The 60,948-nt window shown below is 38.2% G+C and overlaps 4 protein-coding genes across 25 annotated transcripts in view; 3 read left to right on the top strand and 1 right to left on the bottom strand.

The window, feature by feature from the left end:
• The first annotated feature begins 4,796 nt into the window (after positions 1 to 4,796).
• On the top strand, positions 4,797 to 21,096 carry apba2a (amyloid beta (A4) precursor protein-binding, family A, member 2a). 3 transcript variants are annotated; one of them, XM_077211226.1, is made up of 12 exons: positions 4,797 to 4,980; positions 8,047 to 9,615; positions 10,714 to 10,773; positions 10,902 to 10,938; positions 11,105 to 11,250; positions 11,372 to 11,458; positions 11,752 to 11,934; positions 13,019 to 13,198; positions 16,598 to 16,810; positions 16,886 to 17,005; positions 17,209 to 17,349; positions 18,804 to 21,096. In XM_077211226.1, exons 2-12 carry the CDS (start codon positions 8,077 to 8,079, stop codon positions 18,873 to 18,875), a joined length of 2,778 nt encoding a protein of 925 aa, XP_077067341.1. In that variant the 5' UTR covers positions 4,797 to 4,980; positions 8,047 to 8,076; the 3' UTR covers positions 18,876 to 21,096. The 3 variants fall into 3 exon arrangements, with proteins under 3 accessions (XP_077067341.1, XP_077067340.1, XP_077067342.1); XM_077211225.1 differs by having other exon boundaries at positions 4,826 to 4,980; positions 10,899 to 10,938; XM_077211227.1 differs by having other exon boundaries at positions 4,900 to 4,980; positions 16,598 to 16,771.
• Positions 20,861 to 24,791, bottom strand: duox2 (dual oxidase 2). The gene is made up of 8 exons (XM_077211228.1): positions 24,595 to 24,791; positions 23,279 to 23,451; positions 22,714 to 22,771; positions 22,194 to 22,328; positions 21,900 to 22,107; positions 21,578 to 21,792; positions 21,263 to 21,480; positions 20,861 to 21,041 (listed from the first exon to the last, which is right to left on the bottom strand). Exons 1-8 carry the CDS (start codon positions 24,749 to 24,751, stop codon positions 21,033 to 21,035), a joined length of 1,173 nt encoding a protein of 390 aa, XP_077067343.1. The 5' UTR covers positions 24,752 to 24,791; the 3' UTR covers positions 20,861 to 21,032.
• Positions 24,775 to 49,209, top strand: duox (dual oxidase). The gene is made up of 34 exons (XM_077211224.1): positions 24,775 to 24,895; positions 24,994 to 25,126; positions 25,862 to 25,945; positions 26,030 to 26,194; positions 27,132 to 27,319; positions 27,400 to 27,601; positions 28,007 to 28,173; positions 28,339 to 28,399; positions 29,285 to 29,381; positions 29,800 to 29,890; positions 30,166 to 30,268; positions 30,756 to 30,922; positions 31,845 to 32,020; positions 32,130 to 32,248; positions 34,364 to 34,504; positions 35,199 to 35,312; positions 35,420 to 35,622; positions 35,703 to 35,888; positions 36,008 to 36,221; positions 36,900 to 36,993; positions 37,192 to 37,352; positions 37,478 to 37,544; positions 37,639 to 37,722; positions 38,465 to 38,643; positions 38,811 to 39,041; positions 39,340 to 39,439; positions 39,559 to 39,608; positions 39,724 to 39,851; positions 40,539 to 40,692; positions 41,001 to 41,233; positions 47,014 to 47,172; positions 47,268 to 47,423; positions 48,387 to 48,515; positions 48,743 to 49,209. The coding sequence occupies exons 2-34, from the start codon at positions 25,063 to 25,065 to the stop codon at positions 48,863 to 48,865; spliced, it is 4,590 nt and encodes a 1,529-aa protein (XP_077067339.1). The 5' UTR covers positions 24,775 to 24,895; positions 24,994 to 25,062; the 3' UTR covers positions 48,866 to 49,209.
• A 6,150-nt stretch (positions 49,210 to 55,359) lies between these two features.
• tjp1b (tight junction protein 1b) overlaps positions 55,360 to 60,948 on the top strand; it is a 149,616-nt gene continuing 144,027 nt past the window's right edge. For 13 of the 20 annotated variants that reach the window (XM_077211180.1, XM_077211181.1, XM_077211179.1 and 10 more), the window contains exons 1-2: positions 55,364 to 55,845; positions 59,189 to 59,318. In XM_077211180.1, coding sequence (XP_077067295.1) covers positions 55,425 to 55,845; positions 59,189 to 59,318 — 551 coding nt within the window. In that variant the 5' untranslated portion in view covers positions 55,364 to 55,424. Of the gene's footprint in view, positions 55,846 to 59,188; positions 59,319 to 60,948 lie in introns of all 20 variants that reach the window. The other 7 variants (XM_077211175.1, XM_077211174.1, XM_077211183.1 and 4 more) reach the window with 2 other exon arrangements.

Here is a 60,948-nt window from a genome sequence, read left to right as displayed (position 1 = left end):
GAATTCACAGGCACATCAGTTACTGGGCGGAGAGCCGCATCTGTTTCAAAGAACGCTCGTAAATCAGGGTAAATGTTATCCGGCTGACTAACTTCTTCTACATCATTTTTTTCTATAGGTTTGTTGCGGTTCAATTTCTTAGTCAAAGAAGAAATTCTAGCACGTAGCTCTTTGTTCTCTTTTTCTAGTTCTGAGTTATGCTGAGACTGTTGTGTAGCTACTGCTAAACCAAATTCTCTATGGCAGCATAATATCCCTTTCACATTTTTTTTGCGGATACTTGCTCCAAGCACCTTTTTACACTCATCTACCGACCAAATCTTGTCTGGATGAATCTCATATTTATGTGTTAGTTCTTGTCTAACGTGACTATTAGGTTCATTTGTTCTCCTAACAGTGTTTTAAATTCACTATCTGACCACAAAGGGGTCGCAAGACCACCTTTTTTAGTTGTGGAGATTAGTCTAGCACTTTTCTTAGTCATTTTGTGGATTTCTTTGTTACCACACAAACAAACACTAAACTTCTCTGATTACAGAGGGTATGCTTGTTAACACAAATCAACTGTTGTTAAACTTCCTTGTTACCAACAGATCACAAACTATTAGTACGTTATACTAATCTTCCCTAAAAGAAAAATGCAAAAGGATCTTTCACCTTCTTAACTTTTAAAGGTTAAAACAAACAAAAACACTAAATCTTCTCTGATCAAAAGAGGCTACACTCGATAACACAGTTAACCTTCCTTGCCCAGAGCAAAGGGTAACACACAAAATATTAGCACGTTACACTAATCTTCTCTAAAAGGAAATGCAAAGGATCTTTCACCTTCCTAACTTTTAGAGGATAAACACATCCCTGTTTGAACAGAGGTTCACCAATATTAACACGTAATGTTAACCTTCCCTGCCTGAAAACAGAGGGTACAATATATTAGCACTTGATGCTAATCTTCCCTAATTTTATAGAGGATAAAACACTTCCCTGGCAAAGCAGAGGGTAAACAGTATTAACATGTACGTTAATCTTCCCTGCCTGAAAAACAGAGGATACATTTCATCTCTAAAGCAACTTTAGAGGATAACTTTAGTTAACAAACCCTACAGCTGTCTGTTAACTTCTTCTCTGATGGCACAGAGGATAATTTTTACTGGTTTTTCAACGGTTCTTTGAATGGAGTGAAACTCACCAAATTTTTGTTGTATGGAAAAATTCCGTCTGGAAACTCAGTCAGAGATCTTTGTTGAGCTTGGTTCTGGAACTAAGTTAGCTTTGTTGAGATCTTTGTTGAGATTCACTTCGCGAACTCAGGCAGCTTTGTTGAGATCTCTCTGGATTCAAAAGATTCAGTCTGGAACTGGAAAGTCAGATCTTTGTTGAGATCTTTGAGCTTTGAAGTTTCAAAAGTTCATTCTTTGTTGAGTTTCAGTTTCTCCATCCGGGTCACAGGCACCATCTGTTGTGAACTTCTTCCTTCTTCAGTGTAGAAAAACTCAGAAGCGAAAACCAGGAGACTTATTTAAGCAGGATTCTTTATTTGCTGTAGTCTGCTTAGTACCCAAGTCAAGTCAAGTCAAGTCTAACCAAGGCAGTATACATTGAGTTCATATATACATTTGAAGGGAGAGGGATTACATTGTGATGAACAAAGCATGTAAATGAGTTGAGACAACGAGAACAGGAAAAGCCTAGCCGTCTCGTACTGAGATGGGACAGTCAGGAATATCCCGCTGGGAACCCCTACCGTTTGCAGAGATTTCCTGGTCTCATCATTTCTAAACTTTCTCAATATAAAATACTATTGTGTTGGAAATCTAAATTAAACATTTAAATAAATTTGTAATCCTACAATACTGAGTTCGCCAGAAGTGCTGCGGACACCATTTTCTGCCAAGACACTGAAATTAATTTGGTTTGATGCTTCCACTGAAGGATATTCTTTAGAGACTAGCTGATGAGTGTACATCAATTGTAGGCTACACTTGCTATTGTGGTGCATTATGGAATTGAAAAGATGTATTCGATAATAGGCTCACCCGATTGCCGTAGAGAAATCTCTGATTTGATAGGTTTTGCAAGTTCAACATGGGTTATAGATCGAAGTTGAATGAACGAGTACTTATGTCCTTTCGATTTCTTACAGGTTGAGTTGTTGTTGCCCATTACACGCTAGCATTCTGCTAATGAACGCTGATTCGTCAGTGAAGGACTGATTACGTCCAGAGATACCGCTTGATGGTATCGTGGGATCTGAAGCAGGACCAGAATGTGTGTATGTATTTTCGGCGTGGTCTTTTAAAACAACAAAACAAAAACTCTTCTAGCACGTGTATTTACCTGTGTGAGCTGTGTTGTCGATGCCTCGAGAGAAAAGACAGTGCAGAGCACGAAAGCACCTAAGTGACTGAAGGATTGCCGTAAAGCAGTATCTCTGGCCGCACAATGTGTATGACGTCATTGACATTTTAAAAGACTTTTTTAAGCAAATAAGTGACTCTAAAAAATCTAACACCCAGCAATGATTCATTTCTTTTCATCTCCTTTCGAATATAACATTGGGGACGGTACACAGCCGGATTCATCACTTATTGGGGATGGGGTCCCCTGAAAACATTTCCGTTGTGTTGTGAACTTTTGCAGCACGTTTCTTTATTTGGTTGTGTTGTGAGTATTTGGAGCACGCGTGTGTTGTAAAACTAATGAAGAAGTTTTCCTAATTTGCAGTTGTTTTTTCTATTTGCATGTGTTTTCTTAAAGAGCAACATGCAGGTTGGACACCCCTATATAGCATAGTGTATGTTGATGATAGAACAACTAGATTTTCTGAACTGGAGTAATATATATTTAGCCATTAACGATATTTTGAGATAAATTGTGACAAAATAACTTCCGCGTCTGTAAAGCACTAACCGGAAGTGACGATCGGCGAGGTAGTCTGGTCAAGTTCAAGCTCAGATTACAATGAAGAATGAAGAAACCGAGTTCTCCGATGTGGACGAACATGCTTATGATGGCCCACAGGCCTATAATTATGAGCCTCCTAGGCGAGATAGTAGTCAGGGGGAGATCAGGGGGAGGAACAATGGGCAGAAGAGAGAAGTAGAGTTGTGGTGTCAAGAAAACCAGTGGCGAATAGGGCAAGTGACTTGGTGAGTTCATGTAAGTTAGCACCGTGGCTAACGCTGGTTCATCTACTGTATGGCTAGTACCTTGGTGTTTTGCAATAAATCTGCTTTAGCAAACATACGTTCGACCTTGTTCTTGATTAAACATCCATTTAGATTGTCTTAATTTAAGCCAGCAACGTTTTGTCTTCTCATATTCTACGCTGACAGTGATTATGCAGTCCATCCAAGGTGGTTAGCACTATCTACATCGACTAAATACCATACCATAACAACAAATTAATAATGACAATACCTAAGCTACAATAGCAACAGTCTAATGGCGCTTTTCCACTGCATGGTACGGTTCAGTACGGTTCTGCTCGCTTCGCTTTTCCACTGCGTGGTACGACTCAGCTTTAGCTCGGTTTGCTTTTCAACTGCAGTTAGTGATACCATTTAAAGCGAGCCGTACCGTACCATGCAGTGGAAAAGCGCCATAACAGTCATATCTGTATAAAACTCCAGTACGCGGTTTTGCCTGCAGGAGAGGGGCAGATTAGGAAGAGAGGCAAGGGTCTCCCTGACGGCTTTTTGTTGGCTAGGTGCTTGTGCGGACATTGTGATTCTATGGCGTCGGCGGTGTAAACTTTGACGGTGGACTTGATTTCATAGAGTGCACCGAGGGAACAGCATCAGTAATCAGCCTCACGTGGTCCTTAATCCGAAATCCCATCCAAGACTCCATCAAATCTCCAGGTCCATAATTCTCCGGAGTGAAATGTGCGCCACAAACGACCGAGTGTGTGGTAACAGACGCAGCAGTGAAGTCTGCTCTCTTCACCTGCACAAAACGCACACAAGACCGAAAAGCCTTGTTTTTCCTAGAAGAAAAATTATGGACACGATGTCCTGACAGGCTGGAATTCGTGCAACTAGCACAAACACAATAATTTACCATTATGGCTTCTCTAAAACTCGATCTAAAACTTTCTGTCTCTCAATACTGCTCTAACTACACCAACACCCAACAATGAGAAAGCTGACCGCGAGCTCTTTTATTTATCTCGGCCAACGTCATATGACGCGTTGCTATAGCGGGAAAGGCATATTCCAGAGCCTAGTACATTTTCATCAAAATCTCAATATCAAATGAGATTTCATTAGTAATTTCTACATATGTGTTTTTAAAATACCTCTGCAGACAATTTAAAGTATTAATTCAGAAATAAATTCAACCTGCATGTTGCTCTTTAAGTTGCAGCGCGTAGAGCTCTCTCGGCCACCGTATTACTCTATTGGCATATTCGGACCCACTATAAATGGCTGTCCTCTGAAAGTGCAGTAGGGGGCAGTTTCGGACACAGCCCCAATTATACTATGTTTAATATTGCATACTGAAACATACTTAATATTGCATACTGAAACATACTTTATAAAGTATGCACTACATTGTAAAGTGATGTATGCCATACACAATATAGTTATGCAGAATGAAATGAATCCTAAAAATGAATGCTATTTGATTGATAAAGATAAGACTAGGCTATATGTATCACATTTTAAGTTTGTTGACTTCAGACAGGCAAAGAGCTCTTGTCACAGAGGAATAAATTATTTTTAAGTTAAGGAAGGATCTGAAGATTTTATATTTTATATCCTATAGCCTTCGTTGCTGTGATTTTGACTGTCTCTTTAAAAAAAAAGTCATAAAGCGCTTCACTGTCCCGGGATGCTGAGGGTGTGTGTATAAGCTACATCCACGTTTCTCAGCATCTGTGGTTCATGAAAGACATGTCCTAACATTTGGTCTGTAAATGTCTGATCAAAACAACGACAGATATTCATTTGGTTGAGCGACGCCAAACTGGCTTCGGTAAGCAATTCATTTTAAAAGCTGATCGTCGGCCGGTTTTAAAATTACATATTACACGTTTCGATTTTAGTCAGTTTTATAATACCTGCACTAAGAAGACAAAATGCACAATGTGCTGATGCTCATCGCCACGTGTTATTTTGTCATTGTGAGTGAGTGCTTTTTTTAAGCGCGTGCACATTATGTGGCATTTCAATGACGCTGAAACGGCGACGTATTTTCATATTCTCTGGATATGAGCCGGGCACATGCTACTTATGGTGTTATGTGCAGAAACAATAGCATTTTGGCCATGATTTACGGAGTATGAGCGGTGTTTGTGATTAATTTGTGCTGTGAGGAGTCCGCGTCGATGGATGTTGCAGTAATTCTCGATATGGCAAGCTGAATTAACTTTTAATCATTCGCAGGATATCAACAATTCAATGTTTACAAGTTAAAATGCTAATTCTTCATATCAGAAATTAGATTTCTACTAGTAACAATGGCAATTTTTGTAATATCCGGAATTACTTTTCCACTAGTAAAAATGTGAATTCTTAATGTCAACAACTACGCAATGGCTTAAAGAAATAAGAATTCTTGATATCAAGAATTAAATTTCAATTAGTAAAAAGGGCTAATCCCTGATATCTGTAATTATATTTTCAAACTGAAAGAATTGATTTCTTACTAGTTGAAATTCCAATTTCACATATCAGAAATACAATTCCTACTAGTTGCCTAAAAATTAAATTACTGATTGGAATGAATAAATGTCAAAATTGCTTGCCATAGCTCGAAAGAAGAATGGATCGGAACATTCATAGAAAGAATGTTTTTCGAGGCTGTTATATAGGGCAACAGCTGTACAAATCTGACCATATAATGTGTTATCTGATCATACAACCTTGCTAAAAAAAAAAAAAAAAAAGCTTAAATCAGCATAAACCGATTTTATTGTCTGTTGGGCTGTTTAGAGAGGTTTGGGACACTTTTTACCTGGTCAGATATTTAAATATTTTATTGAAATGGAACTTTTTGGGTACAATTATCTCTATAAAATGAACTTAAAGAAATTATGTCATAATCAGAAATTATCTGAAAAGTCTTAGAAATTCATTGTTCATAATGTGTGTGAACCTTGGAAATGTCATGGAAATTAATTGGGCAAAAGGAGTGGAAACCCTGTGACATTCAGTGACATTCAGTGACAGTGACATTCATAAATTAACATTAAGGTAGACCGGTGTATTGGCCAGTTAGAAGTTGCTTGCTGATCTAATAGCAATACTAATGTGTTCGATTACATGCTTCAACCACGCTTTCAGCTTAGGCTTGCTGTTTTTTCTTTTAAGATCTGGGCCAATTTCCACAGTTTATCTGAAGTTGCAAACTGTGAGTTACCTAATTAATGTGGAAAAATAATCAATTTACTTTTGGGCCAATTTAGCTAAATCACATTAAATGCAGATAGATTAGCAAATTTAGCTAATCCTAACTGGCTGAAAAAACATTGTACTGCCACCACTGAATTTCCATTCTTAAATATTTAGCAATCCAATGGCCTACAACAGTATTTGAACACTTAAGCCATGCTTAAAAGGCTGTTTTCAAACTTTGTTCATTTGCTCCGCTTCTGCACCCAGATTCCACATTTCTTGATTTCATCATCCTCAAACAAATTTGGCCATCTGTGTTGAAGCAAGCTTGTGTTGTATAAAGGGACAAATTAAGTGAGACACATAATCAAAAGCAGGAGGCTGTATGTCCACTGGGAATCTGATGCCTCTCATCAAGGGAGAAATCCCTGTAGTGCAGGAAAATATCAGCATGTTTCCTGCTGATACACTTGCTGAATTGTGCAGATCTGTCTCCCTGATGCTGTGGTGTACTGTGCTTGATGTGGATGAGGTTGCTTTCCACAGAGGTTTTAATACAGCTCAGGAAATGTAATAAAGATCAGGGAAGTCAAGGTTTAGATATAAATTGCATATAGAATTATGCCTTATAATCAGTTCTGGATATTGGCACATTTTATTCCAGCACCTGCTGGATATTTGCACACTTTATTTTACTACATAATTTATTGTCCAAAACATTAAAGGGATAGTTCACCCAAAAATGAAAATTCTGGCAGTATTTACTCACCCTCATGTTGTTCCAACCTCGTAAGACCTTCGTTCATCTTCGGAACACGAATTAAGAAATTTTGTATTAAATCTGAGAGCTGGATCACTCCTCCATTGGCTTCTTCAGGGATTGAAACTTGCAGCCCCGAAAAGTCATTAAAGACATTGTTAAAATAGTCCAAGTGACTACAGTGGCCATCTTAAGTTTATCAAGCGACGAGAATACTTTTTGTTCGCAAAAACAAACAAAAATAACGACTTTATTTGAACTATTCATTTCCTTCTCTGTGGGCCTCGAGTCAGTTCACTAGTATAACAGCGCAAGCCTCTGTTGTTGTACGTCACACGCATCACACACATGACCAGCATCAGCCAATAGTGAGCCTACGTGTGACGTAGCTCTACGCAATCACACTATGTTAACTGACTAGAGGCCGACAGAGAAGGAAATGAATAGTTCAAATAAAGTCGTTATTTTTGTTTGTTTTTGCGAACAAAAAGTATCAAAGTATTTGAGAAAAGTAAAAAGAATCACGCAATCAGTAATTTAAGGGCGAAAGATCCCCCCAAGCTAATTTCAAGTTCAAGTTGGTCACATGGATTCACCACACTGACCAACAGAAAGCTGCTTGTGATTTTGATCTTAAATTCATTTTAGTGGTTTAAAATGAAGAATGTTCCACATATGTGCCGCTGCATGGATATCTAGAGGGAAAATAACTTAAAAGGGATTGTGGGTAGGTTATAAAGGTAGGTAAAAGTAGTTAGAAGATGTTTTCTTAGTAGATGTCTCTGATTTGAATTGATCAACTGTATGACATTAGTGACTACATCAGTTTGACATAAACAGTGTACTGTATTATGTTTCCATTTACAATCACCAACTACTGTAAAGTTGTTATATTTTCTCATCAAAGACAATTTTTTACTCACTTTTGGCACTTCTTTTTTTCAGGGCTGAGAGAGTCCTACTTCTGTGGGTCTGATGAAGCTAGTCATGGCTCTCATGAGAAGACCAGGGACCAGAGCCTTTGTTTCAGAGCTCAATCCTTCAGCCTCTAGCACTGCACCTGAGGGAAGTGAAAAGCTCAAAGGAGATGGAGTTTATCAAATTCCTGAGCAACTTCGGGTCGACAAGCTGGACATCCAACCATCCTCGCCTACGGCAGCTAGGTCCTTGTTAAGTGATGGGTCTGGGGACGACTCCATCCCAGGCGAAAGCTCCCTTCAGCCAGATAGCATGGAAGAAGACTCGCTGTCCGAATATGATAATGTAGGATCTGGGGAAGAAGAGGAGGAGCGTGATTATGAGGAAGATGAGGAACTGCAGACTGAAGCAGATAGGATGACCTACTATGTCCACTGTTGTCCAGAGGATGAAAGCTACATGGAAGGAATGGACTGCCATGAAGGTGCAGATGGTGCTGAGTGTCCAGGCACATCGCGGGATGTCAGGGATAGCTGTAGACCAGAGGAGGCTTGGAAACACGCAGAAGGCTTTTCCAAGGTACCACAGAAAGATGCACCAACGATGGTCTACAAACGACCAGAGCCCATCACAGAGACGACCTTCGTACAAGCCCCCATGGCTGAGGATGAGGAGGATGAAGAAGAGACTGAGGAAGAAGTGGAAGAGGACAGTGAAGAAGAAGACAATGATTTTTTTCACTATGTAGGGAACAAAGGGGAGTTGAACAACAATGAGGTCCCACATAAAGGCGGTTGTTCTGAAGTCTTTCTCAGAGACAACAGAAGTCGTCCCCAAGAATCTAGTCATGATAAATTGGGGCAAGAAAGTGATTCAGTAAGTAACTATAGAAGGAACCAGGGCATTCCCAAACACCCGAGGGATATCCCACCAGGGTCAAGTTGTGCTCCTAGGAATCGAATGGAAAGCGTTCAGGAAGAGTGTGCTAGTGGCAGTCCAAAAGATTGTGATGTCCCAGTGGTCAGAGAATGTAGACAAAGTTTCAGGATTAGAGGGCATCATTCGGAGAGAGTACACAACAGAGACATTGCTTACCAGGGCAGTAGCGGGGGCAACAATAAAGCAAAATTTGCAGATCCAGAGGACAGAGGTGCTTGGAAAAAAAGACATTTGCTAAAATACTCTAGAGAGGACGACAGGGACAGAGATGGGAAACATTCACACGAGCAAAGTAAAAGTCCTGGAGACAGCAAAAACAGAGGACATGACCATCCCATTTGTAATCACAAACCAAAGGGTGAAAAAGAGACAAGGAGCTATGGGGATGTTGAGGAAGACCAGATTGTGATTGGAGTTAAGACCAAACTTAAAATTGCTCCAAATAACTCATGGAGGAACAAAGATCAGACACCTGATCAGATAAATAATGGGAAAGGGGCTCCTGACAGTTCCAGGGCCTCTTCAACATCATCAGGCAGGAGAAACAGCCAATCCAGAGCCCATGTTAATACACCTGTACAGTCGCCAGACAAATGGCTGCATAAAGACTTGGCCAAACCTGTTCAAAAGGAGAAGACAAGGTCTAGTCAAGAACAGGTAATTCTGCAACATTTGGATCCATTTGAATGGATCCTTGTTATTGTAGTAGCATTTATTCCAGATTGACCCATTCCTAAATGCCAAAAATTGTGGATGGTAGCTTTGCATGTTGATCAAACATCCTGTTCTTGTCTTATTTGGAGACTCTTAACTACATTGCACCAGACTTCAACCAGTGGTCTGCCTCCTAGACAAGCATCAGACAAGTGTTTCCAATGAGATTTTAAGATTTCCATCCATCCATTCTCCAAACCTCTTGTCCCCTGTTAGGTCACGGGGATGTGTCTCGGGCTGCAGGGGAGGGAAACACTCTGGGCAGGTGGCTAGTCAGATTTGAAGATTTGCTCTAAACAATAGACTATTCAATTGTTAGTGTTAAAGGGTTATTAGTTCACTGAAAAAAATTATAATTAAATTATCGCCATCATTTACTCACCCTCAAGCCATAGGTTTATAAGACTTTCTTCTTTCAGCCAAACACAAACGGAGTTATAATAAAAAAAAATATCCTGGCTCTTCCAAGCTTTATAATGGGAGTGAATAGTCACTGGGATTTTGAAGCCAAAAAAAGCGCATCCATCCATCATTAAAAAAATCAATACGACTCCAGAGGGTTATTAAAGGCCTTCTGAAGCAAAGCGATGCGTTTTTGTAAGAAAAATACAAAAAATGGTTGTTGGGAAAACAACACAACATTCCTTTATGCAAACCTTTAACCATTTGGTTGCAATTATTCTAATGCTAATTGTGCTAATTTAACTAATACAGGGACAGAATTTTTGTGTTGCATTCCTTAAAAATTCAGTTGTTTCGCTTCTTCTTATACATATACTTGAAATATGTAAACTTCCATGTATATCCACAAATAATCTAAACAGTTTAATAAATGTTTGGGCTCTTGAAATATTAAATTGTAACTGCTACAACTGCCTAGATATTGGCTACTGGCTTTTTAATACAATAGCACTACCATACACTTATATTATGGCTTCAGCCTTATGTTTTTATCAATAATCATGTCTCATCATCATGTCAATTATAAATTTTACCTATATATCAAAATATGATTATTGTCTGGTTTAATATTTTCGACAGGTTCCTCAAAGTAGTCCAGTGGACAGTAGTACAGTGCCACCATCCGGACAAAAGAGACCGGCAAGTTACTTAATTATATGCTGAACAGTAATCTCAGAGTCGGTTCTGTCCCTCAGAATACATCCTTTGGGGCAAGATGTAACCTGAAAAAGGATCTGTACCTCAATTATCGTTTTGCTTTTCAGCAGATCCAGAGAAATCCCTCTTTTCCAAGCTTTGTGGACAGTAAGTCCTGTTTTATTTTAAACCCAATTGAGACACAAACCTTTAAAGATTTGAAATATGCATCTGTACATTTGTTGATTGTAAAGTCAGGTTAAGGGTATTAGCTCAGATTTCAGGTGTTTTATTAGTCCAGTTGTTTATCCTGTTGTTTGCATTTGTTTCCCAGTCCCTGGTCCATGTGAGCCAGAAGATCTCATCAATGGAATCATCTTTGCTGCAAACTACCTCGGCTCTACCCAGCTGCTGTCCGAAAGAAACCCGTCAAAAAGCGTGCGCATGAAGCAAGCACAGGAGGCTGTGGACTTTGTTAAGGTATTTTATAAGATTCTCCTCACAAATATATTTAATGTCCATTAAAATAGCAGATGGTTTCAGAAGTTCTCTCTCAGTCCACTAGATGACACTGTAACCTTTTTGTAACTGCTTTCTTTAGTCTGTAGAGGGTGAAGCTCAGAGCTTGACTGAGATTGACTTGTTCATCTCAACCAAGGCCATCAAGGTGCTCAATGCTGACACACAGGTGGGTAAAATTCATATAAACCTGGTAATTGTATCAATATATAGACAGTATCGTGCAGATGCTGATATGTCGTTACGGTGCTCTAGTAATGGGAATGCAGGTTTGAATCTGGTCTGTGTCAATTCCCAATCCCATTTTCCCCTTTCTATCTAAATACTCCCTGCTTTCCACTTCACTATCTCATAAAAAGGCAAATTTCTCGTTTAAAAAGACAAATGTTGACATTACAGAACAAGGTGAAGGATTTATGCCTACAGACTTTTCATTGGCTGACTCCTGATCCTTGTTCACAGGAGACGATGATGGACAACGCGCTCCGCACCATCTCGTACATCGCAGACATCGGTAGCGTGGTGGTTCTGATGGCCCGCCGGCGTCTGTCTAACTCCTCCTCACTCGACTGCACAGAATCAGACCTCAGCACAGATAGTCAGAAGCAGTACCGAATGATGTGCTACGTCTTTGAGTCAGAGGATGTGAGACATTTATTTATTTATTTGGAGAAAAGCTTAAGTGTGTCTTCTTTTCCTTTTCGGTTGACATTACATTATTTGTGCAATTACAAATATTTACCAGTTTGTTACATATTATTGGTAAAAAACCCAGATGGAATATTTTGTGCTTTCATGCACTGATTTTATAGGGGGAGAAATCTGCAGAATTCTGTGGAATTTATAGATTTAAATGCAAGATTATGGATTTAAATGTGGTGAAATTATCTGAGAGTACTGCGCTTTTATTGTTAGCCGAAAGCTTTATCAAATTAGCCCAGACATTTCATAAATAAACATGGATATTTTAATTAAGTTTAATATTCAATAAGCAATATTTAATAAACAAATATTATATACTTATAGGTAACTGAATGCATTATCAAATTAGCCAAAATAATTACTAAACAAACATATATTTATTATTCAATAAGAAATATTTAATAAAAAAACACTCTTATTGGAAGCTGAAAGTAAAATAATTATTATAAAGTATATAATATTTCATATTCAGTAAGACTTTTTTAATATTAATATTTAATTAAAAGAACAATCTCATTGGTAGCTGAAATCATTATCAGAAAATTAGCCTAAATAATTGCTAAGCAAATATAAAAATTTCTTATTGAATATTATACATTATATATGTGATAAACACACATTATTTTTGGGTAGCTGAAAGCATTATCAAATTAGCCTAAATAATTACTAAACAAACAGGGAAGAGATGGCATGTGCATAGCTGTATGATTGACAGGTGTTCCAGCACTGTGGAATTCTGCAGGCAAAGATAATTGTGGGTTTGTAGTTCATTGCTCCTCTAACCTCTAGTTAGTTTTGTATTTTATTCTTCATCGTGTTGACAATGAGCTGTATAAAGTATCTGCTCATGTAATTGTTTTTTTGAGTCAAGCACTCTCTCGCTCTGAGATGTCGTCACGTCTTCAAGTATCCTCCTCTCGCTGAGTGGTTCACCTCCCTCTCTCTCTCTCTCTCTCTCTCTCTCTCTCTCTCTCTCTCTCTCTCTCTCTCTCTCTCTCTCTCTCTCTCTCTCTCTCCCCCCCCACAGGCCCAGCTCATCGCACAGTCCATTGGTCAGGCGTTCAGCATGGCCTACCAGGAGTTCCTCCAAGCCAATGGGATCAATCCCAAGGACCTCAGCCAGAAAGACTACAGTGACATACTGAACACACAGGAGATGTATAATGATGACCTCATCCATTTCTCCAATTCTGAAAATCTTAAAGAGGTAATAATTAAAGCACTGGAAACCTTAATCATAGCAGCTCGGAATTGTAGCTGCTTTTGTACAAACGTGTTGCGATGCTTCTGCGAATCAAACCTGTTTATTCCAGATCCCCTTCTTTCAGTCTTTCCTAATGTTTTTCTATCACTTTTCATTTTCCTATCTATTTGTCGACCAGTTTGGGTTTCTCAATGCTGCTGCCAGTAGAATTAAGATCAGGGAGTCAATATATACTTGTTATCACAAATGTAATATATTTAATTTAATTTAACAATGTTATAACTATGTCAATAAACACAAAATAATTTGTATATACACACAAACTGTATGTATATATATATATATATATATATATATACATATAATTATAGTAAACATATACATTAATGATATAATGAATGACATATAAATGATACTGTATGTATTTATCATTTTAATATATTTTTTAATATTAATAGATTACATTTTTATATTATTTATCATATTCATTTTTTATTGATATTATTATTAATGTTTATATTATTTTGTAATTAATCAAACATTTATTTTTACTATCGGTATTATATTATTTTCACAATATTTGCTACCAAAATCATCAAATTTGAATATTAGAAAACTAACATGCTCTTCTGCAAACCCATATGCTAAAAAGCTATAACTATGACAATAAAAAAACATGAATTAGCGTATATACACATAAACTATAACTATTATATTTATATAATTGTGTGGGTGAGAACAGTATATGGGCCCTATCTTGCACCGGCGCAAATGACTTTGTACACTGACGCTTGTATCATTCCTATTTTGCACCCGCGCACAGCGGACTTTTCCCTCCACAGACACACGTCGGTTAACTAAGAAATACACTTGCGCTCCCCGGGGCGGTTCAGCGCAAAGAGGAGGCGTGTTCCTGCGCAAACTTTCCCTCATGCTATTTTGCTGTTCTATAAAACAATTGCGCCACTGACCAGAAAAAAACTAGTCTAAAGTCAATGGCTCGTTGCGCGTACATTCAGATGCTATTTTAAGCGCGCATGCTTGGCCACAGGGGCGTCATGCAAGCCAAAATTCTCGGGGGGCACAATCTGAGACGTTGCAATTGTTTTCTGACAGGTGATATGGATCATGTTAGGAGGGGTCAGCGGGTTTCTCCCCCTGAACATTTTTAAATTCTGGCTGTTAAACATACCATTTCAATGCAGTTTGGGAGGGACAGAAATACGTTAACGGAGCTAGCAGCAACCCTCCTCTATCTGAGGACTAAGTTAAAGTATCTATTTTGTAAGTTTATGTAAAAGAAAGGTTGATGAAAGAACTGTAAGCTCAAATTCAAAAGCTTTTGAAGTCTACTTCATTAAAGCATGTTTACACACACACTTACTGTACACTTAGGCCTACTACACATGATTTTAAAAACAGTACCATTGCAGTTTTTATGTTATGATTTTAAATTGGTATCTGACCTAAGAACGATCTTACATTAAAGGTACATAAAGGTGCTGAGGTCTGACTTTGTGGTGCTCTGAAATTAAGTTATTTTAATATGAATATATGATGAAGGACTTTGAAAGAAGTTTGACAGATTTCAGTGCTGAATAAGGTTAACACTACCCCGTTTATTTGAAAATGGTTAACATTTGACAGAAATGTAAAAAAGTAATCAAATCAAATGTAATATGTAACATTACTTTAGTAAAATCATTGAAATACTGTAGTTACACTGCTTATTATTATATTTTAAATAAGGAACTTGTAAAGGGTAATTTATGAGCTAACAGAAAAGCTAGTAACTTGTAACTTGTACATTTAACTATGGCTTATTGGCTTTGTATGGCAGGCAGTAACGTTAGCCAACTAGTTTACGGTAAGACTAGGCTAGCTATCGATAACGTTACACTGACACAACTTAAGTTAATGCTCTGAATTTCGCAGCTAATATCAAATCCATAACTTTTTTATCAAATTAAAATTTCCAGGTTAACCACAAATAATCCCACTACCTTTTAATATCATCCGATAACTAATTCAATGCCGATTTGTTGCTTTGCCCACTTACCACTTCAAGACCGTCTGTAAAACATTGCCAGCTCAACGTGCGAGACGAGTGAGTTGCTTGGACATACACAGCAAAGATTCTAGAGCGCTACGCGCGTAGCGCTCTAGATTTGATATAGCCTACACAGACACGATATTAGGAAAAAGGGGCGGGCTGATGCTGACCGATTTATTACACATCCAGAAGAAAAGGCTACATTTGAGTCGTTATAGGCTCTGGTATTATGGAGCATAATAGGAATAAAGTTGTGACAAAAAACATTTCCAGGGAGGAAAAATGTGAGGGGGCATCTGCCCCCTCACTTTGAATGGGCATGACGCCACTGCTTGGCCATAATACAGAGTGTGAACAACGCGCATACACTGTAGAGGATTCTCTCATCTACACAGATGCATTTAACTTTTTGCAAATTATACATTATTATAAGGGAAAATATTAAAACACGAGGGAATTCATTGTTGTGTCCATGACGATGGGGAAAATTGGCATAAAGCTTACACATTTACCCAAATTATTATATGCATGTTTAACCGAAGCTAATTTGGGTGGGTTTGTCCCATCCCCAATGTCACTTCTCTTTCTTTTACGGCCCTGGCGAGAACATCGATCTCCTCGGCTGTGAACTGATTCTGAAGCGCGCCTGGTAAATGCGCCGTTATAATAGTATTGCGCCACGGAACAAGCGCACCTCGATTATCATGCTCTTAAAGGGAATGTGATATAAAGCTCTTATTGGTTTGTTTCCCGTTACTCCCCAACCACACCTATGAATAATGAAGCTAATTCAGACCAACCCCTTTTAGATTTGCGCCAGGCGCAAGAGGCATTTATCCCGCCGGGAAAACAGCAACAGCGCCGGGATCCTTTGACACTTGCGTTTCAGATCGTTAAAATAGGGCCCTATGTGTGTATTTGTTAATATATATATATAAGTAATTCTAATTATATACATATTTATATAAACATTTAAACAAACATTTATTTAATTAATCAAATATTTATTTGTATTTTTTCCCACAACATTTACTACAAAATCCTCTCAAAAAAACATTGAAATATCAACAAACTAAAATGTGCTAAAAGCGAGCCTGGTTATCACCTTATGTCCATAACCACATAATTGCTAAATACTGACCGATTAATCAGCCAGGCCAATGTATTGTTGTATATGCAAAACTAAATGCAAAAAAACAGACATAAAACGTGATCAGAGGATTTTTTGGGCTCGTTCTACATCATACTTAAAATAGCACCTGCCACCCCATGTTCATTATATGAATGCAATATTCTTTGCCTTGAAGTTCTTTCTTTACTTTTAGTCAATTTTGATTTTTTGCAACCAGCTTCAGCTAGAGAAGCAGAAGGGGGAGATACTGGGTATGGTGATCGTGGAGTCGGGCTGGGGTTCAATCTTGCCCACCGTCATCCTGGCCTGCATGCTGAACAACAGCCCTGCCGCCCGCTCCGGCAAACTCAATGTGGGAGATCAGATCATGGCAGTCAACGACACCAGTCTGGTGGGCCTGCCTCTCGCCACCTGTCAGGGCATCATCAAGGTTTTGACATTCTTATGCATGTATTCAACACCCGTGTGTCGTTAGATTGCAGTATTACATATGTTTGTGTTTCAGGCCTTGAAGAATCACGTCCAGGTGAAACTGAGTGTAGTGAGTTGCCCACCGGTGACTACTGTCCTCATAAAGAGACCAGACCTGCAATACCAGCTCGGTTTCAGCGTTCAGAACGGAGTAGTAAGTGTCAAGGATCAAGAAAGACAATAAAATAGACACGTCAGCTTTAACAAACATCTAATGCTTTACCGAAAGATGCAGTTTTCATTACAGTAACTTAGCTTATCTAATCAGCTGCTGTGTATTTGCATACTTAGGTGACTTTTTTGTAGTATCATGTCTTTTTTGCAATCTTGCTCTGTCATCCTGTTGTTGAATTGCAGATCTGTAGTCTGATGCGTGGAGGTATTGCGGAGAGGGGAGGGGTGCGTGTCGGACACAGAATAATTGAGATAAACGGACAGAGTGTGGTGGCGATGGCGCATGAGAAAATCGTCCACGCCCTTTCCGTGTCCGTAGGAGAGGTACGGCTTTATATATACGTATGTTTTGGTGGAACATTAGTAATAATCCAGCCTCTGGAAGGGGTGTAAAAGTCTCAAATATTAGCCCATTCAAATATTAGCCCATTAAAGGACCAGAAATGTCTTTATTAGGTACACCTGGCTAGTATCTGGTTGGACCCTTTTGCCTTCAGAACTGCCTTTATTCTTCGTGGCACAGATTCATCAAGGTGATGGACACATTCCTCAGAGATTTTGGTCCATATTGACATGAAATCATCACGCAGTTGCTGCAGATTTGCTGACTTAACATCCATGAAGCAAATCTCCCGTTCCTCCACATCCCAAAGATGCTCTATCGGATTGAGATCTGGTGACTGTGGAGTCAGTTTCAGTTTAGTGAACTCATTCATGTTCAAGAAACCAGTTTGAGATGATTTGAGCTTTGAGACATGGCGTGTTATCCTGCTGGAAGTATCCATCAGAAGATGATACACTGTGGTCATAAAGAGATGGACATGGTCAGCAACAATACTCAGGAAGACTGTGGGGTTTAAACAATGCTCAATTGGCACTAAGGGGCACAAAGTGTGCCAAGATAAATATCCGACACACATTATACCACCACCACTATCAGCCAGAACCGGTGATACAAGGCAGGATGGATTCATGCTTTCATGCTGTGTACGCCAAATGTCACAGTAGAAATCCAGACTCAACGTTTTTCCAATCTTCTATTGTCCAGTTTTGGTGAGCCCGTGTGAATTGATCTGAACTGTCTGGCACCAACAACCATACCATGTTCAAAGTCACTTAAATCATCTTTCTTTCTTCCCCATTCTGATGCTCAGTTTGAATTCAGCAGATCGTCTTGATCATGTCGAAATGCCTAAATGCATTGAGTTGCTACCTTCAGATTGGCTGATCAGATATTTGTGTTAATGTGGAGCTGAACAGGTGTACCTAATAAAGTGGCCAGGGAACTCTTATTATTATTTATCAAGTTTTTCCTGAGAAAAAGTGTGAAACAGGCTTTTTATACATGTATTATTATTGTGTATTAAGTGTGGATGAGGAACATGCCTAAAATAGAAAATGTATGACGTATCGTTTCAACACTGTTGTAAAATTATTAAAAGAAAATGTTAAAAGCAATTAAAAACACGCAATAAAAAAGTGGAAGCTAATTATATACGTGCTTTTTTGTAATGACAATGTAATTGAGTCAGTTTTCAGTTTCGCCTGAACTCGAGTACTGTACAAATTCCTCAAAACAATACGCAAGCTCTGTACAGTTATGAAGAATAATTAGTACTTTACAACCCTTGCTTTTTGCAGTGAGTCAAAAAAAGCTGACCTTTATCTTAAGTAATCATCCTTTCTAGCATTTTTGCATTCAGTTATTTTTACTACGTAGATTATTAATGACGTGAATGCTATTAAAATTAAGAGGTGTCTTTTCTTTTTCTCAACAGATAAACATGAAAACTATGCCAGCCGTCATGTTCAGATTGTTAACTGGTCAAGAGACTCCGGTGTACATATAAGGAATCATAAACCTGGGACCTTTTCCTGCGACGTTAAAAAAACATCTACAGCTCCTCCTAAAAAAAAGCAGAAAAATATTCATCTTGCTTCATGTGACTGTAGACTGCATGTAAAGATCATTATAAGAGTGCAAACATGCACACATAATCACATAATTTATCAAAGAGGGGCTTTTACTTGCTTATTAATGCAATTATACATACAGTCTTCAATGGCAGACTTGTTAGTTTGTATATATGTTATGCTTTTGGTTCAAGCCTTTTGGTCGCACTTTATTTTACAGTACACTTACCTAAGAAAGTACTGGGTAATATAAGGTAACTACATGGTTTAAGGTTAGGTTTAGGTTCAGGGTTAGTACCTAGTTATTGTACAGTTATTGTAATTACTATAAAAAGTACATAGTATGTACATGGGGAACAGGTCTGTGAAATAAAGTGCTAGCAGCCCTTTTGAGTTCTTTAAGTAGTTAAAAATGAAAAATACCAAGTGACTGTACTACAGTTAAGATACTGACGATTTAATCGATAATGTAGGGCATCATCACTACATTTAATTAACAATACTCATTTCACAAACTCAAAAATTGGACTAAAGCATGCTAAAATCCAAAGATTACTGTTACATTTTCTGAATAGGCTGCATTTCAGTTCTTCTTGCTGTCCTCGTGTCTCTGTGATAAATGGGTACTGTACACTATGAATGACTCATTTCTGTAGATTACTAGTTCAGCATGCCCTGCACTAGTTCATATTTATTCATATTTTGAAGACTTAAAGATATGCTAATCAGAAAACCTGAGCTGCATTCACGTTCATGCATGATATTATAAATGATATAATGAATGAGTCCGAATTATCTCATGAATGAACCCCATCTGCATTTCAGGGATGTAATTTTAGTGCTTATAATTTTTTCTCTAAGCATTAAATCCACACACATATATCAGTGTTATTTTACTACCAATTATGTACTATTATAGTTTTTGTTAATATTTTGAATTAGATATTTTGTTTTCATTTTGGTCATTTTAATAAAGTTTTAGTAATTTTTTTGTTTTATAGTTTTATTTTGTGTGCTTTTTTATATAGTTTTTCTGTAGTTGTAGTTTATTTACTTCAAATTTAAGTAAATTAAAATATTTTGAGAGATTTTTTTTTAATTAAATTTTATTTCAATTCATGTTTTTTTATTTCAATATTGCTGTCAAATCAATTAATCGTATTTAACATATACACATTATATAAACACAAAAGTATATGTATATATACACAGACACACACAACACATACATTATGTACATGAATACAATAATATATACACACAAATATATTATATTAACACAAACGTGTCAGGGTTTTGGGTAGAGGAGATGAGGCGAGGACTCAAGCGCAGAAAAAATACGCTTTTATTAATGAAAAATAAAACAAAATACAACCAAAACTACCTCGAGGGGGAAAACAAGACTGACTAGAATGACTTTATTGACTTGACTAGACTTGATTGAAGCACACAGCAGGGAACACAGTGTACATATGACGTACATACAATGACGACCTGCACAGGACTGCAAACAAAGGAGGTAACAGGTGGGGCAAATGAAACAATAATCAGGCACTGTAACAAGATGGGAGAGATTAGACAATGACAGGAGAGCACATGGCACAGGGCTCTGTCGCAAAACCAAGAAATAGACTAGACAGAAGTGACAGAACCCTGACCAAACCTTTATGTTAGATGCGATTAATCGATTTGACAGCACTAATTTCAAGTAATGAAAATGGGTTTTTTATGGTTTTAGTTTCTAGTTGATGATAAGCCTGGTTTAATACACCTTGAATTACATTACCTGTAGGCTAAACTTCCACATTCGTGTGGTTGTGAATTCAATCTTGGTATCGCCAAATGTTATTGCAATAATGTGCATAGTATCTCATTTTACTAAGTTCATACTGTAACACAAATAATGAAAATGGACACATTGTAGAATTATATTTGTTTTAATATTATTATATTTTTTGTGCATTATGTACATGTATACATATGTATTTGTAGTAGAACAATAGAAAAAGTAACAATTTTATATACAGCTGCTCCTAGAAAGTTTCGGTTTGCAAGTTTTCAAGTAGTAGTTGTGGACGACAACAAACCGCCCCTCAAAGCCTCTGTTAAAAGAAAGAAGGAAAGAAAAAAGGAAACAATAAATATTTCAACAGCAAAGACCGTGCATTTTTAAACAATCAATGACATAATTTTGGTGTTAGTAGTAATATGCAGTCGTTGTATGGAAAAGAGCAGCATCAAGATTCTTCAAAACAGCTTTTTTTTTTTGTTTGTTTTTCAGCTAATGTTAATGAAAATGCATTTATTTGTGTATAAAACATACTGTTAATGTAGTGATCTGCTGAGGCAAAGAGCCATTCCCCGACTGTGTGATGTCATCGGAGATCACTCCCTCTAGAAAGCCTGAGTTGATGTAGCATTCACCGGTATGGCATTCGTCTTCCTCGTTGTCCACGCCAACACTGAACACCTCCCTCATCCTCGCAGGGAATAGACAATCCAGTAACACCACCAACAAACCAATCACAGCGCACAGTAAACCTGAAAATCAACCGTAATCATGTTATAAAGTATTTTATATGCTTTCCGAGTCAAAAACCTTTCAAGAGTGGCCCGCTTTCCCATTAGGAGCATTTACCCGTTGCCAAAGCGATCCAGAAGGAATGGCTGTAGTCTGTCCTTAAGGACTCTGCTCCTATACTGAAGTCACATTGGGACACGTTGTATATAGTTGAGAAGGAAGCCATGGAGAAGAAGATGAAAGCAGCCGTGGCTATCATCATGTACCCGGCGTAGAGGATGACGGGCATTGAGAAGAGGATATTGGCCACCAGCCAGCAGCAAAAAGCCGTCCTGCGGGAGAAGGCCATTCTTTACTTTAGCTTGTTTGCATTTGTTGAATAGGATGGAGTTTCTTTACCCTACAGTAAGAGATTGGTGGTGACTGTGTGTTGGTTTACCAGAGATTGGCTGAGGCGAAGCGGCCTGAGTATCTGTACTGGAAGATGAGCCCGCAAGCGCTGTTGCGTGTGAACTTCTCTGCGATGTAAAGGATGGGGTTGGGAAGACCCCTCTCGAGCGCGTCGCCGTACTGCTGATCCACGCTGCTCGACCAACTGAAGATCTCGTTGTAGTCAATGGTCTCGTTTATCTGCGATACTGGCTCGCCTGTTGGAACAGATGTCAAAAGACCCGGTCAGAGTTTTGTGGCTCAAAAAAGTGGGCCTAAAATGTTGCGGACTCGTCCTGTTCACCTCTGAGTGTGATGTTTATTCCGTACAGGCCCACGTGCAGTCCCACCTCAGCGGACACCACTGCGTTACTGAAGGATTTGTAGGTGGCGTTGGCCTTCACGCTGGCTTCAGCCCAGTTTCCAGTAAAATTCAGCACTGAAGCGGACAAGAAGAGTTTAGCAGATCATGAATGAAAAAAATGAAGGCCATATAAGTTTAGCAGCTCTTATATAATAAGTGGACTTAAAGGGATGTTTGTTTCTATTGTTCCAGCTGAATATTTAGACTCCTACTTACACTTAAAAAGATGTGAATGTCATTGCATTACATAACAAATATGTCAAACCAAGTGGCATTAAATTTAATGAAAGAAAATTTCTGGTTATTACTTTGACCTTGGTTAAAAGTCATTGAAAAATTGGTGAAGTAAAGCATAACTTTAACTTGGAAGTGTGAGAATAGTTTTTGAAGCCACTATACAGTAACAACTATACCAAATTTCCTAATGAACTTATTTAGTGAAAATACCTGAAACACTCACCAACTAAAACACCTCCGATAAATAAACTAATGATTATCCTGAACATCCAGAACAGTCTCTGAAAAAAAGAGGACATTATATTTGAATGTTCTTTTATTTTTATTTTTTTGCAGAACTTTACACAAAAAAGTTGATGTAAAAGACTTTACACTATAGGTTTATAAGTTAGTCCTAATAAGGGCAAGAATGTCATCTAAACTGACAAAAATACCTCAGAAGTGTAATTTTAGTCTTAGTGTACAGACCTTAAGATTAGAAAATAGAAAATTAAATCTCAAAATGTGTAAAACATAGAAAGAAATACTTTAAATTCTATGATAGGCTATGTTTGACAAGTCATGTGAATTCAAGGTAGCCTACAAGGAAACCTTTTACCTCAGAGTTTACAACAATCAATCAAAATGTAATAGAAATGACATTTTTAAAAAAGTACAAGTAGCCTAACCATCATAAAATTACATTTAGGCTACATTTCTACAATTTTTCATTTTCCCTTATTGGAAAGCTCTAGAAGATTCATTGTTTTTGCAATAGTGTTCTAAAAGAATTGATCTCGCTCACTCACCGATTTGCCACGTATTCCTGGTAGAATGAAGATGAAACTGACAGCCAGAACCGAGAAAACCAGGATCGCGACCAGCAGGCTGATGTCGATGATGAACGGGCTTCTTTGTAGCGAGTAGAACGGGTAAATGCCATCGTAGAAAGTCATCTTCCCTCCACAGGCGAGAACTAAAGCTGAAAGCAGGACAGTGTTGGCCAGAGGCTCGGTTACCTGAAGATTGCAGATAACAGTCTAGTGTGCGAATTATACAGTGACTTTCAAGGGTCTCGAAATTTTACGGCCGCTATTGAGGTGCGTCTCGCGCAACCCGCTCCAGAGAAATTTGCAATCGTCAATCATAAACCCCCTTTTTTGTAGTTTTTGTGATTTTGTAATTAAGTGCTAAATTGCTGCAATTGTATGTTTTGTTGAAATATCATACAGATGTGCTCGAGCAGCCTTGTCTTGCTGGTTATGCTACCTCAGTTCGCAAGCGATTTGTAAGAATGGTTTGCTTACGTTCGAATTAAGTTCTAAAAAAGTTATTTGTGAATGTTCTCTGAACGGTTTAAACGTCCATTATTTTACATGTTTTAAAACTTTTTTCTTGGTTAGCCTATGCGAGAGAACCTTCCATTTTTTCCCATTTTGCAAACATTATGCGGGAACGTTTCATAATGTTCAGAGAACATTCAAACGTAACAAGTAGACTATAACATTTAAAACAACTGATGAACGTTTAACTAACACTTTTCAGGGGAAATGATGTAGGGTCTATAGCCTACCATGATAACTTTGAAAGAAAGTTGTTAACGTAGCCAGAACGTTCAACTGAAGATTGTCAGAACGTTATTCTAAGTTCTGAAAACGTTCCCTGTTAGTCGGGTGAAAATATTCGCACTTTTCAATTTTAATTTTAGTGTTAAATTTTTTTTTGCCATAGTTAAAAAAATAGCCTAGTAAAAAAATAAATATTTAAAGAGATAGAGAGATGTAGGCTATGCTAGGCTACTTTTAAGACCTCCCAAATTCAATTGTCTTACAGGAGGATTCAAATTAATTACAGGGGTAAAACTGATAATTCAGCCCATCTCCTTCGCATTAATGGATATGATCTATATTAAAATATTTATGCAATTACTCGAAATGCATAGATATGGCCTACAACACAGAAAACGATCAATAACAGCCCGTTATGCCGCTTAGGTAGGTCCAGGTAAGCGTACATTATGATTATCATAAGTTTATTCTCTTATTCTCCAAGTCTGACAGAATTAGATGCTGCTTAATAGAAATTTCAGATCTCAACCCAACCACAATGCCGCACTGCAACTCACCTGTGGACGCAACAAGAGCTGTAAAACAAGACGGGAAAATATGAGTCCTGGAAATAAGATGATCCAGTCGGCGCTCATCTTTTAAACGAGCACGCTTCCTAATAACAGCTTTGATTTGCATTGATTGGTATTTCCAGAGAAAGGTGTCACCGCTCATGACCAGCCCTGCATCGTAAACTCAGTGCGCAACAATCAGGTGTGGAAGTGGGATGTGACTCATTCCGTCACTCTCGGACTCTTCCTTTTATTTTCGCTGCCAAAATAAACAGGCGAGGTCTGCTATTCTGTAGGCTAAAGACAGGTGTGACTGTGTTGTCAGTTTAATTGCCTTAATATTTGTTTCGAGGTCCATGCTTTGTCATTCTTAAAGGAAATCTGTGTCTACTTTTACACACACAGCACTTAGTGTTTTCTCTAGTCTGAAGTGAAGTGCTCTTGGGCGAAGAGGTGCTTCATTGGTTTGCAAGAATGCGTTTATGTGAGGTGATCTGGAGGACTTTAACTGCACTCTCTGTTCTCTGTCAAGCTGTTGGTGAGTCTGTCTATCTATCTATCTATCTATCTATCTATCTATCTATCTATCTATCTATCTATCTATCTATCTATCTATCTATCTATCTGTCTGTCTGTCTGTCTGTCTGTCTGTCTAATCTATTTTGAAAATATAAAAATAAATTTGATCCCCTTGCATCACTCTATAATTATTTTTCTAATTCTAATAATACAATGTGTATTGTTATACATAATAATAATAATAATAATAATAATAAAAGAAAAATGATATATAGAAGTGGTCACTCTGTTTACTGTAAATAGGAAAATACATGCATTTCCAGCTGTTTGAATATTCATTAGCTATTCGTTGACTAAACATTTGTTAAACATTATGTAACATAATAATATCAGTTATCTTATTCATGAAACTTATAATGAAGCGTTGCAGTACTTTGTGCTTCAAGGTTATTAAAAAAAAACTATTTCGCAATAAATAAGCAGTGTAGAAAAGTCTCATTGTCACATGAGCTTTTATTTGCCCTAGAAATAGAGCAGAAGTGAACATATTTCTCCTTAATTTAACACCATAACTATACTTTAACGTTGGTAAGGTTTGGGGTGTAAATTAGATTTTAAAAAGTCCTAGATAAAAAAGTATGTGTATGTACATCTTGAACACATGCAGTACTGTGAATCATATAATGTTTGTTAATGACTTATTTATTCAGTTATTATAGTGTTGCCAAACTCCCTTTGATCTTGAACCAAACAGGTGCGAGTTCTGCCATTACCTGGGAAGTTCAAAGGTATGATGGTTGGTACAATAATTTGGCATATCATGATCGAGGGGCTGCAGGTGAGTGAATTAATTCTTCTTTTATGGTTTTTAACAAAAAAATTAAGATTTTTTTTCCTAAACATCAGGATGTTGCCCCTCCAGATGCAGCTCTGGTCCGTTTCTTGCCGGCGCAGTATGCGGATGGAGTTTATCTGCCCCGACAGGAACCGCACCTGCCCAACCCCCGCCAGATAAGCAACACGGCCATGAAGGGTCAATCCGGTCTCCTGTCATACAAGAACAGAACTCTTCTCTCCCTGGCCTTCGGTGAGTGTCTCCTTCATTTAAACTAGGTGCAGCCTGTTGATTGAGCCACAGACAGCTCTTTACTTATAGTCTGAAGACATGTTCAGTGAGATTCCATTTCAGTTAAGGCATCCTGAGTGTAATTTATCTTAAAGTATGGAAGCTTGTTCCTGACATGAAATAAAAAATGGAAAAAAAAGATAATTGCAATAACAATATTGTCAGAATCTCACAATTCTGACTTTTTTCATGAATTGTGATTTTTCTTCTTCTCACAATTCTGACTTTTTTTCTCGCAATTGCGATTTTTCTTCTTCTCACAATTTTGAAAAATTTTCTCGCAATTCCGATTTTTTTAATCTCATCAATTCTGACTTTATTTCTCGCAATTGTCATTTTTTTAAATCTCACAATTCTGACTTTTTTCTCGCAATGGCAGTTTTTTTATCTCACAATTCTGACTTTTGTCCTTGCAACTGCGTATTTTTTTATCTCATAAATCTTTTAACGCAATTACGCGTTTATATCTCACAATTCAGACTTTTTTCTCGCTATTACGAGTTTTTTTCTCACAATTCTGACTTATTTTCTCACAATTGCGAGTTTTTTAACACACAATTTTGACTTTTTTCTCACAATTGCGAGTTTATACTGGTCACTCTTTTCCATGCAATTACAATGAATGGGGACTTTTCGTCCTAATCTTCTTCCACGTTACAGCGCCACTGTACACTACACTTATCAATCCAGTCTAAATTTCTTGCTGATCCATCTGTTTACATGTAGGGTTTTCACTCAGACTGAGCCATCAATTTCGATAATATACAGATCATTTTGGTGCATGTAAATGTAGCTAGTGATCGCAGCTGTTCCCAGGTTAGCAACATACTGTTGAAAAGGTCAAAGAGAATTTGGTTCCGATGGCCACTTAAACACATGCTCTTTATTACTACATTAGGTTACCATGTGTGGTCTGAGATCTCAGAATCCCGTAGACCTGGTTGCCCACCTGAGTTCATGCATATTGAAGTCCAAAAAGAAGATCCCGTCTTTGGCTCCAACTCCTCACAACCGGTCCTGCTCCAGTTCCAGAGAGCAGAGTGGGACCCGAGCACGGGCAAAAGTCCCAACAATCCCCGAAAACAGGTGCGCATGTAGTCACAATTGACTGTAGGAGATTTGGAATGGGGCTGTTGAGTTTTTGATCTACCCATAATTCATTTCAGGTGAATCACGTGACAGCGTGGATAGATGGCAGCTCCATCTATGGATCCTCCAGCTCATGGTGTGATGCCTTGAGGACCTTTTCCAAAGGACTCTTGGCTTCAGGCTCTTCACAGGACATGCCCAGGCATAGTAGCAGCGGTTACCTCATGTGGAGTGCGCCGGATCCCAGTAGTACTGGTCCCGGCTCACAGAAACTCTATGGTGAGATATGGAACAGCTACTTCTTAAAGTTGTAGTACATTCATTTATCACCACACAACCAGTAGTTGCATGGCCAATCAGGAAATTTTAGTTTGGTAAGTAAATATCAACTATTTTCTAGTCATGCCTTCTTGTAACATTCCTTACAAAAATGCACCATGGTAAACCATAGTTTCCTCCGAGCAATAAAGTACATGATACAGGGCGGAGTGACTTAAACCCTTTTAGATGTTTTATTTGATTACTGTATTTTCACAATATTGTAGGGTTTTATTACTTATTTTCAATCTGTTATGAATACCCTTTAATAAAGTGTTATTTCATTACTCAAATGTCTTAAGTGCATTGCAAGAAGCTCTTGAAAATGTTGCATGTTGTGGTTTTGCACGTTTTGTGTGTTCTCAGAGTTTGGGAATGCCTGGGGCAATGAGAACATCTTTTCGGTCACTGAGGGAATTATTTGGTTTCGTTACCATAATTACTTGGCCTCCAAACTGTACAAGGAACACCCCTCTTGGTCAGACGAAGAGCTTTTCCAAAATGCCCGAAAGAGGGTTATTGCCACATTTCAGGTGAAGCAAATAGTGACTCACTTCATGTAACAGCACAGCTGCCAATTTGGAGTGATGTACCGCAGTATCCTTCACTTCACATTTCCTCTGAACACTAGGGTATGAATATAGGGACATTGGTCTAGATTTGAAGATTGAAGGTGTATGTGTTTTGTCTTTCTTCAGAATATCGCATTCTATGAGTGGCTTCCGGCCTATCTGGGAAAACAAGTGTCTTCCTATCCAGGTGAGTTTTTGAATGTGCACACGCTCAGGTAATCTGTGGTTTGTTTCAGCCTCAGATGACACACTAGAATTTAAGTTCCATTCACTTCCACTCTCATATCACATAAAAGTGCCCCATATATGCTTTTTCAGATATCTTCCATGTAGGGTGTAATATAACTGTTTGTGAATGTAAAAAGGACTCGGGCTTGAATAGATATGATAAAACTGACACCAACGTTACTGTTCATATCACTGTGTATCAAGTGCTGATGAAGAGCAATCACAATAGACTGGGCCATCTGACCAATCAGAGCAGAGTTTCTATAGAATAGAAAATAATATTCCACTTTACAATTATTTATAGAACTGTTAGTGTATTATTGTGGTATATCGAACATAATGAACTCCCGCTGGTAACTTGACATGTGGGTCATATGGTCTCTTCCTGTTTAATGGGTGGTTTGAGGGCAGAATATGCTGCAAACGGGAGGAGACTTTACGCGCAAGTAAAAAGCTTGGCTAATATGTGGTTTGTTAAAATATCTCTTATGGTTTGCGTAACATGTAGATGACAGCATGCAGTCGGGATATACGTCATTACAGGTTAACAGATTGCAAGCATGTCATTTCTGTTGAGTGCAGTAATGCAGTACGTGTAGTAACTTAACTGAATGTTAAGTTACTGTAAAACGTTAAGTTACTTAACTGAATGAATGTTACTGTAAACTTTACTTCAATTCAGTAAGCTCTACTTCAGTTACATTACCCATTTGGTTTCATTTTGGTTTCTTTTTTTGTGAACAGCAGGGACTGGTAAAAAATATACTGAATAATATTAGCTAATAACAGAATATTTAATATGAGTTGAATAGTACAGCGCTGCTTTCGTTCTGTCGTTCTGCAGGTTACCAGAAACATGTTGATCCAGGGATCTCTGCTGAGTTTGAAGCCGCTGCTGTGAGGTTTGGACTGACTCTTGCGCCATCTGGTGTATATAAAAGGTACATATCTCAATTATTTACTTTTAGAAAATCCACCTGATCCTTTTTAAAGTTTTTACATTTTTTAAAATGTTATTGTTACAAACCACTGTTGATTGTAATATTGAAGTATTTCTATTAAAAACTTACATTACCATTCAAAAGTTTGGAGTTTTGGTTAAGATTTCAGCATCATTACTCCGGTCTTCAGTGTCACATGATCCTTTAGAAATTATTCTTATACACTGATTTGATGCTCAAGAATCATTTCATATTATTATCAGTGCTGAAAACAGTTCTGCTCCTAAATAAGTTTGTTTCCAGGATCCGTTAATGAATAGAAAGTTCAAAAGAACAACATGTATTTGAAATAGAAACGGTAGTATAAAATCATCAGCTGTATCTGTAATTGTGTTGAAATGTGCTTTTGGGGATTCAGAAACAGGACGTGTCACTACAAAAGTGCTGTGAACAACGATAAAAGTAAATCTCCTGGCCTGCGTTTATGCAACACCTTCTGGAACCGAAATGTGAGTCATAACAGACGGGGTTTGGTTTGGATTATGCGACCATATAATAAAAATGTCATACATGGTGGCTTGGTACAAAAATTTAGCTTGATTTTGTCCCAAAGGATTTCTTTATTAAATATTGTATATTTTATTTGTATTTATTAATCTAATTAAATAATTTTTTTTTTTTTTTAGAAATTAGTGTTTAGTAATTATTTTAATTACAATGATTAACAATAATTACATTCATATATAATTAAGTTATATTTCATATCAAGTTGTATATGTTTTAGAATCCAAACCTGCAGTTCAGTCAGGATGTAGATGAGCTTATAATGGGCATGGCTTCTCAGATCGCTGAGCGCGAGGACAACGTCATTGTCGAGGATTTGAGAGGTTGGTTTTTATTTGATTAATTGAAAGTGGGCATGAAACTGAAGTTGCGATAGTCTTTTATTCCCAATTGTGACTTATAAGTGAAACTTCTTCTCGAACAAGAAAAAATGTAGGGCGGGGCTTGATGTTGTCCATTGGGAATTGATTGGATGGTTGTGGTTTGCTATTGGTCGATCTCATGTGAGTGACAGGTTGCCCCGCCCTCACGCCAGTAAACACATCATCAGAGAAGAAATGATTCTGCAAGAGGGAGGGGAAGTTATTTTGATTAAAGAGCATGAGGGCACATTAATTAAAGGGATTTAAATTTTTGTGTGAACTATCCATTTAAAAAAAATATGTGCACTGATAAATCATTTATAAAAAATACTGTATTTGAAAAACTAAACAAGAATTGTCCATTTTGATTTCTTGGAGAATTTTGTGTGTGTAGACATCAAGAAGATCTATTGGTTAATTCATCTTCTCTATTCCTTTTCTTCATTAGATTACATGTACGGCCCCTTACGTTTCTCACGCTCTGATGCAGTGGCTTTATCCATCCAGAGGGGGCGTGATTTTGGGCTGCCGAGTTATAACCAGATCAGAGCGGCCCTCAACATGCGGCCAGTCAACTCCTGGGAAGAGATCAACCCTAAACTGAATAACACGCAGGTGCTGTTTACAGTATTAATAGGGGCTATCGCATCGAAGGAACCTTTTCATAGTTCCTAGAATTATTGGAGTACCCGGATTTTGCCGTGTTCGCAGCGCAGGAACTGGGAACGATTATAGTTATAGGAACTCCTTTTGGAGACACTAATTCATCTCCTAGTTCGAAGTAGGGTCTAACCCAGCACTATAGGAACTATCCGTGTCGTTAATATACACTGATTGGCCGCCAGCACCCGCCATTTTTTTAAAAGCTGTGTAAACACACAGATTATAGCCTATATATTTACTCCGGAAACTAACTCTACGAACATGGAAAACAATGATAGATGGACCTCTCAACCTTTACGCTGAGGAGAAAATCCAACACAACTTTGAGGGGACCAAGAGAAACATGATTATGTATTTCTGCTCAGTTAGCAACATTGGGCATCAACCACACAGCATACGCTAATATCTGTTCATTACTGTCTACTTTCTATGTATAACCGTTTTATCTAATAGCGTACTAGACAGGACTGTTAAACAGATTGTAAAACTAATGAAGATGGAGAATGGGAGCGCTGTGTGCTCAGGTTCTGGCGTTCTCAGCGCCGTCAAAATAAAGGTCCGCCGCGCCGTCTTAATAAAAGTCAAAACATCAAGCGTGGCTTACATCACTGCAGAGTTCCTACTGGCGGTGCGAATGCAACCAGGAAAACGTTTCTAGGGGAACCATTAGTTCTTGGGGAACCATCCTGGTGGCTAATTCCTAGAACTACTTGGTGCGAAAGCCCCTAATGGCATGAACCATCAGCAAACATATTAATAACAATTACCCAGAACCCATTTTATTGTAGCAGCGTTGTTTGCACTTGCAAACACCACTCATTCAAATGCAAAATCTTCTCTCTCTTTAGTTAAATCTCTTTTCACTGCTTTTCAGTTGTTAAGGGAGCTTGCAGAGTTATATGAGAATGACACATCCAGACTAGAGCTGTTTGTGGGTGGCCTACTAGAAACACAGGAAGGACCAGGTCCAGTGTTTTCTGCCATCCTCATGGACCAGTTTGAACGCATAAGGAACGCTGATCGCTTCTGGTTTGAGAACAGACAAAATGGGTGGGAAAATTTCTGGTGATGATTACATGAAAAACAACCTTGTCAATTTGGTCAGACGAGTACATGTAGGAGGTATTTCTGGCTAAGTATCAGCTGCTCTTTCTCTCAGGTTGTTCACTGTGGAGGAGATCCAAGCCATTCAGAACACCACATTTCATGATGTCATTCTGGACATCACCAGTGCAGAGGAGGGCGACATTCAAAAGAACGCATTCTTCTGGTTGGACGGTAATAAACAACCCACACGCATCAATATATCCCCCCCCCCACACACACACACACACACACACACACAAGCCCCTTTCACACAGAGATTCCGGAAAATACATGGATAAAGTGTTCTTTGATTTTGGTTCATTCACACTGCCAGTGATTTTCCGGAATCAGAGAGTGCGTTCACACACAAGCCGTAAAAATCCCGTAAAGACACGTGACATCGATGTGACATGTAATGTCAAGTCAAGTCAAGTCAAGTCATCCTCATTTATATAGCGCTTTTAACAATGTAGATTTTTTCAAAGCAGCTTTACAGAGATAAACATATAATTTAAGGTAACAGATTGGTTTAGTTTTATAGTGGTTCTTGAAAAATGTTTTTTCAAGCTAAAGTTAGTTTTGATTGATTCACTTCCGTCTAAATGATCATTTGTTTTTAAATTAGGGGCCGCTAAGACGACACCGTTCTCTTCTAAACAGACTTTAAACGTGAACCTGTGATAGACGCTGATGGCGTTCACATGCGCATTAAGAATTGATTCTATAGTTATGTGCGTTTGAATATATGTGCGCAGGTTTGTAATTCCTTACAAACCATGTCTAAACAAACTACTTGTCTTGTCTAAAATTTTGATGCAGAATTTTATTTGATCTTATCACTTTTGGTAGGTACTTGTCTTGCGAAAAATTCCACAACGCTTTATCTGTAGAGTGGTATAGGGATCCTCCATAGGGAGAGGCTAGTTGGCACTTCAGCACTGCATTGTCATCAGGTCCAGGCGAAAGTCCTTCGTCAGATCTGGAAACGGCCTGGATCCGGCAGGCTGCGGGAAAACCTCGGGATAAACAAAGACACTAAAATTAGCGTAGATGCCATTCTTCTTATGATGTAACGATTACATCAGGATTTAAGTGAAGTGTTCCCAGTGTTCCCTAATCTAAGCAGCCTAATATTGAATTATAGAAGTCTATAGAGTGTTATTTGAATGCTAGGTCAAAGAGATGTGTTTTTAGTCTAGCTTTGAACTGACAGACTGTGTCTGCTTCCCGGACAATGTTAGGAAGATTGTTCCAAAGTTTTGGTGCTAAATAGGAAAAGGATCTACCGCCAGCAGTCGATTTAGATATTCTAGGTATTATCAACTGGCCGGAGTTTTGAGATCGCAATAGACGTGAAGGACTATAATGCGTTAAGAGCTCGCTCAAGTACTGGGGAGCTAAACCATTTAGTGCTTTGTAAGTAATCAGCAATATTTTTAAATTTATACGATTTTTAATAGGGAGCCAATGCAGTGTTGACAGAACCGGGCTAATATGGTCGTACTTCCTGGTTCTGGTAAGAACTCTAGCGGCTGCGTTTTGAACTAGCTGTAGTTTGTTTATTAAGCGTGCAGGGCAACCGCTGCCTTCCGATAATTTTGTGAATTGGTGAGTTTCGTTAGGTTTGGAAGAAATATAGAGCTGAGTATCATCAGCATAACAGTGAAAGCTAATTCCATGTTTCCTAATGATATCTCCTAAAGGTAGCATTTACAGAGTGAACAGCAGCGGTCCTAGTACTGAGCCTTGTGGTACGCCATACTGAACTTGTGATCGATAAGACATCTCTTCATTCACTCTTACAAACTGATAGCGGTCAGATAAATATGATTTAAACCATGCTAATGCAATTCCACTAATGCCAACATAGTTTTCTTGTCTATTTAAGAGAATGTTGTGGTCAATGGTGTCAAAAAACTAATGTCTCAGCAGCGTCTATAGTTTGCTTATGAGCTCCGATTTCTCTCTCGAGAAACCACGCTTGTGCATTTTTCTCTCTGATTCGATCATAAACTAGCGGATTACGTACCGTTTCACTATCCTGCTTTCACTTCACTTCAGCGTCATCATTATGACACGGCATTGATTACGGCTTTTGTTCACACAGCGCGCATTCCGGGACTGATCCCGGCAATGTTACTAGGTCCCCAACCCGGGTCAATCCCGGGTCGTGTTTGCGTTCACACATAAGGTGTTCTGGCAATTTCCCGGAAATTTCCCGAAATCAACGCGCTGTGTGAAAGGGGCTACACACACACAAATCATATTGAGAAGTCATGATTTGTTTATTTTGGACTTTTTGTACAGGTGATCCCTGCCCCCAGCCTCAGCCAATCAAAGCCTCCGATCTTTACCCCTGCACAAAGGCCGTCTCTGTGAGTTACTTTGACAACAGCAGTATAGCTGGTTTTGGCGTAACAGTGATGGTGCTGTTCCTGTTTCCTGTTGGTCAGTGTTATTCATAATTTACTTGCATGCAGTAATTAAAGGTGCAGTAAGCGTTTTTTGAGAAAAAGGGCTGAAAGTGGATTGGATCGAGCACCAAAACACACTTGTAGCCAATCAGCAGTAAGGGGTGTGTCCACTAATGAGAGCATTAGTGCCTGTGCTGTGCTGTATAGCGTGTTTGTGAATTTAGGGGCGGGGATATCAAGATAGGGGTGTGGTCCTTTTGGGCAGGGGCGTGTTTGTTTTGGTGATTTAAAATATCAACAGCGTTTCTCAGAAATTGCTAACTGCACCTTTAAACTATAATTAAATTACAGTTTAATATATTTACTTCAGACAATTGTATTTGATCTGGAATTATAAAAGTACTTGTGTGAATGTTTTTTTTATGTAATCTTTTTTTAAACGAAATGTAATCTTTTTTGAAACAAAATATTAAAATACATATTTATTATATTATATTATTTTAATATTTTGTTTAAAAAAAGATTGGAATGTTATTCATGTTATGAAATAAAAAGAAACTATTTATTTATAAATATAACTTTTTTGTCAAAGAATTACCTTTTATATAACATTTCACTTTCAAGGTTTTGTTTGCCAAAAAACTGTCACAAGTTACCCTTTAGTTAATATAATGCATATGCCACCCAAACATTTTTCAACACACTTACTTTTTCTGATCTCTCTACAGTAAGCTACATAGTAGCTTGTGTAGTTGCTCATGTTCGGACAGCCAGATACAAACGATTCCAAAAGAAGCTCAGAGGTTCCACAAGACACAAGGAACCTGCTCATGGAATTTCTGGTCAGTAACATCACCTGCGATGTCATGTTGGCCTGATATGCCAATGAAGATGAGTTTATTAACTTCTTGGGGGGAAGTTTGGTGTCTGATTTCATTTTTGTGTTCAGCCAAAGAGTGGTTGGGGCACAATACGGCACCCCGACAAGTCACTCTTGCGTTCAACGAGAAGAAAGTATTCCAGACCTTTGATGAGAACGGCTCTCTTCTCAGCTCTCACAGCTTCGGCAATCAAGAACACCTGAAAGTGATAATACCCAATGACCATCAGCATCGTGCTCTACTCTTGAAGATCCCCAAAGAGTATGATCTGGTAAGAATTTGGTAGTTCATTCTGCTGTCATCATGCAACGAATGCTCAATGAGACATTAAGTTGGATTTCTGTCCGAAAGGTTTTGTTCTTCGAGGACGTTGGTCAGAGATCAGAGTTCTTAAATCACCTGAGATCTGAGCTGGACAGCAGAATTCAGAGTCTAACTGTGATGGAAATGAGTGAGAAAGAAATGCTTAGAGACGCCGTGACCAGAGAACAGAGGGAACAGATTGTGGAAACGTTCTTCAAGCATGCTTTTTCAAAGGTATAATACATACCTTTCTCTTGTTTCTTCATATGTCTAAAGGTCATTTTGTCCTCATTCCACTGGCAATGTGTCACAAAGTTGAGAGGTAGCGTCTTACATGTCTTTTTTGACTCCAGGTCTTGGACATTAATAAAAGTGATGCAGGAGACTTGAGCAATAGGACCCGAGAAGCTTTACAGTGTGAGCTCACGCGAGTTGAATTTGCCAGAGTGTTCGGTCTGAAGCCTGACTCGCTCTTTGTAGAGTCTATGTTCACACTGGCTGACAAGGACGGTAATGGATACCTTTCCTTTCAGGAGTTCCTGGATGTTATTGTCATTTTTATGACAGGTGAGGTTGTTCAGATCTATTCAATTGTAGTTTAGTGTTAATAACTTCAGACTTATCGCCTCTGCAAAGTTACATCGCTACAATGTTACAGGTGTTATGTTACGAAGATACAATGCTACAAGATTACCTTGTCACATTGTTAGTATGTTACAATTTTACCATTTTAAACTGTTACAACTTTACTGTTACAATGCTACAAGTTAGGATGTCATATTTTTGCAATTTTAGAGTTGATGTTACAGTGTTACTATGGTCAATTCTACAAAATTACATTTTAAAAGTTTCCTGGTTACACTGTAAAATTGTAAACCTGTGACATGATAACAATGTAGAAAGGCAACTTTGTAACATTGTAACATCATGCAATTGTAACACTGTAACATCATAACACTATAAAATTGTATAAATGTAACACCCTAACAATGTGACAGGGTAATGTTGTACATTTGACCATAGTAACACTGAACGAGATCACTGTAAAACTGCAAAAACGGTGTTACAATGTTTTAATGCTACAAAAATTCCTTGTTACATTGTTGGGATGTAACAATTTAGTAATTTTGCAGTGTTACAATGCTACAAAGTTACCTGTTCATGTTGTTAGAATGTTTTACAATGTTATTATGTTATGTGGTTAAGAGTGTTCCAATGTTTGATGTTTTTGGCTTGCAATTTCAGGTACTCCAGAGGAGAAGTCTAAACTTTTGTTTTCAATGCATGATATCAGAGAGGATGGCTTCTTGTCCAAGGAAGAGTTCACTTCCTTACTCAGGTCGGTTCTGATGTCAGATTCCTGTTTTTTGAGCCTTGAAGAAAAAAGTTACCAATTTGTGGCAATATTTTTTGATAATCACCTGGACATTAAGATTCAGATGATATATAACTTTGAGATTCAGATGATATAAATCAATAAAGTTCCTCTGAAAGATTTCTTCTTTCTGCTAGTTGCATTTTCTCATTTCTTGTGCAGGTCTTTCATTGATATCTCTGGAAGTGCTCTATCTAAGACTCAGGCTGATGATGGCATAGCAGCTATGCTTCAGGCCGCTGGTCTTAACAACAAAGATTCCTTCTCGTGGGAAGACTTTCACTTTCTGTTGCGAGACCATTCAGCTCAACTCAATATTAAAGGTGAAGGATATATTTTTCTTTATGCTCCAATAAAGCATAATATATGCATATATATGTCTCTATAATTCTAGGTTCACTCAACAAAGATGTATTGTTCTTTGAAACTGCTGTGCATGTATTCTCAGGAATGGAAGTACTTGGCAAGAAAAAACTAGCCAAACAACAGCGAGTGTCTTTCATTAAGAAAAATAGGTAAAGAAAAAATATGTAACTTTGTACTCATTTTAAAAAGTGCCATTTGAGTTTTCTGTAATATAGCTGATACGTTGTTGTTGTTGTTTTGTAGTTCTTCAGCAGTGGAAGAGCTTACTCACAGGTCTGAGGGGGAGCAAGGCCAGGAACTTCGTCAAAGACAGACCAAGACGTTAATGTATAATATCTCTGTCTTGGTCATTTTAGAGCATGTGTTGCATTATGCAACATTTTCTGACATGTGTATGGTCATTAGGAGCTCAGCTAGGTGTTAGATTTAAGCCTTTGTGAAACCTGTCATTTGTTGGTTATTGAGAAATGTGGCAATCAGTATTTGTGGGGACTATGCCATTCTGTGACATAATGTCCGCCAGGTTTCATTTTGAACGTCATCATCTCGAGTGGACTTTATATCTATTTAGTTATCCACCTGTTTGTCTGTCTAATTAGTTAGTTATATCTCTGACTGTCTTTCTATCTAGGTAGATAGTTATTCCTTTTATTATTAGTTACTTTTCTATCTGTTTTTTTTCTTTCTAGTCTGTTTTCCAGTTAGATAGTTATCTCCCTGGCATTCTTTCTACCCAGTTAGTAATCCACCTGTCTGTCTGACAGCCATATAACTAACTAATAAGACAGACAGATAGGCGGATAACAATCTAGAGTGTTATCTATCTGCCATTCTCTCTATCTAGTCAGTTATTCACCAGTCTGTCCAATTAGTTTTCTGTCAGTCTGTCTAACCTAGCAACTAGCAAGACATGTACGCATACAGTATACAGATAAAATCACAAATCTGTTACATATAATGACCCGAGTCAGAACAGGCTTTAAGGACTCTGCCAATATAGCCTTTTTAAATTTTGAGCAATAAAGCTATGTTGTTTTTGCCACATAATTAAAATGTCCGGTTTCCCCAGAGTTGGACAAAGCGACCCCAAGGTGTACGTGAGTCCTCAGAGAGAGCGCTACAACCGAAACCCAGTGAAGAAATGGATCCAGCAGTTCAAGCGCTTCATTGAAAACTACAGGAGGCATATCATTTGCGTAATCATTATGTACGGTATCACAGCTGGACTAGCTCTGGAAAGATGCTACTGTAAGTATCCCATCTCTTTTCATCATTGAATGTTGTATTGTACATATTTAAAGCCACTGAATGATTAGTTGTAATTGACTTCTTTATTATGATCATGTTGAATTGGTCATGCATTTTGACACTGGAGTTCCACACTAACAGTTGCAAACCAATAGCGATGTTTTTAGACTATGGTTTACAGGCCCACGACAGTGGCATCCCAGAGACCTCCATGGTGGGCGTTCTTGTGTCTCGCGGTTCTGCGGCCGCCATCTCCTTCCTGTTTCCCTACATGCTCCTCACCGTGTGCCGTAACCTGATAACCATGTGCAGAGAGACGTTCCTCAACAGATACATCCCATTCGATGCGGCCATTGACCTTCACCGCCACATGGCTATAACTGCTGTCATCCTCTCAGGTCAGGGGAGAAAAAAATCCCTCTACTTGCAGAACGCCATGTAGTAATACTTTAACTTCCTTGTGTGCCACATAAACAATTACATAAAAAATTACTACATGAACGTACCCGTTGAACTTTTAAGTAATTTTTGTGAAGTTTATGGCTTATATGACTCAATGGTTACATTTAATGACCAGGTTTCCATTGTTCCATTGTGTATTGTAACTTCCTCAAAGTGATACACTTGTTATATTTGTGCACTTATTATTTGGTCACTATTTCTTTTATTTATTAAAATTTTATTTCTGTGCCACAGTTGTTCACAGTTTGGGTCATGTGGTCAACGTTTACATTTTCTGCATCAGTGACCTCAGCATTCTTGCCTGCTTGTTTCCTAGAGTGTTCTCCAACAATGGGTAATTCATATTATTGATTTAATTATTGGACTGATCCTGATAAATATATAATATTATATAATTAAAAGATATTAATAAAAAATATTAATAAACTGATGCTATATGTTGATCATTTGCAGGTCTGAGCTTCCATTGAAATGGACCTTCTGGTTTTTCAAGACAGTTCCTGGTACGGCTGCATATTCAGAGTTGTTTTGATATAACCAGTAATTAATTAATAGACTGAATGTATTATGTTTGTGGATGTGTGTTCTTTGTAAACCTTTGTGGATTTTTTTTTTCAGGTCTCACTGGGGTCCTTTTGCTGCTGATTTTTGCTTTTATGTATGTCTTCGCCTCGCACTATTTCAGACGCATCAGCTTTAGAGGATTCTGGATTACACACCACCTTTATGTGCTCGTCTATGTCCTGGTGAGGGGGAAAAAAGCACACCAGTTTCATTAATGTGTCTGAGGTTCAGTATTGTGTACTGAGAAAAATAATGTTAAACATGGATAAAATACTGGTGGTAGGAGAAATCATAACAGTGTAGCGGCGGCTGTAGGATTTTTAATTTCCTTTTTGATAGACACTTCAACTGTTTATTGTGTGTGACCTGAGGTGAAGAGGACAAAATTAATAATGTTGATGTCAAGACTACAATCCCCCAAAGTTGCAAATTTGGGACTGGGAATGTTCTTTTTATTTGTTTGTTTGATTTTTTTTATTTAATTTTTTCGTTTAAAAAAAAGACTGGTAAATGTTATTTTTAGTTTTGAATTGAAAAGAAACGGCAACAATAATTCATATTTTTTGGTTTTATGTTTGTTTGATTGTTTTGTTTTGCTTTAAAAAAGACTGAGAATGTTATTTTTAGTTTTGAAGTGAAAAGAAACCGCAACAATAATTCATTTTATTTGTTTGTTTTATTCTTTTTTTGTTTTGTTTCTTTCTTTTTTTTAAAAAAGCGTGGGAATGTTATTTTAAGTTTGGAAGTAACAAGAAAAAGCAACATTTTTTTTTTTAAATTTGTTTGTTTGATTTTTGTTTGATTTGTTTGTTTTGTTTTGTGAGAGTTACACATCTGACTTGCCGTCTTTCTCTCGTCTCCTGTGACAGACGGTGATCCACGGCAGCTACGGCCTCCTTCAGGAGCCCCGCTTCCACATCTACCTGATCCCCCCGGGCCTCCTCTTCCTCCTGGACAAGCTCATCAGCCTCAACAGGAAGAAGGTGGAGATCCCAGTGGTGAAAGCCGAGCTGCTGCCCTCAGGTAGACGACACTCCGTCTCAGCAGATCCAGCACAAAGCTCTTTTATCTGCGAGTCTCCCAGGGCCCGAGTGCACAGTGCTCTGTCATGTGCTGTAAAGTGTCACTCCTAATTGCTCTGGCTGTGAAATCATACAGCGTCTCACTACAGGGAATCAAGTCTACTACAAGTCAAATTCAAAATGATATAATACAAGCACAAACAAGTGTCCTGTCATATCACAATATGTGTCTTAATGTGTTTAAAATCACAAGTTATTGTGAGGTAACAATGATAACAAACCCGCTTCTCAATTCCTTTGAATTGGCAGATGTAACATACCTGGAGTTTAAGCGTCCTCAAGGTTTTGTCTACCGCTCAGGACAGTGGGTACGAATCGCATGCCTGGCGCTGGGCACGGATGAGTACCACCCCTTCACCCTGACCTCCGCACCCCACGAGGAGACCCTCAGCCTTCATATCCGTGTAGCGGGACCTTGGACCAGCAAACTCAGAGAGGCCTACACCCCTGAGAAACTCCAGGAGCTTGGAGGATATCCCAAGGCAAGGATGTAAAAGTTTATGTTTGGATTAGATGTAGATAATCCTGAATGCATCAGGTTATGGCAATAATTTTTTTAAGGATCAGATCAGGAAGACGAGGTTGCTTAAAGGAGAGCTCCGGGCAATTTTTAGGTTAATCTTGATCGTTATATCTTTGTGAGTACTGTCATTAGAAAAAAAAAACGAACCGGATTGGTGCTTGCAACACGGAGCTGTTCCCCCAAATGCCCAGAGCTCCCCCTCAGCCAAAACGGCAGTTATGGGGGCATATACATAAAAAGTGTCTTTGTGCCACTTAACAGACACAAAATGCAATTAAAATATCTGTCCAACATGAACAGGGCCCTTACATGTGAACAAGGTGCGTTTAGAAACTTAGCCATTGTTTAAATTCACCTAAATAGTGTTTTGGACGGCTAGCTGTTGTCTCGCGCTGAAGTCCCGTGGGAACTCAGTTGTAGCCAAAGGTAAATAGCAGTGTGTAGGTGAAGAAGAAATGGTTCGCGTTTTTTATCGTTCAAGGATGACTACACAGACACAACACAGCGCCCAAATGGAAGGATAAATAAAGTTTACATTACCTCCACAGTGGTTGCACACGTCTTCGTCCACGGAATCGCTTTTATCTTCAACCGGCCCCGCTGTGTTGTGTGTAGTCATCCTTGTCAAAGTGTTCGCTGCAAATCCGGTAATCTTTAGCGCGTAGTACTTGTATGGGAGTTGCGCATCAGGTTGAAGTACAACTAACGGTTAGCCACAAATTCAGAATCTCGAGGTCATGGAAAGGAAGACGATGAAAATAAGTTCTTGTATTTTCGCATTCTGTTGCTATAATTCGGAAAGGGTCAAACGCGAACCATTTCTTCTTCACTTGTGAGCAACTCTCCGATCATCACTCTTCACATACTACGCTCCTCCCACCTGCACACTGCTATTTCTCTCTCGCGCGCGCGATCAGCGCCGTTTTGCTACAGCGATTCTCAGGAATTGTTGCAGTTTCGAATCACCAGTATACTGAACCGAAAACTGTTTCTTTCGGACCTGTCATTTGAGAACTGATGAACCCCGCGGGATTAAAGAATTTACGTCATTGCGTCACTCTAAATGAAGTCATTGCGTGATGACATAAAAGAACCGGTGAACGAGTTTTTTGAACCGGTTCATTGAAACGAACTGTCCGAAAGAACCGGACTTCCAATCACAACTATTTACCTTTGGCTACAACTGAGTTCCCACGGGACTTCAGCGCGAGATTACAGATAGGCGTATAAAACACTATTTAGGTGAATTTAAACAATGGCTAAGTTGCTAAACGCATCTTGTTCGCATGTAAGGGCCCTGTTCATGTTGGACAGACATTTTAATTGCATTTTGTGTCTGTTAAATATACAAAGGCACAAAGACACTCAAGACAGTTATGCTCCCATAACTGCCATTTTAGCTGAGGGGGAGCTCTGGGCATTTGCGGGAACAGCTCCGTGTTGCAAGCACCAATCCGGTTTGGTTTTTTTCTATAGACAGTACTCACAAAGATATAACGATCAAGATTAACTTAAAAATTGCCCTGAGTTCTCCTTTTTTTTGAATATTTATTATATTATTATACGGCTCTGTGGATTACTTGATTCTGATTGGTCAATCGTGCCTTCCAGAGGTATTTTATTCCCAGATAACAACCGTTGAAAACAACTCGGTTACTAATGTAACCTCGGTTCCCTGAGAGGAGGGAACGAGTATTACATAAGTAGCTTACGCTATGGGAAAACTCCTTTTCTCGAGAATATTGAAGTCTTTATGTAAAACGCATTATAGCTGCACAGCAGACAGCAACGAGCGAAGGAGCTCGGTCATTGGCTGTGCTGCGGCAACTTGCTTGAACCAATGACGGGGCGACTCTGAATGCGCGACCAATGAGCACGCCTCGCGCCCACGCACGTCAGAGCCCGCCAAGATGGGCGTGGCCAAGAGCTATATATTGGGCGCCCCGTCATGAGAGTTCTTTAGGTTAAAACGACTGAAGCGAACTAACCAAGCACGGCAGCTTACGCAATACTCGTTCCCTCCTCTCAGGGAACCGAGGTTACGTTAGTAACCGAGTCGTTCCCTTTCGAGAGGTCTCTCCTATTGCGTAAGTAGCTTACGCTATGGGAACACCATGCAAAACGCCGTGTGTGCTGAACTTCGCCTTATGATAGCCAGAGGCAGGTGCCTGAGCTGAAAAGCAAAGTTATTATCCAACTAGCCGGCAGAGGCGAGCTTTATATGTGGGAAAAATACAGAGCGGCTAGAAGGCGCTCAGTGTGACACAAGCACATACATAATCTAGATACAAACTCATAGTTCTACTAGCATCATGCTGATAGTACATTGGAATGCAATGTCGGGACCTGTAGGTTGTAAAACCTGATAAATGTGGATGGTGAGGCCCAGCCTGCCGCCGCACAAATATCCTCGATCGGTATCCCGCTCGACCATGCCCAGGAAGAAGCCACACTCCTGGTGGAGTGTGCTTTGACTCCCCAGGGGCATTGAAGTCCCTTGGCTTCATAAGCCAGAGCTATAGCCTCAACTATCCAGTGAGAGATTCTCTGCTTTGAAACGGCAGAACCTTTCGTACGGCCGCCAAAGCATACAAACAGTTGTTCTGTCTGTCTGAATAGGGCAGAATGATCTACATTCATGGGGCGTGCAGCCTGAGCTGGGAATGAATTTGGCACTGTTTTGACAGTATCTGGGAATGCACACTTTGTGGACATGTGAACCCTTAGTGACACAGGCAGAAAAAGACTCTTTTTGTGTTTTCTGTGTGTCGCCGTAAAAACAGCATTTGTTTGCAGGTGAGCGAGCTCTGTGACTGGCCCATTATCTGCTGTATGGACATTTCCAGCCGCCTGTAAGGCGACTGGGTAATGTTTGAGATTTTGCAGAGAGAGTGGTCCGGCTTTTGCGAGACACGCACTCTCTCTTCTCATTCATGTGGCTAGGAAGGCTTTCGAGGCTCAGGGTTCAGCACAATCTTGGGCCGAGGACCCCGTCGCTCAGGAGGCGGCTTGCGGTTGTGGGAGCGCGAGCGGCGTCGAGCGTCAGTCTGAGGCGCGGGCTGAGAGGTGGTGGGGGCTGCTCTAGCCCGCTGCGGCAGTGGCGGCCTCTGTCTGCTCTGCGATGAGCTGGAGCGTTTAGACAGGAAATGGCGCATAGCTTGTGAAGCGCTCTGGGCCTCAGTGAAGCGTTCGGCGAAACCTTTAACTGCCGGTCCAAACAGCCCGCTGGTGGAGATAGGCGCGTCGAGAAACGGGGCCTTATCCGCTTCCTTCATCTCCGTCAGAGTCAGCCACAAATGCCGCTCGAGAACAGTCAAATTAGCCATGGCGCGGCCAATAGACAGGGCGGTGGCCTTCGTGACTCCTAGGGCTATGTCAGTCGCGCTGCGTAGGTCCTTGAAGGCTTCGGGTTCGGGGCCAGACTCGTCCAGGGAGCAGAGAAGCTTGGCTTGGAACACTTGAAGTACCCCCATTGAGTGAAGCGCTGACGCAGCTTGGCCGGTGGCGGCGTAGGCGCGACCAGCGAGAGCCGAAGTAGTCCGGCAGGGCTTCGAAGGGGTGGGAAGCCTTGGCTTTCCATCCGGTGGTGGAGGGCGGGCAGAGATGATTGGCCACGGCCTCCTCGAGGGGCGGCGTTCCCTCGTAGCCTCTTTCCTTCGCGCCGTCCACAGAGGAGAGCGACGAAGAAAAAGAAGGCTTCAGACGCGCAGAGTGGGGGGCTTTCCATGACTTGGTGAGTTCGTCATGAACTTCCGGGAAGAAAGGAGAAGGCCTTTGCCGAGGGGCCTGCTGGCGCCCCTGCAGAAACCACTCGTTCTTCGGGAGAAGACCAATCGAGCCCGAGGTCCTCCACAGCCTTCGAGAGGATGCGGATAATCTCTGTATCCATAGTGGAGCCCCCAATCGTGTTAGTTAGCGTCAACGGGGCGGGGTCGAAAGTGGAGCCCGGCCAGTCGTCAGATGCAGCGTCGATGGACACGGTGTCATCTACTCACCTTTCGTCCTCGGACGCGCCGAAAGTCACAAGGCCCACCGCTCAGCTAGAGGGGTGTGGGTCCGGCTGAGTGAACTGAACCGGCGGTGGGGAAGACAAGAGCGGCGGTGAAGCACGCGGAGACTGGCTCGGCGTGACGTCACTGAGCTCAGGTTCAGGAAGCCTCTTGTGTGAGCGGCGCTTTTTTTTAACGCGCGGCTCAAACAGAGGGGTGGCGGCGATGTGCGGAGAGACCCAGGTCGTCACATTCCGGTCATCCGCCCTTGGTCAAAGCAGCTTCTGCGTGGTCCCGGCCCAGGCAGCGAGCGCAGATGATGTGACGATCCCCGTCTGGAAGAAGGTCTCTGCACGACGCGAAACAACCCCTCAGAAAATTGCTCCTTTACAAATGTCGCGGGGCGAACAGATGTAAAATACTTGCGTGTAGCGCGCCGGATGGCTCAGTAGGATGGCGTTCGAAGGCGGCTGAAGATGCCGACGTCCTCGTAGCAATCCCGCTGGTATGCTTTTCCACGACGGCGAAGGCTTTCAATAATCCGGAGGATCCAGCGAAGAAGGTGTTCGCTGAAGGAGATTAAATCTAAAGAACTCTCATGACGGGGCGCCCAATATATAGCTCTTGGCCATGCCCATCCTGGCGGGCTCTGACGCGCGCGGGCGTGAGGCGCGCTTATTGGTCGCGCATTCAGAGTCGCCCCGTCATTGGTTCGAGCAAGTTGCCACAGCACAGCCAATGACCGAGCTCCTTCGCTCATTGCTGTCTGCTGTGCAGCTGCAATGCTTTTCTACATAAAGACTTCAATATTCTTGAGAAAAGGAGTTTTCCCATAGCGTAAGCTACTTACGCAATAGAGAGACCTCTCGAAAGGGAACAGATAAAAAGGGCTCATCCGGGTTAGTGAAGTCAGCAGCGCTATACGCTAGGAATGTTTTTTCTTCGTGGAAGTTTTGCACTTGGTGAGCTAATAAAATATTAAAACTCAGTCAAATCAATATTTTGTGCAGTTATTTAATTATGTCATCCAGTATCGTGGATTGCTGCCATTTTGTGACTATTATTTTGTCTGTTGGATTATAAGATACAAACAGGTACGATTTTAAGATACAGTTTAATCTGAAATCAATATCTCTTATCTCCACAATTATTTGTGTGGCAAAATGCTGTGTAATACGTGCTATGACTGTATACCTTATCTCTTAAATGTCCATCTAGTTTAAACTTGCCACGCTAGCAACTGCTCTCTTCGCGGAAGCTTTGCTTTTAAAGAACTCAGATTAATATTTCGTGTCTAATTATTTACTTATGTGGCAAGTAGCCGTGTAATAAGCGGGATAATGTACATCCAGCCGGTTGTTATCTCAGAATAAACCCCCTTCAGGCTGATGCTCCGCTTCATGTCAGGGTCTTCATCACCCTGTCGGGGGTTTATTCTGAGATAACAACCGGCTGGATGTACATGATACCTTACTTATGTGCTGTCAAATCAATTAATTGCATCTAACATAAAAGTCTGTAAATATATCAAAGTATATATATAAACTAATCAAGTATATATATACACTTTTATGTTAAATGCTATTAATCGTTTGAGAGCACTAATTATACTATATTATATGTGGTGACTTTTTATACACGTACATATAAATATATATGTAAAAGTATATGGTTTCAATTTAACTAAACTTGCTAAATGAAATGTTTTTTTTTTATTCATTATCTTCATAACACAATAACTCACAAACAGCTGTATCTGGACGGGCCGTTTGGGGAGGGTCACCAGGAGTGGACAGACTATGAGGTGTCAGTGCTGGTGGGTGCTGGGATTGGAGTCACACCCTTCGCTTCCATCTTAAAAGACCTGGTTTTCAAATCTTCAGTCAAGGTCAAATTTCAATGCAAAAAGGTACAGTTTCCTTTTTTAAAAAACATATATTTTTTAAAAGACACATATAGGTCCCTTGATTGAAGTTTTAAAAGATGTGTGTCCTCCGGCTCCAGGTGTATTTTATCTGGGTGACGCGGACCCAGCGTCAGTTCGAGTGGGTGTCTGACATCATCAGAGAGGTGGAGGACATGGACAGCCAGGAGCTGGTGTCAGTGCACATCTACATCACACAGCTGGCTGAGAAATTCGATCTCCGCACCACCATGCTGGTAAACCCATTTGGCCCAATCATACACGCGGCGCAATACAGCGCCAAGCGCGACACAAGTGTGTTTTGCTAGTTTCAGCCCGATGCAGTTTTCATTTTCACATCCTGCTCCACGTTGTTTAAATAAAAAATGCATTTGAGCCCATATGTTCGCCCATGGGCTGCTGGTCCGAAAACGAGGTGTGTTCAGGCGCATTGTTGACACGTTGCAATTTTGAGGCAACTGAAATAGACTGCGCTATTGACCAACTGAAACCTGGTCTTAAGTCAATGGCGCAATATTTTGTTTTGATATTTAAGGAGTGCGTTAGTAATATGAGCCTATAGGCGGGTCCACAACGCACAATCTGCTTATTACACACACAGGGATGCGCAGCAGCACACAAACATGCCAAATTTTAAAAATAAAAGGATTACAATGTAAAAGATTATTATTGTGTACATAAAGATATGGTGGAATCCGGCTTGTCCCGTAGATGTTCTGCTTGCACGATTTAACCTCGCGCACGAGCAGATCCGTTTTCTCGCTAGAGAAGCGTTCAGTTTTTCCGCTGGCAAATTCCGCCATGTAAATAGCGAATCCGCCATAGCACGGGGGCAACTGGTTTTTAAAGGGAATGGGAGATGAGACTCTGATTGGTTTATTTCACGTTACGCCCAAAATACACCCTTTATTAATTAAAAGAATAGGGACAACCCTTTTAGACCATGCGCCGGGCGCGTCAACCATTTTTCCAGTCGTTAAACTAGCAAAAGTGGATTCGGACCCATAGTGCCATGCGCTCTAGACCATGTGCTTAGATCGTTAAAATAGGGCCCATTGTGTTTATATGAGAATGAGTTTATGACTAAACCCAATTGGTTTATATGGTTATTATCCATTCAACTGAACTACTGTGACATAATTTATAGCAGCTGAACAGCTATGAAGTCATGTCTGGTTATTTCTCTTTCTCTTTGTAAGTATGTTTGTGAGCGGCACTTTCAGAAAGTGAGGAACAGGAGTCTGTTCACCGGCCTGCGGTCCGTCACACACTTCGGTCGCCCCCCCTTTACGGCTTTTCTCAGCTCGCTACAGGAAGTTCATCCAGAGGTCAGAAAGCCAGTTCATTTCTCTACATTACAGCTTTACCATTAAACTCTCACCGTTACATTTTTCTAATCATCCAGTATCAGTAAATATCTGTGATTTGCATGGAATCCTGTGAAGGAAGTCATTTTTTTTTTAAAGTTATTAAGTCATAAACTGTAATCAATGTGGCAGTGATATCAACCTCACGTACGCAATTTATGAGCGGTTCTTTCAACTCTTGGTTAAAGGTGGAAAAGATCGGCGTCTTCAGCTGTGGTCCTCCCGGTCTGACTAAGAATGTCGAGAAGGCCTGCCAGCAAATGAACAAACGTGACCAGACACATTTTCTTCACCATTATGAGAACTTCTAGACTGTCTATGTGGGAATGATTTAAGGAATAACTCTTAGCGAATCATTTAGTAATCAATATTTATTCATTTTATAAAAGCTGGACTTATTTATTCCTTCATTGCATTATACTTCAATGTCCAGCCCGAGTTGACATTTAGTTGGTAAAGAACGTGTTGAGGTCAAATATAATTATAAAGCAGTCATCAAATCAAAAATTAGTTTTCCAGAGGAAAGTTATGATTTGTTATGCTAAATGAATCATTTTTAAAGCATTTTTCTTTCCTTTCTCTCCGTCTGAATGCAAAGTACATATTATGTTATACATTTCTGTAATGGATGATCAATAAATTCAGTATTATTCAATTTTTGACTATTGTAGTTGTCATTTGAGTCTCATTATCATTGTCACATGATGCAATAAACTGTTTAAAATCACTGTCACCGATATAATGGTTTTAAACATGGGAAATAAAAAATGTATTACACTGTAAAAATTATATGATCAATAAGTTATGACATCATATGTTTTTACATTGCTTTAACTCATTATAATAAGTTCTACAAGATTCAACTCTTTTTTTAAAGTCAGTTTGATGTAATTTAAGTTGAAATTACTCAAACATTCAAGTTGATTGGACTTGAAAATTTAAGGCGGCTTTTTTATAGTGTATATATGCAATGTCTATGGGCACAACTATAATGTGTATGTGTATGTGAGTGATTTATATTATATTTATTATATTGTAATATATTATATTGTTGATTATTATTTTATATATATATTATTATATTATAATACAATTAAATTATATTACCATTATATTATATTATATTATGGGTATATTATATTATATATTTAGAAAAGGTGGAGAATACCAGTTATTTTCAAACACTCATTTTATAAAGGGAATAAGGCAACTTTCTTTATAAACAATCTAATTCTTCCCTCATTTTAGAAATGAAATCTTTCTTTGTGTAAAGTACCAGAGGCAGATGGTCTGTCTATTATGTTTTACGTGCATTTATTTATATAAGGAATAATTCAGATATGAAAGGCTTTGCTGCCAGATTACTAGATATTATTAGCTCAAAGAATTTATTACTGAGATGAAATCTATATCTAGTGGACCTGAGTTTTTAATGGAAGGTGTAATTATTCATGAATAAAATAAAATACTTAATAAATATAACAAAAAAATACTTAATATATATGCATGAGTTAAAAAATAGTTTTAATTCTATTTTATTATTATTTCATTTCACAACAAAAAATATACCATTGAAACTTGGTTAAGGTATTTATCTGATAGAATTATTTAGCAAAAAAGGCAAACTACAGCTACAGGTTTTATTTTTCAACGCAAAAAAAAAAAATGCTAAGAAAAAAAAAGCTCACAGGAAAAAGCATTGACTACAACATAATCAGTAATTAATATTTTGTTGTTCTGTCTTGTTTTTGCATATGTTCATAATTTCTTTGTATGACTGCCTGAACAAAAATGTTTCACTGCGTTCTCACAAATAAAACAACTGACTGCAAGCACAACTAAACAATATGCATTACAAAAATCTTTACCACATGTTTAAAAATATTTTCCTAGGCCGAACATCACTCTTGGTTATTGTATAGGCCTATGTGAAATAAAATACAAAATAAAAGGATATTAACAAAATAAAAGAGTTGAATATTTACATTCTATATATTGTGCTTTGTTTCCTTTGTCATCTTGTATGACTCATTTCCATAAAAAGTGTCTCAATTTACGGGAAGAAGTGGCAGACGTGCAGAATTGTCATAATAGTGTGACTGGACACACGGCCTTTGACGTCAAACAGATAATGTGGGAAAGGTTTTCTTCTGATGTCATGAAATGTTACATACACACAAATAAACACACACACACACACACACACACACACATACACACACACACACACACACACACACACACACACACACACACACACACACACACACACACACACACACACACACACACAAACATATATCCTACATACATACACACACACACATAAATATATATATATATATATATATATATATATATATATATATATGAATGAATTAATTGAATGCGCATACATACACACAAACATATATTCAAGAATTAAGCAAGACTTCCAAGAAGTGAATGGTTAATGATTTTTTTAGGTATAAATGTAATATAACAATAAAAATTTACAGTGGCAATAATGCTAACCCAAATCTAGTGACAAGTTTGGATGAATACAATTTTCTGAAGAAACCTCCTGATGCTGTAATGTTTATTATCATCAAACATTTGAGTGAAACACCTTATGTGGAACTGTCACTGATAACTGAGGGTTGGGTCGGTCACGTATGCATCCTGAAACATTATTCAGAGGAATATTATCTGATTGATTCACTTTCCCCTGCAGTGGGAAAATCAATGTCAAATGCCCAGAATCGGTCTCTATTAAATGCAATAATGTAATAAGTCTTCAATGAAACAAAAGTGGCAGTATCATGGTAAAATGATGGCATCTGATGGTAATACCATAATACTTTTATAATGCGTGACAACCAGCCTGTTGTCTCATCATGGCATAACATTTAGTTTAGGGTTGGTCTTATTTTTGTACTATTAAATTCAGTATAACTTGTTTACCATTTTAAGAACACATTCACCTAAATTGGTGCCTAAAGAAATTGTGAACTTTTATACTGTATTGTATGGCATTATTTAGTGCTTATTGGAACTGGATATATCTGAGTCAGAGAATTAAAGAGATACATCCTAAAATAATACAGATAACATCACGTTATCAGCAAGCTTGATGTCTGCCAGCAACCATAATTTACTGTGGATAGTTATGGATGTTAACTGAAGTAAAGGTAGCTTTTATAGTCGTATCATTTTACTTAATTAGTTCCAGGCAGGTCTTTAATTACCGCATTTACAGTTCCATATCATTCCACCAAATGATTTTCGTTATTGCAAAGGTCCTTACAGCTTATACAACAGCAAAAAAGCCCAAACCCTTAGCGACACCGACCAAGCAAATAAATAAATATAGTAAACAATAGGATAAAAACAACAAAATTATTTCAATGTTTTTTTGCAATGCAATTACGTTTTATTGTGCACGGAAAGCACTCTCTTTCTCCCATAGCGGTAAAGTAGTTTGACATTTCTTGACATTCATTAGACATTCAGTTTCATACCTATTAAACTCTCTGCGCATTTCATGTAACAAATCCTTCCCTCGTGTGTCAAAAGGACCCGAAGCCCTAAAACTATACCCCCCCCCCCCCCCCCCACACACACACAGAAACTTATCATTTCATTTTTTATATTTAAAAAAAAATGTAATGCAAATTTTATTTTATGTACCTTTTATCTATTATAGATAGCCTTATAGCAAGGTTTTATTATTATTATTATTATTTTATTTTTTTTACAGTATGCTCTATCTCTATGAAGTAAAGGAGCTTTTCCGCTGGGTCCTAAAGTCAGGTTATCTCTTCGGTATGCATTCAGATACACACGAAGACATTATAAAATCCTTTTTTGAGTAAAGTTTTAGCATTTTTAGTTTTAGGTTTTTCTATGTGTACTGAAGCTTTCCTCGCCTTCCATTAATTCTTAAAGCCGTCAGATTGACCCGCGAAGGAATGATTTTTTAGCCTTCTTTATTTTATTACAACTACATAAACTCCTCGAATACAGTACATTTTTTGTGTATTCGTGGTTCAAGTGCAACAAAAGGCCTAAGGTCTTAGACCACTCCGATGAACACTCAATTTTTTGTAAAAGAAATTTTACAAATTAGTTTCGGGATCAAAATTACCTATAAGGGAAGGAGACCTATAAATCAATTAAACAATGTATATTATCAAACTAATAGTAAAATATTTTGAAAATATCCATTTTATAGCACAAGGCTCTGTTTTTGGAATTAGCATTTTATTACTTTTATAAAAATGTTATAACTTAAAATATGCAATACTGTAAATCCATATAATCCGTATAGGCTATCCAATAAATATTATTCCATGTAATGCACAAGGCAAGCTTTTCAGATTATTAATTTGTTATTTTTAATATACAATACTGAACCCATTTAAATTAGCATTTTATAACTTTTATAACCATTTTAGAACTTAAAATATGCAATACTGTAAATTCATTAAACTACGACACCGTTTGACCTAAAGTTATTTTTTTTTTTTTATTAATTTTTTTTTTTATTTAATAAGAAATACAATTTACAGACCCAAATCTACAGAGGCACTACATGCTTATACATTCATCCTCACATTCATACCCCCACAACATACATGAGAAAAAGCTTTCATATACTTATAATAAACATAGAATATTATTCCTTTTTTCTGTTATATTCATCCAATTTATTTTTACTTTCTCCTATTATCTTTTCTAAAAGAAGATGCGACCTTATAACATTCTTAAAGTGACCAAAACACACGCATGATAATACTTTTGTTTTAAAGATAAAGATTTTCCCTATTAATAAAATGGCATTTATCACCAGCAAACTACCTGTAAAATGACCAAGTACAATAGTTTGATGTGTTATGGTAAATTCCATTCTAGCCGTCTTTAACCAATCCAAAATGTATATACTACTGGACAAAAGTAAAATAAATGCCGTAGGTCCTCCTCTCCTTCCTCACAAAATCTGCAATATGGATTATTTTCAATGTGATATAAATATAAAAAAAAAATAAGTTGCAATTAACTTGTAAAAAAAATTTAGTTGGAATATTCTTTGAATGTGATGAAAATATATTGGTAACATTCTGAGCATTTTGCTATTATTTTGATACCATTATCTCATATAGTTAAATAGTTTAAATTATTTATAGGGCTAATTCATATATATATTGTATTTCTTTAAATTAAGCCTTGTGCTAGGCAAAGGACCACATTGGGTGTGCATTATTTTCAAATAATTCAATGAACCGGAGTAAATTATTGCTTACTAAATAAATCTTACTTAAGTTTTATGAAAATCAATAACAATGGATTCTATCCGACATTGCACCGCAATAACGTGTGTAGGCCTACACTCAACGGCACTGGTGCTGCGTCCCAATTCGCATACTATCCGTCCTAAATAGTATTCGGAAATAGAATTAGTACGTCCCAAATCGTAGTATGTTGAAATGAGTGTTCCAAAGATACCCGGATGGTCTACTTTTTCCGGTCAGAATCCGAAGTGCAGATCGATGCGCACTCTAACGGCTGATATTGCCCACAACCCATCGCTCGTTGGACGAGGATTTGATTAGAACTACAAACACGAGTGAAAGGTGTTATAAAACTACAGACATGGAGGACGCGCGAGTCCGGTGGTTATGTATGCGAATTGGGACGCAGCATTTCTGTTTATTCAAAGCTGGTGCTTGTCTGTCACTTTAAATGCACGAGCTCGTTACAGCAGGATGGATTCTGATTGGCTGTCAAACTGTTCGTTACAGCATGATGGATTCTGATTGGCTGTCAATTTTTTTAAATAGTTCTGGGCAGAACCGTTAAATTTTTCGGCTCTGGTTCTGGGCTGCGTTTCTCAAAGCTAACCATGGTTGCAAGTTCCCTCATTCCCAATAGAGTTAAATGGAAATTGCTGGTGGGCCAACGATGCTTTTGGGAAACACACCCCTGAAAGAGATTCCAGCTAAATCGTTTCTCTGTATACCGTTATTGTGATAGTTGTGGTGTGGACTTTGCCATTCTTTTATATTCAAAACCATTTTTAGTAGCTCTTTTAGATCTTTATCGTTATAGTTATCATCCTTGGTGTGAATGGTCCAAGAACTATTTCAAGACCTATATCTCTATCATTTAGTTATCCCTCTTGTTGTGAACGGGCCTTAAGCACACTTTCTTCAGAAATATCTAGGACCAAACTTATAACTTTAATATGCGATACAAAAAAAATATCAAATGTTGCAAAAAACAATTGAGGAGTAATATACAATATAGCACAGTGTGTGTTTAAATGTTTAAAGATGACGAAGTAGTATGTCCCAAAGCTTGCCTACTCTTTTGCTACACACTCAAAAGTATGTACTTTTTCTTCACAAAAAGAGTACATACTTTTAGGTCGTAGTATAAGTAGGCGAGTTGGGACGCAGCCTGGGTCTCAGATATGTTCTTCTGTGTTTAATAACCTGGGTCAAATGAACAGCAGGACCAACAGTCAAGACTGAAACTGCGCCGCCCTCTATTGGCAGAGTCTGCTACCGCAATAATCATATTTTCTGACTGTATATCCAGTAAATATACAAGGAAGCGTGTTCATTATGCTTAGGCTAATAACTCTTTTTTTGACAGGTATGTTTAGATGTCAGATTTCACATACATTTATGTTTTCTAGAAATAGACAGCAACCTAACCTCGTCTGCTTAAGACGAAGCTAATCCTATTACTGTCTGTAAGTACCAAGCACGTATTTTGTGTCTGTCCAGATTGTCCTGTTGTTCCAGACACTTTGGGTGTCACAACAAATGCTGCGTTTACAGGGACAGAACATGTAGGCATGATCGTGTATTGTTTGTAAAAAAAGAAATGCACTTTCCTTTCTGTGATGGAACTGTTAAAGACGTCTTAGTTGGAATCCTCAATGCGAAGATGTTTGGAAGTGGCACTAAGAGGTGGTTTATCAAGAAGAATAAAAGACAGAAGACTAAAGGAAGAAAGCCTGTCACCAGGAGGAGAAAGAAATGGGTCGCCAAGGTCCTGAAACAGAACAGGGAGATGATCCTGAAGGAACTGGATGTCAACAAGGTGCTGCCGTACCTGGTGTATGACAAAGTGTTTTCTCTGGGGGAATACAAAGAGATTCTGGGTCAGGACTCCGGCAAAAAACGAGCCGAGCTGTTCCTGGATCATCTGTCCCAGAAGGGCCCGTGTGCGTTCAACGACTTCTGCTCCGTGCTGGAAGAAGTGTGTCCTCACCTGCTTACCTGCTTCCTGCTGGATTGGGAAGGTAAATCAGACTTTCAGAAACTAGTGAGCTATTTAGATCACAGGTGGGCAAATCTCATGAAAACATCTTCAGATCTCATTTCAATCGTAAAGAATCCTTAAAGAATGTTTTTTAATATTTATTTATTTACTTATTTAAACAAATTATTAAAATAATTAATAAATATAAAATAAATATTATAATTATAATATACATAATATACTGTATTGTATACTGTATGAATTAACACATACTTATTTATTTTTAAATAAATAAATATTTTTTAAATGAATAAAAACTTTTTATTTTTGAAAGAAATAATGAAAGAAATAAGGAAAAACTATTTTTTTTAATATTTAATAATTTGCTTATGTAAATAAATAATGTAATCAATAATTGTACAAACTAAATAATATAATTATTATAATAATATACTTATTAGTACTATTTAAATAAATAAATACATATGTTAATTTATTTATTTTTAAAGAAAGAAAAATAGCAATTTTTTTAAAAAAAATATTTATTTATTTAAATAAATGATATAATTAATACATATAAAAAATACAATTATTGTAATAATATACTTATAAGTATAAGTATATAAATACAAGGTTTTACTGAAGCATAACTGTCAGTATAACACGATTTCTCCAGTAGGGTAAAATTACTTAAGTTTTATTTTAATCTTTTTTGTTTAACATGATGAAAGTTTTTTCCACCTTGATATAATGACACTAAAAAAAATTTGTTACACTTACTAAATTTAATTGAAGACATTTTTAAACACATTTAATTTAATTTATTCAAAATAAATCAGTTTAGTTGAGTCAACAATTTTGTTGGTTTATAGATCAAATTAATTTACACTAGCATTTTTAACTTCATTACATTAGTCAAACTACATTTTTTAAATTAACCTAATTTTAAAATAAATTTTCTAAGGCTTTATTTTCAAACAAGTAGGCTAGTGTCATTCATCATTATACACTGTATATAATGAACCAAGTAAAGACCGGTGTCAGTATAGGACATTGAGTGCCCACAGCCTGAGCACAAGCGCTACTTTTCTAAATTACTCTCCTAATGCAGTCCCTGACAAAGCATGCTGGGAACTACAGATCCACTGCCCAGGGGTGCGTTTCCCAAAGCCAACTATATTTTCACACGTTCTGTCTTAACCAATAGAGTTCAATGGAACTTGCGACTATACAATGCTTTTGGGAAACGCACCCCAGGGCAGTGGATCTGTAGTTCCCAGCATGCTTTGCAAGGTAAAAATGATTCATGTACTTTTAACTCAAATTAATTAAGTAAAATATATTAGGGGGATTGAACATAATTCAATTAAGTCGTGACAAAATGTTCAATTGTGTTACTTTAGCTAATTTTAATTAATTAAACTGAACAAGAGGTAAAATTTTTTGAGGGTAGGCTATGTTTGTTTTATAATGTCAATTGTGATTTTCACTTTGATGCAACATAATGTGTAATAAGCTCAAATCACTGTTGCTCATTGAAGCAAAATTTGCTTTTCACAAAGTTTTTCTTCTTTTTTGTCCCTCAGAGCAATGTCCCGAATCATGACTACTGCCCTCTATAGGCTTTATTGCTTTATTGGAAATTGTATATTGGATCAATATAACTCAATTAAGTAAAAAAACGGCATTCCCTTGTTTTATGTTACAAAAACCTGATTAAATTAGGGTACAACAACAAAAATAGAATTTATAGGTAGAATCAGGTAGAAATACCTCCTTAAAGCAACAACTGCAGTTTTTAGTGCAGTTTAAAATATAATGCTCTATTGATTAGAAAAACTGTAAAAAGTTTGGAAAAAGTGACCTAAGTATTGAAGTTCCCATATTTGACTGTAAAAAAAAAAACTTTAAAAGGGATGAAAATAAAGTCATAAAATGATTAGGCCTATTAATGAAAAAATAATGAATTATTTTTACAATGCAAAAGTTATAAATAATACTCCATATAGGTTTAATTTTCATTAGACAGACAGACAGACAGACGGATAGATAGATAGATAGATAGATAGATAGATAGATAGATAGATAGATAGATAGAAGAAAAATCAGTAAATGAGGTTTGCATAGGTGAAAATATGGATCCTGCATAAATGCAAAGCCTCAGTACCTTCACAAACTCCTTTGCGAATCGCTGAGGGTTGTTATCGTAATCTAATCTTAAAGTGTAGTTGTAGGCCCTATGGCACAGAAAGATCAGTTTAAGCCAGTGCGTCCCACTAAGAGCTGGCAGAAAATAGCCCGCTTAAATCCGCCCCTCTGAGGAGATTACCGGCTAGCCTGGGCGACAAACCCAGCATATGGCCTCAAACTGTCTAGTTTAAACCTTCCAGCTAATTTAGCTTAATCTAGCATTTTAATGTAGACAGATTATTGTGAGGATGATAAACAGCCCAACATATCAGGATAGCTCAGCTATTACTCAAAGCTAGGGGTCGTATGATTTATTCATGCAATTAATCTACAGTCTTTACCCTTATAGAAGACCTTGGTACAAAGGTTTTAGCAATTAAACTCTCAATCTTGTGTTACAGACGCTTGGTGATTTTAGAGATTGGTAGCAGTTTGATTTGAAACCTGAAGGAGGCGCTCTATGTGTTCGGTATAAAGACCAGCAGTATTTTTCACAACCTCGGATTTAGAAACAATGTAAAAACTCTAAGTTATGTTTATCATAAACTTATTTAATTTCTTTACTCACCTTTTTTTGAGCGAGTCTCCAAAAAGCCGTCCACCTAAACAACATGCACACGTAAAGACTTTTGCTAACATTTCACATAATTTTCATTAATTAGCCCATTAACAAACTATGGTAGTCCTACAGGCCTATATTTTAAATAATCCTTTAGTCAATACGTTCAAAACGCTAGAAATGTAAACATGAACTAGTGAGATGGTAAGTGTACTTGCTTATGTGTGTTATAAATGAATGCTCACGACTGGATTGTCCTTTGATTTTGACAAAAGTTGTTCAAATATTAATTAGGAAAGAATATCAAAATGAATTCATGAAAATCATTTGATGATACAAGTGTAGACAATTCATTGTATTTGCGATTTTAATAAAATAAAATAAAAAATGTTGTTGAAAAAACCTATTTTGATCGCCAATATCGTTTGCCAACAGGCTAAAGGACGCTGATCCAGAAACATGTTTGTTTTAACTACTTAAATCGCTCCAAAACAGGCCTACTTCAAATGATTCCGGTCAGAGTTGAAAATGAATCGTCATTAAATTACTATTCAGATGCTGAAATCAAAGTAAACTTTTCAAAGGTGTCTGAAAGATGTTTGTCTCCTAAAACTGTACTGTTTCTCCCTCACAGATGGCTCAGCTGGAGAAAACAAGAAGCAAGGACAAACTAAACCAGCTCTCAGCCAAGAGAACACTCTGTCCAAGGGACAAGACACAGTTTGTTTTCCACCTATGTACACAGACCCACTTTTTGACACGAGGTAAGATATCCTAGAATCATCATCATCCCCTGCGCTGTAGTTGTTGCCGCAATCTGTCCTCTCCATCTCCCTCGTGTTGTTTTACATTAACGAGTGAATGAGAGCCTGAAAGGGCCTATAGTACTCTAGTTCTATGTAGAGCTCAGACTTTAAACTGCTGGTTTAATGCGAGTCATTTGACTTAAAAGGCAGGGTTGGTGATTTGTTCCAGAAATATTTTTTGTTATGCTGGTTGAAAGTCTCTTCACAACCTGATAGAAATCATTAAGTTAAGTGGTCTAAAAGCATTTATACATCTCATCTGTGGAAGGGGTAGAACCATAAAATGTTTGTCCAATCATTGCATATCCTTCCTGCATATCAACGTATGTATTTGCATACCTCATACATTTTCATCTCACACATCGTCGATCTGCACTCAAAAAAGAAAGAAAATTCTTGAGTAAGCAAGGTTTGTGTTAATCAACCGAGAGTTCAGGGTTTGTGACAGTAAGTTAACCTTATTTTTATTTTTTCAAATACCCCTCAGGTCCCCTTTAATAGAGTAGAATTGGCTAGGTGTTTCTGTCACAAAAAAAACTATTGGGTCCTATAACAGCGGTTCTAAAACTGCAGGTTATTGTAGGGCTATACTATTATACTTTAATTTGCCTCAGTCTGTCAATGGAGTGGCTTTTGAAGAAAAAAAAAACCGGATTAAAGCGAGATCATCAAAGTGGGCCTTTTTGATGGCATCATCACATTTGGATAGATAGGCAGAGATGCTGAGGATGCTACTGTTTGTCTCTTGTGATGTGTGAATCCTTCTCATCAGTCTTCCGTATTTCTAGAGTCTCTGGAGACATTGACCTTTTCTGTTCGGGATGCTTATCAGGCCTGAAGGAATGTCCGCATTTCTGTGCCCTTTCAATGGCATTTCTTTATTTGTCTAACAACTGCAGATGTAGTAATTAAGGTAACGTGTATCAGCCGCTGTAAGTGCTTTGGAAAAAGTAATCTTATTTTACAAATCTTCTGCCAGGACATTAGCCATTTTTCAGTGTTTTTCTTTTAATTGTAAAAGTTAATTCAAAATATTAATGATACTAAAATAACACTGTTCGTAATGTAAATAGGTTCTCTTATGAAACTGGTGCAGGCTGATGGGTCCTTAACGCAGCCTGCTAACAATTTCATTGTTAACTGCACAGCACAAGCTGTTTGGTTCTGTTTGCATTGGCAGCCAATGTGTTTGCTGTTTAACATTTACAGTAAGTGGTTAGTCAGTGTTTACTGTAGCAGTTTGCAGCTTTCAAATTTCCTCTGAAACCCTCCATCTTCCCCAGCACCACCTGTATAGATCTGCGATGGGTCATTTCATATATGCTATTTGTGCAGCAGCATGTTGTCTGTTATTTTGCTTGCTCACAGCAGTACAGCATGTCTGTGTGTGTGTTTTGGCATTAGGAAGTCTCTGTACAAGTCCAAATATTAACATTATCATATCCATTAGCATGCTAAACTCTAAAGAGTTGTCATGATAGATATAGTTAAAGCTGCAGTCCTTAACTTTTTTGTGTTCAAAATGTACAAAAATTATATAATGAGCGAGTACATCATGAATTCCTTTCTCCGACCCGTCTTTTTTTCT

Source organism: Siphateles boraxobius, unplaced genomic scaffold, assembly GCF_051911475.1.
Source record: "Siphateles boraxobius isolate OS27281-9 unplaced genomic scaffold, OSU_SipBor_1 65, whole genome shotgun sequence".
NCBI classification, from domain to species: Eukaryota; Metazoa; Chordata; class Actinopteri; order Cypriniformes; family Leuciscidae; genus Siphateles; species Siphateles boraxobius.
Note: the sequence above shows the minus strand (reverse complement) of the source record. Positions and strands in the feature narration are given on the sequence as shown.

What these genes read in the sequence shown, in the direction of transcription:
- apba2a (XM_077211225.1), top strand. Translation starts at nt 8,077, where the DNA reads ATGAAGCTAGTCATGGCTCTCATGAGAAGACCAGGGACCAGAGCCTTT. An exon ending in CATCCGGACAAAAGAGACCG is followed by an intron (nt 10,774 to 10,898) that starts GCAAGTTACTTA and finishes TTTGCTTTTCAG; the next exon opens with CAGATCCAGAGAAATCCCTC. An exon ending in TGCTCAATGCTGACACACAG is followed by an intron (nt 11,459 to 11,751) that starts GTGGGTAAAATT and finishes CCTTGTTCACAG; the next exon opens with GAGACGATGATGGACAACGC.
- duox2 (XM_077211228.1), bottom strand. Translation starts at nt 24,751, where the DNA reads ATGAGCGGTGACACCTTTCTCTGGAAATACCAATCAATGCAAATCAAA. An exon ending in TATCGGAGGTGTTTTAGTTG is followed by an intron (nt 22,329 to 22,713) that starts GTGAGTGTTTCA and finishes TGTCCGCTTCAG; the next exon opens with TGCTGAATTTTACTGGAAAC. An exon ending in TTCGCCTCAGCCAATCTCTG is followed by an intron (nt 21,793 to 21,899) that starts GTAAACCAACAC and finishes CTTCTCCCGCAG; the next exon opens with GACGGCTTTTTGCTGCTGGC.
- duox (XM_077211224.1), top strand. Translation starts at nt 25,063, where the DNA reads ATGCGTTTATGTGAGGTGATCTGGAGGACTTTAACTGCACTCTCTGTT. An exon ending in AGCTCAACTCAATATTAAAG is followed by an intron (nt 37,353 to 37,477) that starts GTGAAGGATATA and finishes ATGTATTCTCAG; the next exon opens with GAATGGAAGTACTTGGCAAG. An exon ending in AGAGTGTTCTCCAACAATGG is followed by an intron (nt 39,440 to 39,558) that starts GTAATTCATATT and finishes GATCATTTGCAG; the next exon opens with GTCTGAGCTTCCATTGAAAT.